Below are 72089 nucleotides of genomic sequence, written 5' to 3'. Positions count from 1 at the left end.
ATAAAATAAATTATTATTAATAATAAAATTGATAATAGTTATAATATTAATAATAATATGACAATTATAAAATAATAAGCTAAAAATAAGCCGGGCAGTGGTGGTGCACGCCTTTAATCCCAGCACTTGAGAGACAGAGGCAGACGGATTTCTGAGTTCTAGGCCAGCCTGGTCTACAGAGTGAGTTCCAGGACAGCCCAGGGCTACACAGAGAAGCATTGTCTCATAAAACCAAAGAAAAAGAAAGCTAATAATAATAATATAATAATAAAATTATAGCAATAATATTGATAATAATGTAATAATAACATACTAAAATCTAATATTGATACTACTAATAATACACATTTAATAATAGTACTAATAAATATTAATAATGCAATAATGATATAATAATGAAATAATACCTATATTTATATTATTAATAAAAAACAATAATATAAAAATAATTATACAATAATACAATTATACTATAATATGTTAATAATAATTATAAAAATAACAATAATAAAAATAATAATGAAAAAATATAATAATAAATTTTTAATAACGTTGATTATAAAATATAATAATACTAATAAATATAAATATTAATATTAATATTAATATAATGATATAATAATAAAATAATACACATACTAATGTTATCAATAATAATAAAATATAATACTACAATAATATTATAATAATGATAGCCATAAAATAATAAAACTAATAATATTGATTAAATAACAATGACATAATATAATATTAAATTAATAATGATGTAATATTAATATAATATAATCAAATGATAGTAATAATAATGAAATATTCATAATAATAATATGATGAGGATGAAATAACAAAATACTAATAATAATTTGAAATTAGAATAGATGATAAAAGTATAATAAAGTATTACTACTAATAATAATAATAATTAGACTGTTTCAACCTTGAGAAAATATTGTTTCTCTAGAAGGTCTACACTCGGTCACATGAGAGCTTACAAATTACAAATAATATATTACTATTTCTATTTTCATTTATGTTGACATTGATTTTATCATTGACATTCACATTCACATTCATATTATATGTTTATTTTATATTTACATATGTATATTTTAACACATTATTGATATCAACATTATATAATTTATTGGTTTCAGTATTTAACATAAACTGTATTAACTATTTTATTTCTTTGTTCCGTGGCCTGTGCCTGGTTGAATGTATGGTTGAATGCCATAATGTTTGATTCAAAATTGGCTAAAATGTAATTAAAATGATATAAAAGCAAAAAGCAACAGGGGGAATGGAGAGATGATAACATTGGAAAAGTCAATAAGTAAATTAGAAAAAAAATCTAATTAAGTATCCAATTAAAAATATTTGATTAAAATATCTAATAAAAGTATCTAATGAAAAATCTATTAAAATATGCAATTAAAGTATTAATAAAGAATCCAATACAAAATATTGAAATAAAACAATCAAAGCAATCCAATAAAATATAATATAATAAAAATATCCTATAAAAATATCTAATAAAATATAACCAATGAATAAAATTATTAATAAAAAAAATACAGTAATAAAAATACCCAATAGAATGTGAAACATAAATAAAAAAAGTTATAAGTTTTTTATGCTAACAGGATATAAATTAATGTAAATAAGTAAAATATCCAATATTTTTTTTAAAAAGCATATTAAAAAGAGGAAATACTTATTGATTATGCCTAAAGGCATAATTCAAATTATATAGGACACAAAACATTTACATAATTTATATAAGTAATATATTTGACATATTTTATATAAGTTATATAATTTATCTATTTCATACAATTTATATAATTACTTGTTTATATAATTTACCATAATTTCAAATAATTTATATGATTTTGTATAGTTTTATATAATTTACAAGATTTCATATAGTTTATATAATTTATAAATTTTTTAAAAATGTACATAAATTATATCACTTATATAATATATACAATTTTATATAATGTGTATATATTATACAATTTTCAGTTACATAGACGTGTAAATGTATTAATGGCTACCATCAACACCTAATGGTACATATATTATCATTATATTTATATTATATATATTATATATTTACATTATCATCATATTTTCATTTAATTTATATTATATAATTAAATTATACTTATATATTAACAATATTATCCTATTTATATTTTCATTATAATACAAATTATAATGAAATATTTCAATTATAAATTATAATAAAATAAAGTAAAAATAGTAAATAAATGTATACAAATAAATAAATACATTATATATTACATTTTTTTATAAACATTGGGAAAAATACATATATAAAAAATATGTTATATATATTGTATGTAACAAATGTAATAAATGAAAAACATATAAATAACCATATGTATAACAAATAAATATACATATATAAATAAATATATATTAAAATTATGATGAATATATTAAATTTATAATTTATAATATGTAAAATAAATATATTCTAAATATTGCATATATAACAAATATTATTTATAAATATATATTATATTTATTATAAATATGATAAATAATGTATAACTTAATATATATCTTTACTATATAATAAATATATAAATAATATACCTAAATGAATATATTATATATCAAATATATAATAAATAATAAAAACATAATATTTAAATGTATTACATATATTATATTTGATAAATACCGTAATATAGATGTAAGTAATATACATATATATCATATATTCTTTAAGTAAACATAGGTTTTAAATCTACTGTTTGACTTACTTATAATGTGGTAAAGGAATCCGTAGTTTTTTCAAACTCTTGACTAGCACAAAAAAATTCTGGAATTTGGTAACATTTATTATATTTACACTATGTGTAACACATAAAATATGTTTATTTGTATATATTTACTTATGTTTTCATATACAATATATAATAACAATATGTAATAATTTTATGTAATTTTATATAAGTTACATAATTTATATAATTTATATAATGTGTAAAAAAACCTGTTTGATAATTTTGAAGACATTGTTGTAAACACTAGTGATAAAAATTGAAATAAAGAGAAAAATTTGACAAAAAATATATAATTCACATAAGGAAGAAATGATTAAAATGATGACAAACAGAAAAAATATAAAAAAAAACCTTGAAACTGGTTTTTAAATAATTCCTAGAAAAATTGAATGTTGACATGAATGAAATTCCTTATTCCCTGGGGCATCGGGGTCATGGGGGCTGGGAAATAAACCCGGACTTGGGCTTTGGGGGGCGTGGTTAATAAACAATTGTGGGTTTTTTGCTTAAATGAACAACTAGTATGAAGTTGATTGTCAAACAAAAGCGGGTAGATGACAGTGGCGAGGCCTTGTGGGTGTGGTGCAAGAGGGGGCGGTGCCTTGTGATGGATGGGGGCTGAGTTGAGGGACAGGGCTTCAGAGGACATAGCTTGAAAATAGTTGTGCTACTTTCATTTAAATGAGCAACTACTATACAGTTAATGAGAAAACAAATGCATGCTAGAAAACGGTGGCAGAGATGGGGTTTCATGGTGACAGCTGTGGCGAGGGTGTGGTCTGGGGATCACCCAGGGGTATGATCTTGGTGAGATCGTGGGTGACAGAGCAAGAATTTCAAAACAATGTTGTTTTTTCTTTAAATGAGCAACTACTAGGAAGTCAATCAACAAACATGTGAAAAAGACGGCAGAAGTGTGATGGGTTAGGGGCGTGGCCACATTGTTGGGCATGGCACAACATCATGGGAGTATGGCCTCACTGACACCCTGCCTTCAGCAACCATCTTCGTACTGATGATATAACTGCTCTTCTCAGGTACCATAACGAAGTACAAACCCCTTGTGGTGTTCGGGTCCTGAGTGACATCACTGCCAAAATTGGGCTGATTGTGCTCTTGCCCGGACCATTGGCAGAAGATGGAAGTCAAAGGCTGGGGAGCTCAGCTACACCAACTTTGTGACCATGCCCACCAATGAACAAGCCACGCCTCAGATGGGCAAGCCACGCCCCAATGACCAAGCCACACGCTCGATGATTAACTTCACCCTTAGTAACAAGCCATGCCCCCATGACTAAGTCACTCTGCTCTGCCGAAATGCCACATCCATGAAGATTAAGCCACTCCCCCAATGATTAAGCTATGCCTCCCAGCTACAAAGCCAAGACCCGGATGAGTAGACCACTCCCCCAATGATTAAGCTACGCCCACAATGGCTAAAACATGCCCACAATAATAATATAAAACTGATAATAAAAGATGTTAATATTAATCATAAAATAATACCAATAATTAAAAAAAATGAAATGATAGTATAGCAATAGTAAAATATTAATACTACTAATAAAAATATAAAAAGTTATTCAAATATGTATTAATAATAATTTAATGATATAATAATAAAGTAATACCAATACTAATGATATACATAATAGTAAAATAATGACAATAATAAAATAACAATAGAATAATAATAATACTAAAATACAATAATAAAAATAATTAACTAATAACAATGATAATAAAAATTATAATAATAAAATATAATACTGATAAGAAAAATAGAAATAATAATAATAAATATTAAGGACAACGAGAGTAATAATGAAGAAATCATAATATTATAATAGTAAACTATTAATAATAGTAATAATAAAAATATAAAATGTAATTCAAATAAATAATAATAATTTAATGATAGAAAACTAATAAAGATTAGTAATAATACTGATAATTAAAAATATAAATAATACTGACAAATATTAATAATTGTGTCATAATAATAAAATATTATTAAAGTATTAATATTAATAAAATAAAATAATACTGATAATACCATAACAATATAATATAATTATAATATTAAAATGATAAAATTATTGGAATAATAAAATGTTAGTGATAATAGTACTTTAATAAAATATTATAGTTATAATAGTAACAATCATAATGATAATAATAGTCAATAATAACAAAAAATATTAATAATATATGAATAGTAATGTAGCATTAATTATAATATAATAATATAATGATAATATAATAATATACTAATAGAATAACTGAAACTTGAGGAAACGTTTTGAAACTGGAACATCTGCTCTCGGTCAGACACGAGAGATTAAAATGTGCCAGTCTGTATAATAATAATTCTAATAATATCATGATAAAATAATAACAATATAATAATATAATATAAAAACAAAATAATATTGACAATGTTAATAAAATAATGAAAATAATATAAAACTAATAAAATAATTGTAACAAATATATTATAATATTTATATATTGTTAATATAAGAATAGTTATGTTAATATAACAACCATAACAACATAATAGCAATAGTAATAATGAAAAATAATAAGATTAATATTATATTTATATAATAGGAACATAATATTAATAGTATGATTAATATAATAATAATATAATATTAACAATAATATCAATATAATGATAATAATAATGATAATGAAAATAAAATACTAATAATTAACTTTGTCAACATTTGATTAAAGTAACCCAGGAGAGCTAACTGAGTGTCAGCTTTCCAACAAATGCCGCAGGTCATGACAAGTGAGTATCAACCTCAGTCTTAGACTTAATAATGAATTTCACCTAAAAATTATTTCATTTTTAAGTAAGTATATGTTCGTAATAAATATTTATATTTATGTTAAAGTTTCTATTTATATTTATATTTATATTTATATTTATATTTATTTTATGTTTATATTATTCATATTAATAGTGAAATTTATTTACATTTATATTTACATTTATATTTACACTTGTATTTGTATTTATGTTAACATTTATGTTTATATTCACATTCATATTCTTTATATTAATATTCATTCATGTCTATATTCATATTTATATTTTCATATTCATATTCATATTATTAATATTTATATTTATATTTATATTGTTTTATATTTATTTTTATATTTACATTTATATTCATGTTTATGGTTATTGTTATAGTTATATAGTTATACTTATTGTTATAGTTATACTTATTTTATATTTTATATTTATATTTAATTTTATATTTATATTTATATTTATAGTCATTGTCACAATCATAAACATAATTATGGCTATAGTTATTTGATAATTTTATATTTATTTTTATATTCATATTCATATTTATATTCATATTTATAATTTTATTTATACTTATAGTTAGAGATATATTTATAATTATTATATTATTCATATGTATTTCGATTTATATGTTTATTTATATCATATTAATATTCTTATTTAAATTAACATTAACATTTACATATTCATTTACATTTATATCAATATTATTTTTAATAATTCTATTTCCACTCATATTTATGTTTACATTATTCATATTTTTATTCATATTTGTATTTATATTACTATTCATATTTACATTTATATTTATATCAATATTTTTATTTATATTTACATTCACAGTCACATTATATACTTATTTTTTTATGTTTATATATTTATATGCTTATATAATCATATAATTAAAAATATGCATTAAAAATATACAAAAAAACACCAATAAAAAATATCCAATAATAAATACATCCAATAAAAAATAAATTAAAAATAAAAAAAAATCTAAACAGTCTCTTAATCTAAACAGGATGTATATAAATTTAAATAATATCCATTAAGAATATCAAATAAAAATTACTTTAAAATTGGCTTATGTTAAATAGGAGCAAATGTTTTTTTGTGCTCCAAAGTGGTAATTCAAATTACATACAAGAGAAATATTTATGTAATTTATATAAGTTTATATAATTTATATAGCTTACATAAGTACATGTAATTTATATAATTTTATATTATTTATATTATATATAATTTATGAGATTTATATAATTTATATAATTTATATTATTTAAAGAAATTATGTAAATAATATAATTTATCTATTTTATGTAAGTTATACAATTATAAAATTTACATAATATATGTTTTATATAATTTATAAAATTTATATAATTTCACACAATTTATATAATTTTTATAACTATATAATTTACATTATTTCATATAATTTATAAAATTAATATAATATATAATTTATAAAACTTATATGACTCATATACTGCATACCATTTTATATAATTTGTTTACTTTGTACAATATTCATTTACATAGGAGCTTAAATACATTCATGGCCACCATCAACATCTAATGATATTGATGTGTTGTTTAATGTCATATTTACATTATATTTATATTATGTATTTTTATTAGATTTATATTATATAATTACATTATTAGCATATTTACATTATCATGTTTCCATTATCATTAGTATTTCTTAATGATTAGGTAAAGAAAAGATTCTTGGCAATTCTTTCTTCTGTAAGTAAAGTTTGTGAGAAACTCTGCCAATACTAGAAGATTTAACCCTAATTCTAATTGACATTAGACATATATATAGCCCATAGAAAATAAATATGCATGTGTAAAAAATATATACATTATATATGATAAAATAATAAATAAATAAAATAAAAAATATAAAATAGAAATATATATAATTTATATATGAATATATAAATATAAATAAATATATGTGTATTAAATTTAAAGCAAATATTAATAAATAAAATATTAATATATATTTCATACTAAACTAAAAAAGAATAAGTAAACATATAAATAATTTAATAATATAATTATAAATAATTTAATAATATAATATAATAAAATATATAATAATATAATTTTATAATATAATTAAATAATACAAATATATCATATATGTCATATATAGGAAATATATTAAATATGCATACTTTAATAAATATATTATTATGTAATAATTATGATGAAATTAGTAGATAAATGTATAATATAGACAATAAATATATTTTATATATTGTATACATAGTAAATATAATAAATAAATATATAACAATAAATGTATATCTATTATAAATATATATTATATAGTAAATATATGTATATATTTATAGAAAGTATATATAATATATATACAAATAAATATAATATACATGAAATATATAATAATATAATAAAAGTATAGTATATATACATATATTACATATATTATATATGGTAAATACAATTAAATACATATAAATAAATAAATATGTATTATATATAGTTTTAAGTAAACAGTTATGAAATCCACTTTTTGACGAGTAGGTAATGTTGAAAAGCAATCCGGTGTTTTCCATCAAACACTTGATTAGCAAAATTAAATTTTTATATTTGGTAATATTTATTATATTTATATGATGTATAATACACACAATATATTTATATTTATTCATTTATTATATTTGTCATATATTATGTAATATATTTATTTATATATATTTCTTATATTTATTATATATATAATACATGTATTATGTAATAATTATATAATTTGCAATTACTCTCAGTACCAAGAATGTCGTCAAAGGTTTCAGATTGCTGCACATCATTTTGTTTCTGCTTTTTTCATTTAAGTATTTTTCTTTATGGGATTTTTTTTATTTATTTACAATACAGACATCATCTATGTGCTGAATTTATTTTATTAGATATTTTATTTACAATACTTTATTGGCTTTCCATTTATTTACAATACTTTATTTGCATTTCATTTATTTACAATAAATTATTATTACAATAAATAAATTGGATAATTTATTTACATTGCTTTGTTGGCTATTTTACTTATTTATGATACTTTATTGGATATTTCATTTATTTACAAAACTGATGTCATTCTCTCTCTCTCTTTCTCTTTCTCTCTCTCACTTATCACATTTCCCTGGGTATAAACGTAATTTTATGAACACATTTACAAAGTACATATGCAATCCCTTATCCCTGCCCCATATATTATCTATGTTATAATATGATTGGGTTAAATGTGGTTAAAAACGTACTATGTGCCGGGTGGTGGTGGCGCATGCCTTTAATCCCAGCACTTGGGAGGCAGAGGCAGGCTGATTTCTGAGTTCGAGGCCAGCCTGGCCTACAGAGTGAGTTCCAGGACAGCCAGGGCTACACAGAGAAACCCTGTCTCGAAAAACCAAAAAAAAGTAATATGTATTATGATGCATATGTACATGATGTATATGTGTGTATGATGTATATGTTTATATGTACATATATACGTATAAGTGTATCTATATGTATATTTGTATATGTATATTTGTATATGTGTATGTATATATGTTGGGGGCCGACTTTTAGCAGAAAGCGGCTATCATCTTTTCAGCCATCTTGAGCCATATACCCTGACATGAGACTTGGATTACAATAGCCTACAATAACTGAGAACACTCTGTTAACATCTTGCTTTAGATACCCAGGACGTTCCTTGGGTGTGTGAGATTAAAGCTGTGTGAGATTAAATGTGTGTAACTTAAGAGTGTGACTTAGAGATCAGATCTAGAGACAAGACCTAAGGGCAAGATTAAAGGTGTGACTTAGAGGCATGGCTTAGAAGTGAGATATATAAAAGGAGAGAATCAGACACTTTAGAGAGTACAACTTAGAGAACAATTTGGAGTAAGAGAGATTCAGATGCTAGGAGTAGGAATAGACATTAGACACTCGGAAAAGAACAATGAGGAGTACAACTAGGAACTAGGAACTAGGAACTCAAGACTTGGGACTTGGACTAGGAAGAGAGACTGAAGAATAAATGTGATTGAATCACACTCTGTCTGGTCTCCATTCTTCAAGTCGGTCCTCACTCTCTCTCTTGCTGAACCCTGACCCGCAGACAGGAGCGGCAGCTTGGGCCAGGAAACAGTGGCTGCCAAGCCCGGAGTGGAGAGGGCCTCAATATTTTAGGCCACCCAAAGTGGGCCAGCCTAGGCCGCAACATTTTTGGTGCCCAAACGTGGGACCAGTGCGGTTCCCAACAATATATATGTGTACATGTAGGCGTATGTGTATGTATATATGTATATGAATATATATATATACATATATATATTTATATATATGTTTCTGTGTATGTGTATGTATATGTACATGTAGGTGTGTATATATATATGTATGTATATCTCTATTTCTATCTTTGTATGTATAAGTGTATATGTATGTGTTTATGGGTATAGGTATGTGAATATTTATATGTATATGATGTATATATGAATGTGTAGATATATGTATGTGTGTGTATATATATATATGCATATATACATGATAATGTTATATTTGCTGACAGATAAACTACACTGCTTTATATGGGATAATGTTATATTACCTGACAGATACACTATACTGCTGTATATGGGATATTATATTACCGGATAGACAAACTATACTGTCATATACAAGATCATGTTACAGGACAGATATACTATACTGCTAATGAGGACAAATACAGATAAAAAATGTATGAAAAAACAGAAACTCTTTTTGAAATATCCATAAAATAATTGAAGACTGACAAGAAAAATATTTCATATGAAATTGAGTGTTGTTGTGGGCAGCTCTATCAATGTTGAAACCCCACACTGCCAAAAGCTTTGAGGGCTACATTGTCAGAGCCTGCACTGCCCCAAGCTGCTCCAGTCTGCAGGTCAGGGTTCAGCAAGAGAGAGAGTGAGGACAGACAGAAATAATGGAGACCAGACAGAGTGTGATTCAATCCAGTTTATTCTTCAGTCTTTCTTCTTCTCTCCAAGTCCCTAGTTACCAGTCCCATGTTCCAAGTCCCAAGTTCCTAGTACCAAGTCTCAAGTCTTGAGTTCCCAGTTCCTTGTGCCTCCAAGTTTCAAGTTTTCAGTTACTACTTCTGTCTGTCTCTCGCCTTTTATAAGTCTGACTTCTCAAGTCATGCCTTTAAGTCACGCCTTTAAGTCACACACACTCAAGGGAAAATCCTGGGTATATAAAACAATGTTATTAGAGTGTGCTCAGCTGTTGTAGGCTGTTGAAAACAAGTCTCTTGTCAGAGTATATGGCTCAAGATGGCTGCAAGGATGATAGCCACCTTCTGTCGGCTCCCCACGGGTCCCCCTTTTAAAATATTTTTCAAAAGGGAAGGCTGGGAAAACTTAAAGAAACCATGCCTGCCTTAGGTCAGAACAAAGGACCCCAGCCACCCTTTCCCATCTTTGTATACTCAACAGCCATTGGTTGAGCTCCTGTCTTAAGATGGTGAGGCCTTCCTTTTTAGGGACGAGGGTCTTGAAGTGTTCTCTTACCCATCATTAAGTTAGGGGTTAATCCTCATTAATCTTGATGACAGAGGTTTTAGAATCCCCTACTTCCAGCCTGTAATGATGGACATGTATGGGTTTCATTTGAATAGCGTCTACCTGTTGTCCTACAAAAGCCATCAATTTGTTGAACAGCATGGACCCAAGAGACAAGAGACTTTACAATGCCTGAATTGTCAGTATAACAGCAACTCTCTTTTTTAAGGGCAACACATAACTCCCTCTATCTGAGGAGTAAAAAGTATAAGCCACTTCTATTCTGTTTACAAATGTGTTATAGCAGATTCTAAACCTATAGAAATACAGAACTGATCATAGCTTTGATCTTAACAAAACAAGTAGGGAAATCCCCATTCCTGCTCTAGTCACTCTCAAACCCAAAAAACAACTGTAGTAATTGTGGTAGTGGGTTTTCTCCTGGGTCTAAACAATGTTCCCCACTAAATCATAAGTTGGGGAACCAAGAGTCCAATAGAGCCACCCCGAAGGTATCGGTGGTGATGTCTCCTTCCACATTGAGGACTTCCCAAGTCAGGCTTGCTGGATGATCTGTTCCAGTTTGAAGGAGATTGAGAAGCATCTTCATGTTTCCTGCAAAGAAAAAATATGCTTCTCAGGGGGGTTTCTCCTCCCTGGGTTTGTTATTGTTGTCTATTTGTTCAATCTGTCTCTCTGGCAGCCAGCATGTGGCATCTGCAGTTTGAGAATATATGTAGAGAGAACCTCTTCCCCAGATAAGCACTGGATCTGACCCATTCCAGGTTCCACTTAATGGGTCTTTCCAGAGGACTGTTGCAAAATTTTTTTTGGTATCAGGATGCCAGAATCTATCTGCAGCAGATTTTCCTTCAGAATCCAAATTTTAAAAATTTAAAATAAAAAGTGTCTGATGAAAGATATCTCTGAGGGATTTCTTGGTACAGTAACATTCCCCCTTTTTAATTTTTTCAAATTGATATTTAATGGTTCGATGTGCCCTTTCTACCATACCTTGGTCCTGTGGATTATATGGAAAACCCGTTTTATGTAGTATTCCCATTTTTTTTCACAGAATTGGTGGAAACTGGAGCTTGTATAACCTGGGCCATTGTCAGTTTTTATTTGATTAGGCACACCCAATTCAGCAATTGTAGCAAGCATATGAGTGATCACATATTTGCTTGTTTCTCCAGATTGTAATGTTGCATAAATGAAACCACTGTATGTATCTACACATACATGTATATATTTTTGATTGCCAAATTCATTATAATGAGTAACATCCATTTGCCAGAGACTGTTTGGTATCAGTCCCTTCAGATTTATGCCCAAATGAGGAACTGGTAAAAGTTTAACACATGATTGACATTGTTTAACAATTTGCCTAGCTTGTTCTCTGGTAATTTTAAACACAATTTTTAAAGTTTTAGAATTAAGATGATGTAACTCATGAGCCTTTATGGCCTGATCCATGTTAGATAGCAGATCTGATAAAGTCACTGAAGCTACATTAGTAGCTCGATCTGCCTTGGTGTTTCCCTCAGAGAGAGGACCTGGTAGCCCAGTGTGGGCTCTCAGGTGTCCTATAAAGAATTTATACTTTCTCCTCAAAATTAATTGTTGGCACTGTAAAAACAAATTGGCTGCTTCTGAGGAATGCTTTATTTGTGCAGCAATTTCTAGCAGAGGGATAGATTGAGCTATATATGAGCTATCTGTATAGATATTAATGGTTTGATTTGGAAATCCTTGAAACACAGCAATAACAGCATGTAATTAAACCAATTGGGCTGACACAGATGATGTAGCAAAGGAGACCACTTGATCTGGCAAGGCATAAGCAGCTGTTCCTGATGAGGAACCATCAGTGAAAACTAGCAATGCTTCCTTGATAGGTGCATAGGCAGTATGAGTTGAAAAAATGAATGCATGGTGATTACAAAACTGAATCAATTTATCTAGTGGATAATGATTATCTATCTGACCACCAAATGAGGCACATGTAATAGACCAGACTTCAGAACTCTGCATAAGCCAATCAACCTGATGCCTTGAATAGGGTTGTACTATTACATCAGGATCCTTTCCAAAATATTTTTGACTATTATCTCTGCCCAACATAATCATATCAGCTACAGCAACATAGTATGGATAAAGAAACTTCTTAGGAGATGAGGGAAGATGGACCCATAATATGGGTGCAGTTTGCCAAAAAATTGCAGTAGGAGTTAGTTTAGTGTTAAAAATAAGAAAATATAAAAGCTTAGAATAATTAATATGAGTTACAAATTGGGATGAAATAGCATTCTCCACCTTCTGTAAGGCTTTTTTTCTACCCTCCTCTGTTACAGCCCTATCAGACTTAGGGTCAGGATCTCCTTTGAGTATCTCAAACAGAGGCTTCAATTCTCCTGTTGTGAGTTTCAAATATGGTCGTAGCCAATTAATGTCTCCCAATAATTTTTGAAAATCATTAAGTGTCTTAAGTGAATCAGTCCTCAGTGTGGCCTTACTATTAATAATACATGGACCATTAATCTGAAATTTTAAATAAGTATATGGATCTTGTAATTTTTATCTTTTCTGGTGCTATCTGTAATCCTGCATCCTGTAAAGCTGTTCTAAGATCATCAAATTACTGGAGTACCTGTTTTCCATCTTTCCCTGCTATTAAAATATCATCCATGAAATGAATCATATATATTTGCTTCCACATGGTTCTAACACCCTCTATGGCAGAAGCCGCAAACTTTTGGCACAAGGTAGGACTGTTAGCCATACCCTGAAGCAAGACCTTCCATTGATATCTCTGCATAGGTTCTCTAAAATTTATAGAGGAAAAACAGAAAGCAAAGTGCTTTCTGTCATTAGGATGCAATGGGATAGTAAAGAACCAGTCCTTTAAATCTATAACTATTTTATAGTAGCCTAAAGGTATGGCCACCAGTGTGGGCATCCCAGGGTATAAGGCTCCCATCCTAACCATGGTTGCCTTAACAGCCCTCAGGTCTTGCAACAGTCTCCACTTTCTTGACTTTTTCTTATTGACAAATATTGGGGTATTCCAGGGACAGTTATTCTCCCCTAAATGTCCTGCCTGTAATTGCTCCTGCACTAGCAATTGAGAAGCTTGTAATTTTTCAGTGGTTAAAGACCACTGATCCACCCAGACAGATGAGTCCCCCTTCCAGGTGATGGGATTTGCACAATTCCCTAGGGGTGCAGCTGAATCAGTAGCCCTCAACCCTCTTCTTCCAGTGTTACCATAAACCTCAATAGGATGAGTAATCCCTTCTTCACTTTTTCCTAATCCTTTCCTTGGGGAAAATTCAAACTTTATCATTTCAGCCATGATTAATTCATTAGGGCTGCACATAATCAATCCCAACTGGGATAACATATCTCTGTCCCAGAGATTAATAGGGAGGCCTGGGGTGACATAGGGTTGTATATTCCCTGTATTATCTTCTTTATTTTTCCGTGTCAGTACCTTAGAGCTTTGTAGTGGATTTTGACTTTGGTCAATATCCCTTAGGTTTTTTAAGGTTGGGTGTTGGGACCCACACTAGCCCACATTTGGGGGCCAAAAATGTTGAGGCCCTCTACACTCCACACTTGGCGACCACTGTATCCCAGCCCAAGCTGCAGCTCTGGTCCATGGGTCAGGGTTCAGCAAGAGAGAGAGTGAGGACAAACTCGAAGAGTGAAGACCAGACAGAGTGTGATTCAATCTCATTTATTCTTCAGTCTCTCTTACTAGTCCAAGTCCCAAGTCTTGAGTTCCTAGTTCCTAGTTGTACTCAATGTTGTTTTCTTCCAAGCGTCTAATGTCTACTCCTACTCCTAGTGTCTGAATCTTTGTTACTCCAAATTGTTCTGTCTAAAGTGTCTGATTCTCTCCTCTCTTGTCTGTCTGCCTCTCGCCTTTTATATATCTCACTTCTAAGCCACGCCTCTAAGTCACACCTTTAAGCCATGCCCTTAGGTTTTGTCTCTAAATCTGATCTTTAAGTCACACTCTTAAGTTACACACCTTTAATCTCACACACCTTTAATCTCACACACCCAAGGAAAGATCCTGGGTACCTAAAGCAAGATGTTATCAGAGTGTGCTCAACTGTTATAGGCTATTGTAAAACAAGTCTTATGTCAGGGTATATGGCTCAAGATGGCTGCAAAGCTGATAGCCGCTTTCTGCTAAAAGTTGGCTCCCAACAGTTGGGGTCAGAGGCTAGGTGGCTGGCTAGTCACTCTGTTTTAGGATAGTCACATCAGCTCCTGTGTCAACCAAGCCTTGAAATGCCTTTCCATCAAGCCATAGTGTCATCATAGGTTTTTGTTTAACTATAGGCTGTACCCAGTATGCATCAGAGGAACCCAAGCCTTGATCCCATCTTTTAGGACTCTTATATTTGTGATTTGTAGGGTACAAAGGAAGTAAAACTAGTTGAGCTATCTTCATTCCCGTAGGAATGGTGACTATATTCTGAATTGCCTTGCCATTACCTTAATCTCATTTTGATAATCATTGTCTATTACTCCAGGAAAAATTTGTAGTCCCTGCATAGTAGTACTGCTTCTTCCCACTATCAGACCAAACACATTTGGATAGAGTGGTCCAAAACTCCAGTGGGTAAGGCATGAAGTCCCATTTCTGGGGTTAATACTATGTGGGTGGCAGAATTGAGGTCTAGTTCTGTGCTTCCTGGTATTGCTCGACTAAGTTCAGACAAGGATTGTTGTTTGCTGGAATAAAACTGACTGTTCCATAAGCCTGTTTTGGCTTGCATTGGTTTGGGGCCTAGAGCTGGCCCCTGTTCTTGTTTCCCTGATTATAGGAAAGGGTGTGTCCTTGTGCATCTCTTTTGAACCTACATTCACTAGCCCAATGCCTTCCACATTTGCAAAGTGGGCAGAGCCCAGGATGTTTTCTGGGCTGTCTCTGGGTTAACTCATTTTCTGCATTGCAGTCTCTTGTAAAGTGTTTAGGCTTGCCACATTTAAAACAGGTCTTTTAGTTTCTACTAGCCAAAAAATCTCTTACTGATTGTCCTTGCATGGCCACTGCCATAGCTAAGCCCTGTTGGTAGAAGGGACCTATGTCAGAACAGAGTCTGATATACCTAGTAAGGTCTGTCTTTTTTTTATAGGGTCTAATGGCTGCTTGGCAAGCAGGATTGGCATTTTTATATGCACGTTCTTTCACATAATCTACTCCTGCCTCTGCATTACCAAAAGTCTTCCCTGCTGTTGTCATTAATTGATTAACAAAATCAGAAAATTGTTCATCTGGTCCTTGTCTGACTGCTGTTAAGGATGCACTAGGGTCCCCTTTTGCAGGGAGTTTATGCCAAGCCTTCATGGCAGCATTTTTAATTTGAGCAAATAAGCCTGGGTCATATTGCATCTGGTTATTACTAGAAGCAAATTGCCTTTCTCCTATTAAAGCATCAAAGTACCAACCATTACCTGACTGAATGTTTCTCCTAGCTGTTTCTTTACAATTCTCATGATACTCTGATTTCCAAATAAGATAGTCACCACTGCTAAGAACTGCTCTCACTAAGGTATTCCAATCATCAGGAGTCAGTCACTCCTCTGTAGCAGACTCTAAAATTTCAAGAGTAAAGTGGTAACGTATTGTGATACTACATTTTTAAATTCCATAATAATTTGAAAATTAAACCCTGTGTGATGTCTCCAAGCAACTCCTTGATTGTCTCTGGTCTCTGATACAGGGAAAGCCTTGGTGTTTCCCTTCTCTGGATGATCTGTAGCTAATCTTAAGCTAGATGATAGGGACTGCCTTTGGACGCCTGGTTGAAGAATGTGAGAATCCAGGGGATTTTCACAGTTTACCTCTTGAGACATCTTCCCTGTCTTTAATTTTTGTAGCTGATTAATTAAGTCTTGATACTCTTTCTCTAACTCTATTTGTTGTTTAAGAACAGATATTTTTCCTGTAACTCCCATCTGGGATCTATAATCACCATCTCCATTGCAGGAGCACTTGGAGGTAGAGGTGCATAGTGAGGGGTCTTCCAGAAGAGGGCCATTCAGGATCATAATGTCTGGGTGCCTCTTCCTCTAGGTCAGCACAATCTGGCTCTGACAAATCATCATCAATCTTTGGTTGTATTTTAGATTCTAATTTCGGATAAATATGTTTCTTTTTATTTTGAAGATGAAAGACAGCATTCAAACAATGAAACAAAAGCAGACAATTAACACATGTGAGCAGCAAACAACAAAACAAAAATAGAGAGTTGAGTTCAGGCTGACTTATTTCTTGCCCCATTTTCATTAACATGACTTACCTTTCTTGACGCAGCAGATTCCTGCAGTGATCACCTTCATTTCATTTCTGAATTTTCAGCAGATGCTTCTTCCAGTAGTGTCTCTCACTGGTTTCTGTTCTTGCTACCCCACGTTAGGCCCCAAAAATATTGTGGACCACTCTGCCCCACACTTGGTGGCCAAAATGCCATGGACCGCTCTATCAATGTTGGAACCCACACTGCCAAAAGCCTTGGGGGCTAAATTTTTAGAGCCCACACTGCCCCAAGCTGCTCCGGTCCACAAGTCGGGGTTCAACAAGATAGAGTGTGAGGACGGATGCGAGGAATGGATAAGAGACAGACTGTGATTCAATCCCATTTATTCTTCAGTCTCTCTTCCTAGTCCAAGTCCCAAGTCTTGAGTTCTTAGTCCCTAGTTCCTAGTCTTCAGTTCCAAGTTCTTCTTCCAAGTTCCTAGACTCAATTACAAGTGTCCAATTCCTAGTTGCCTGTCTCGAGTCTCAAGTGCCAACTCCAAGTGCCTAATACTTAATAATAATCTCAAGTGTCTGATTCTCTGTTGTTCTTCTGTCTGCCTCTCACCTTTTATATGTCTTACTTCTAAGCCACACCTTTAAGTCACACCCTTAAGTCATGCCCTTAGGCCTTATCTTTAAATCTGATCTCTAAATTATGCCCTTAAGTCACATACCTTTAAGTGTCACACACCCAAGGGAAAATCCTGGGTATCTAAAATGAGATGCTATCAGAGTGTGCTCAGCTGTTGTAGGCTATTTTAATCAAGTCTCTTATCAGGGTATATGGCTCAAGATGGCTGCAAGGATGATAACCTCCTTCTGTCAGCTCTCCCCAGTATTGTTATGTAATATCTTAATTAATATAATGTAAGATAGTAATATAATTGTGTTATATTATATTATATATAGTATATTATATTATACTATATTATATATGTATACTATATGTATACTATATTACATATGTATAATATAATATACACATTAATATAATATTAATATGTAATATCTCAATAAAATATATCAATATAGTATAATAAAAATATATAATTATATGTTATATAACATAGTATAATGTATATAATATAATATGTATAATATAATACAGTATATGTATGATATATATTTACATATATATGTATATATATATATATATATATATATATATATATATCTCCAAATTCCCACCAACTACCCCCACCATATCATGCCAAATATTATCTGACATTGTGTGTGTTTATGGCTTCCATGTTGCTTGACACATGCATCTCATGACACAGAAAGCCAGGCACATGATTCCACATGAGGTTTACTTAGGTGACAGGGTAAAGATGACCGTGAGTAGATGTGGAAGACAGAGAGGTCAGGGGGATTTGCCTATTTGTAGGAAATATACTATATACATTAAATATATTGTGTACATTAAATATGTCATGTACATTAAATACACAGTATATATTAAATGCACCATATATATTAAATACAGCATATGTATTAAATATGCTGTATTAATTAAATGTACTGTATACATTAAATATACTGTATATAATAAATACAGCATATACATTAACTATAACATATATGTTAGATATACCATGCACATTAAATATACTGTATACAGTAAATATACCAAGAATGAACAGGGTGACAGCAAGTGGGGAGAAAGGAAGTTTGACTCTATGGAGGTGCTGGTTTGTTTTTCTTTGTTTTGGGAAGGGTGGGTTACCTCAGGTTAGCCTACAACTTATGGAGGTTTCCTGGGGTAAAGACAGTGACAGGACACAGTGATCAGGAACAGGTGAAAAAATGGTAACTTAGAAGAGTGTATATAATATCAAATATATGATATATGATATACAATATATGATATACAGTAGATGGTATATGGTATATGATATATACAATACATACAACACAAAACATGTAACATATAACATTTAATATAATACATAATGTATATAATGGATAATATAATGTATAATGTATAATATATAATATAGGATATATAATATATAAATAATACTATTAACCTAATATGTTATACATATTATATATTATATTAAATGATTCTTATTTACTATTAATATATTTTTAAAATAATATTGTCCTGTCGAGCAGGACATTAAATAGCTTTCTGGGGAGATCATCTGAAACAGAGCGTGGTGTTAGCAGGCAAAGACACAAAGAAAACACGACTTGTCTATAGGCTGATCAAACCATAATTTTTACTTTTTCACACAGGGGTTATATACACAAAAAGGTAGGATGTGAGGAAGGGGATGATGCAGGAGCGTAGATGTTCAGGGGGAGTACAGATATCTTCCAGAGCAGTGTGTCGGCTGGGTGAAGGTTCAGGGGACAGGCCACTATGACTCCGCCTATGATTTACTTGTCCTAATCTAAGTTGGTACTATCTACCAAGGTCACCTATTTACAAGATCTATGACTAGAGCCTAGCAAATATCTGTTTGTTTACAATACCTTCTAGCCATCTGTTTCAGTGTTTTTCCACAGAGACCCAAGACTTTGTGCTAGCAGGCTGACTTAGGCCTATGGCTGATTTTAGGCCTTCAGGTATAAGTAAAGCTGCCCCTGACACCTCCCGCCTTCTGCAAGTATAGAAGGACCATGGCAATTCTAATGTTCCAAAGGCGGGGATAGAGGCCTGACCTCCAGTAACTAAAGGGGACCTTGTAATGGCTCTGGTCTTCCTGTCATTGTCCAGTGAGGTATGAGAGTCATTCCTATCTGCATGTCATTTTCCTGGAGAGGGGATACTCTTTTGACATCAACCCCTATGCAGTCAGGCTTGTCACTCGGGGAACCCAGAAATATATTTTAAATTTTATATTCCCCTATAGTGCTTAGCCTCGCAGCCTAAGCAAAAATTTAGATTGTCAGTCAGAGAAGGTTCTGGGTAGCCCCTCTCTGCTTGGTCTAGGGGACAGGAGTCCCCTCTTTTAGGTGGAGTGGATGGATATGTGTTTTAGGAACACCCTGGATAGAGTAACAGAGTCTTGACGTTCTCCATAGCTAACTTATAATAATGTACCTGAATAGGTTTTGCAATCAAATCATTTATCTGTAGTTTCATAAATTTAATAAGCCTATTTAAGGCCCAGGGACCAAAAGAAATAAGCAGAAATATCCCAATTACTGGTCCCAAAATTGTAGGAAGTAGGGTTGACAATCATGAAGAGGTTCAAAATCAATTCCTGTACCAGCTTTCACCTTTCTCACTCTTTTCTTAAGGCTTTCTCTGACCTTTTTCATGCTCTCTTTAATAATCCCTGTCTTGTCTATGTAAAAGCAACATTCTTCTTTAAGGGCTGAACACAGTCTAGAGCTGTACACATTTTTTTTCTATTGTAAAAAAATAAATCAAGTCCAATAACGTTCTTTGCAATTTTTGGAGATCACTTCAGACAGCAAAACAAGCTATTTTTTCAGATAGTGATTTCAGTCTCTAGTTGTTTGATGTCCTTGTCAATGGCCCATTGATGATCTGAGTAGTGTAAGTCTGGAGGCCAGCATCAGGATTAGGTCTTCCAACCCACAAACATCACAGGTAATTCATTTTTACCTGGAAAGGAAAGAGAAGGGAATTCTTAGGGAGATTTCTCTTCCCTGAATGTGAATTTTTATTCATTTTATTTTTAATTGGGCCTGGCTTTGTGGGAGTATCTCTTTATTTCATTAATCTTTTTTGGCAGCCATTTAGCTATGCCTTCTTAGGAAACAAACAGGCATGTCAATCTTCAGCCCCATATGAAAATTGGGTGTGGGCCATTCCATTTAAAGGTAAAAGGGTCCTTCCACATAACTGTGACATAGTTTTACTGGCCTCAGCATGCCAGAAGCAGTCAGCAGCAGGTTTGCCATGAGCATCCAGATTTAGAGAATTAAATGAATGAACAAGGCATGATGAAAAGTATTTCTGGGAGACTCCTTTGGGGTGTAATTCCCCTCTTTTTATTAAAAGCCAATCTTTTAGAGTTCTTAGTAAAACCGTTGCAGAAGTGCCAGCAACTGTTTCTCCCACACTCAGAGAGTCATGAAGACACTATTTTAATGTTCCACAATATCTGTTTTATAATACCTTGTTCTTGAAAAATACAAGAAATTTAATGAGTAATACCAAATTGTCAGCAAAACATCTCAAATGTCTGACTGCAACAGTCAGTTTTGTTTATTTTCATATGATATGGAACACCAAGTATAAAAATATAATATAGGCAATAACTAATTATACTTTCAATTGTTTTCTTGTTAAAGTAATTGCAACTAGAAATCCTGAAAAGGTGTCAAATCACATAAACATATTTTAATTTTCTAAAATCAGAAAAGAGTAACATCTACTTACTATAATTAATTAAATATAAGTTCTCATTATTAAAAAAAATTGAGGACACTAAAAGCATTTTTTCTGAGATTCAGGCAATCCAGTATGAGCTCTTAAATGTCTTTAAAAATTCAGAGAAAATGCATGTTTTTTAGATTGAGCAGTATTAGTAAAATTTGAAAATTAGCAATATCTAAAATAGAAACAATTTTAAGCAATCATAAACCATAAGCCATATGCTGACTATAAGTATATCAACTGAGAGCTTATTTTTTTGTATTTTAAATAGTGGCTACAATACATAGTTCAATTATCTTTATTGAAGCAGGGGAAACTCAAGGGAGTAAATATGTAATTTAATTATGTATATTGTCGTCTTATTAAATGAGCTGTCTATTAATACAGTAAACACACCTTTTATGGGCTATATGTATAAATTCATAAGAAATATAAAGACATATATAGGGAGAAAACTGTAGTAAATTGATCATGTATTAGGCCAAATTTCAGTATTCTTTTGTTTTGTTTTGTTTTTGTTTTTCGAGACAGGGTTTCTCTGTGTAGCTCTGGCTGTCCTGGAACTCACTCAGGAGACCAGGCTGGCCTCGAACTCAGAAATCCGCCTACCTCTGCCTCCCAAGTGCTGGGATTAAAGGTGCGCGCCACCACTGCCCAGCTTCAGTATTCTTTAATAACCTATTATATTATTGTTTGAAATAAGAAATATTTCATTAAGTTCTTTCTTAAGTGCCCTTTGTGATCTTGAACTACAGTTTTGTATTAACACAGCCACAGTTTCAGAGCAGGATGTTAAAACTTTTTTGGAAGTAGAAATAAAAATCCATATTAATAATTTCTTTTATCAAAGGACTTTTATAAAACAGCCACCAACTAATTAGTCTATATATCTATTAATAATACCTTTTTCTACTTTTTGTAAAATTATTTTACTCTTATCAGCCAATTGTAGAAAGAAATTAGGGTTTGTATCTCTCTTGAGAACATTAAACAGAAGCTTGAATTCTTCTGTGGAGAGTTTAAAATAGGGTCTTAGCCAATTAGCATCTCTTAGAAACTTTTGAAAATAATTTAAAATAAGTAAACTATCTTTTTATTTTAATTTTTGTGTCACAGTTTATCTAGGAATATAGCTGATGTCTCAGATATTGAAAAGATATTGTCTTTGGATATTTTCTGGAGCGACAAGCACTTTTTAGAATTTTAAAGCTCATTGTATGAAAGCAAAGGTTCGTATTAAAGCTCCTTTAAAACGATCAATTAATAAGCCAACTGTGTAACAAAAGGAAGGTGTTCATCCAAGCCTCGTTTGGTCCCAGATAAAACTCTTACTGAGATCTCTTTTATATATCTGGTTTTTGAATGACTCTAACTCCAAATTTTCATTTTAATCCAGTTTTTTGTTACCAAATTTATAAATTTGTAATCATACCCAATAAAATATAACCATGACATATAGAACATACTTCATATTTTATAAGTCATTTAAGAATAAGAATAAATATATATCTAAACACATTTTTTTACCTTTTTAGCTGTAATTTAAGAGGAAAGCACCCTTTTACTTATCAGAATTGGAAAACCACTATCAACACCCTCACTACAGAAGTGGAATAATTGCTTGTCCCCTTCCAAGAGCCGCTTATGGAAATAGCTAACTCTTCCTAAGGTTGTTCTTCCTGGTACCATTCTCCTAACCACAGAGCAGGGTGAATTATCAGTTTTTCTTGTGTATATTGAGACTGCCTCCCAAGAAAGTTTTAAACTAAATCAAACAAGCAGTTTTAACCAGTTTTCCTTTTGAACAAGAAACATAAAACAACCAATCATTTGAATGAGACAAAGACAGACAATTGACACACATGGACAAATTGGTACACCAATGACATACAAACAGAAAAAAAAAAGAACTGCAAAACTCCCCAACGAGAACCAGAGAGACCAGGGCATCTGCCATCATCTCTTGCTCTCAGGAGGGCTCTATAATAAGATTTTTGGTTTTTTTTTTTTTAGGTTAATATGCCAGAGAGTGGACAATTTGCTTTCGTTTTTGTTCTCTCTCTCTCTCTCTCTCTCTCTCTCTCTCTCTCTCTCTCTCTCTCTCTCTCTCTCATTTTCAAGGTTTAATTTTTATCTCCTCCTTAGGAGGTATAACTTTTATGAATATTTCCCTCTTGGGAAAACAACACTAATGAAAGCAAAGAATTTTTAAAGATTCTTTTTTCTTTTTTTTTCCCAAATCACTTTATCAGTATTTGTATATACATACATACTTATACATGTATACATATATACATACATATATGAACAATAATTAAATAAGATGTATTTGAACAGTATTGGGGGTTGAAAAGAGTGGGAGGAAGGAGAGAAAGAAAAAATTATGTAAATACAGTGCTCATATATGAAATTCTCAAAAAGAAATCCATTTTTTAAAAAATGATCAACAGATTAACTTGCATTTTACAATATGAAAATAAATATAACCTATAATTATGTTGAAGAACATTTTAACTCACTACAAACTTTGAATTTTAAAATGAAATCAATAAAAATTAATTTACCCAGCATACTAACAAAAAAACACAATAACATTTTATAATTCATAGTATTTCTGAGAACAAGAAAATGGATTGTCAGAAGCTAAGTCAGCAGAGCCAGGAGGACACTGTGTGTCATTTTTTTTCTTTTTTTTTTTTTGTCTTTTTTTATTATTATCAAATCATAATGTTTACTTTTTAACACAGGGGTTATAAACACGAAAATGCAGGATGTGGGGAAGGGGATGACACAGGAGCATAGATGTTCAGGGGGAGTACAGATATCTTTCAGAACAGGGTATTAGCTGGGTGAAGGTTCAGGGGTCAGGTCACTATGACTCTGCCTATGCTTCACTTGTCCTTATCTAAGTTGGTACTATCCGCCAAGGCTGCCTATTTATAAGGTCTATAACTACTCAAGCTGGTAGATTTTCACAAAAGTTCCCTGTTTACAATAGTTTATAGACATCTGTTTCAGTGTTTTCCATAGAGACCCAAGACTTTTTGTTAGCAGGAATGTATGTCAGGCCTATTGCTGGTTTTAGGCTTATGTCTTATTTTAGGCCTTCAGTATATAAGCAGGGCTGCCTGTGACATCTCCTCCCTTCTCTAATTATAGAAGGGCTGTGGCGATTCTAATCTTGCCAAGGCGGGGATAGAGGCCTGACCTCCAGTAATTAAAGGGGACCTTGTAATGGCTCCAGTCCTCCTGTCGTTGTCCAGTGAGGCATGAGGACCATAACTGTCCAGATGTCTTTTTCCTGGAGAGGGGATACTTTTGATATCAACCCCTATGCAGTCAAGCTTGTCCCTCATGGAACCCAGAAACATATGTTTAACTTTTATTTATATTCCCTTGCAGTGCTTAGTCTCGCAGCCTAAGCAAGAATTCAGATCGCCACAGAGAGGGGATTCTGGGTGTCCTCTCTCTGCTTGGTCTAGAGGCAGAAGTCCCCTCTTTTAGGTTGGGTGGAGATGGGACTTGGGAGCACCCTGGATAGAGTAACATCCTCACCTAGCATCTTGTGGTCCTCCATAGCTAACTTATGATAATGTATCTGAATAGATTTTGCTATCAGATTATCTATCTGTTGTTTCACAAAGTTAGTCAGCCTATTTAAGGCCCAGGGACCAAAGGAAATAAGCAAAAATAAGCTAATTAATGGTCCCAAGATGGAAGGAAGTAGGGTTAACAATCACGGAGAGGTTGAAGACCAATTCTTGTACAAGCTCTCATTTTTCTCTTTCTCTCTCTGTCATTTCTCAAGACCTCCTCTGGCTTTTTTCATGTTCTCTTTAATCATCCCTGTTTTGTCTATGTAAAAGCAGCATTCTTCTTTAAGGGCTATACACAGGCTAGAGCTGTACACAGTTTTTTCTATTGTAAAAGAGAAAATCAAGTCGAATAAAGTACTTTGCAATTTGAGGGGATTGCATCAGACAGCAAAACGAGGGATTTCTTCAGATTAGTGATGTCAGTCTATAGCTGTTTGATGTCCTTGTCAAAGGTCCATTGGAGGTCTGAGTAGTATAAGTCTGGAAGCCAGCATCAGGATTAGACCTCCTAACAGCAGACATCACCAGTGATTAATTTTTTATCTGGAAAGGAAAAAAGAAGGGCATTCTCAGGGAAATTTCTCTTCCCTGGATGTCAATTGTTATTCATCTTATTTATAATTGGGCCTGGTTTTGTGTGGGGGGGTATCTATTTAGTTCATTAATCTTTTTGGTGGCCATTTAGCTGTGCCTTCTGTTTTATCAAACATGCATATCAATCCTCAGCCCCTTGTAGGAACTGGGTCCTGGCCATTCCATTTAAAAGTAAAAGGGTCCTTCCACATAGTTGTGGCTTAGTTTTTATTGGTCTCAGTGATGCCAGAGGCAATCAGCGACAGATTTCCCATGAGCTTTCAGTTTTAGAAAGTTAAGAATAAACAAGGCATGCCCCTTCCAACCTCAGAGAGTCATGAAGACACTATTTTAAAAAATACTTTTTTATTAATAATTTCTTTTATCAAAGGACTATTATAAAACAGCTAACAATTAATCAATCTATATCAATCTATATAATATATAAATTAATGAGAGCTACTACTTTTTGTAAAATTATTACTCTTTTGTCAATTAATTCTTGAGAGAAATTAGGATTTGCATCTCTCTTGAGAATATTAAACACAGACATAAATTCTTTTGTGAAGAGCTTAAAATAAGATCTTAGCCAATAAGCATCTCCTGGAAACTTTTGAAAATTGTTTGAAATAAGTAAACTATCTTTTTTTTTTTTCCAGAACCATTATCTTTTTTTTTTTTTTTTGGATATTTTACATATTTACCTTTCACTGTTATCTCCACTTCCTTTCTCCCCCAAAACCCCTTATCCCATACCCCCTCTTCCAATTTTTATGAGGGTGTGCTCCCACCATTCTCCCAATCCTGCCTCCCTGCTCTCGAATTCCCCAACACTGTGGATCCTCCACTTCCACTGTTGCCTAATGAGGCCACCCTCAGTTAGTTACCTATACAATTGGAGCTATGAGTCCCTCCCTTTCTGTTCTCAGGCTGGAGGTTTAGACCCTGGGAGCTCTGGTTGAGTATTTTGCTACTCCTTCTAAAAAAAAAAAAAAGCACCCACACTTTGGTCTTCCTTCCTCCTCTTGGGTTTCATGTGGTCTATGCATTATGTCTTAGGTATTGTGAGCTTTTGGGCTAATATCCACTTATCAGTGATTGTATGCTATGTATTTTCTTTTACGATTGGGTTACCTCACTCAGGATGATATTCTCAAGCTCCATCCATTTGCCTAAGAATTTCATGAACTCATTGTTTTTAATAGCTGATTAGTACTCCATTGTGTAAATATACCATATTTTCTGTATCTATTCCTCTGTTGAAGGACATCAGGGTTCTTTCCAACTTCTGGCTATTATAAATAAGGCTGCTATGAACATAGTGGGGCATGTGTCCCTGTTGTATTTTGAAATATCTTTTGGATATATGCCCAGGAGTGGTATAGCTGGGTCCTCAGATAATACTATGTTCAATTTTCTAAGGTACCACCAGACTGATTTCCATAGTGGTTGTACCAGCTAACAATCCCACCAACAATGGAGGAGTGTTCCTCTTTGTCCACATCCTCACCAGCATCTGCTGTCACCTGTGTTTTCGATCTTAGCCATTCTGACTGGTGTGAAGTGGAATCTCAATATTGTTTTCATTTGCATTTCTCTGATGACTAGGAATATTGAACACTTTTTTTGGTGCTTCTCAACCATTAGAGATTCCTCAACTGAGAATTTGTTTATATAGTGAATTACATTGATGGACTTCCGTATATTGAACCAACCATGCATTCATGGGATAAAGCCTACTTGATCATGATGGATAATTGTTTTGATATGTTCTTAGATTTTCGAGAATATTATTGAGTATTTTTTGCATCAATATTCATTTGGGAAATTGGTCTGAAGTTTTCTTTCTTTGTTGGGTCTTTGTGTGGTTTAGGTATGAGCATGATTATGGCTTCATAGAATGAATTGGGCAGGGTTCCTTCTATTTCTACTTTGTGGAACAGTTTGAAATGAATTGGTATTAGGTTTTACTTGAAGGCCTGATAGAATTCTGCACTGAAACCATCTGGTCCCAGACTTTTTTTTTTTCGTGACTAAATTTTTAATGACTGCTTCTATTTCTTTCAGGATTATGGGACTGTTTAGATGGTTTATCTGCTCCTAATTTAACATTGGTAACTGGTATTTGTCTAGAAAATTGTCCATTTCATCCTTATTTTCCAATTTTGTTGAATATAGGCTTTAGTAGTAGGATCTCATGATTTTTTGGATTTCCTCAGTTTCTGTTAGTATGTCCCCCTTTTCAGTTCTGATTTTATTAATTTGAATACTGTCTCTCTGCCCTCTGATTAGTCTGGCTAAGGGTTTATCTATCTTGTTGATTTTCTCAAAGAACCAACTCCTAATTTTATTGATACTTTGTATACTTTTTTTGTTTCTATTTACTTGATTTCAGTCCTGAGTTTAATTATTTCCTCCTGTCTACTCCTCCTGGGTGTATTTGCTTCAATTTGTTCTAGAGCTTTCAGGTTTCTTTTTGTAAGCACTTAGAGCTATGAGTTTTCCTCTTAGCACTGCTTTCATTGTGTCTCATAGGTTTTGGTATGATGTGTCTTCATTTTCATTAAATTCTAAAAAGTTTTTAATTTCTTTCCTTATTTCTTCCCTGACCACATCATTGAGTAGAGTATTGTTCAATTTCCATGTGAGTGTGGGCTTTCCCTTGTCTTCCTGTTTGTGTATCCAGCCTGTTAGCCTATGTCTTTTTATTGGGGAATTGAGTCTATTAATGTTAAGAGATATTAAGGAGAGGAGATTATTGCTTCCTGTTATTTTTGTTAACAGCAGAGGCATTGTTTGTGTGTTTATCTTCTTTTGAGTTTGTTGGAAAAGACTTACTTTCTTGCTCTTTCTGGGGTATAATTGCCCTCCTTATATTGGTGCTTTCCTGCTATTATTTTTTGTAGTGCTGGGTTTGTGGAAAGATATTGTGTAAATTTGGTTTTGTCATGGAATATCTTGGTTTCTCCATCTATGGTAATTGAGAGTTTTGCTGGGTATAATATTCTGGGCTGGAGAGATGGCTCAGCCATTAAAGGCTAGGCTCACAACCAAAAATATAAGATTCTTTTTTCTTAACCCTATTTCCTTGTGTCCTTAGCGACTCACTCTTTGAGTCCATCATGAATAGTGACTGCCTAAAAAACACCTGTTCCATGTCTTAACCCAATTTCTTGTGTCCTGAGTTGACTCACTCCTTGAGTCTGGCACAAATTAGTGACTGTTGAAAAAGTACCCACTCCCAATGCCTTCCTATCTCAAGGCCTCACAGCTCTGATACTCCACAGTATAGGTTCGTCTCATGGATGGGCAGACTGTGGTGTCCTGAGTCAAGGCCACTCTCAGGAGGACCTCAGGAGTGTCCTCTTGGGTGCTCCTGAGAAATCCAGAGCTATGCCTCTCGGAGTCACTTTAATAAGTGCTCTGTAATCAGAGTGCCAGGCACTCTGGGAAGTCACCCTCAACACTCCTGGAAAAACTTGGTACGCCTACCTTTTTTTCTGAGGAGCTAGCATCCTTCCTTTTGCGATCCCCTCAAGCCTATGAATGCTGGGGGGCAAAACGTCTTGTATTCAAGCCCCACAAGGCTGAGCGCCAAAATGTCCTGTCCTGCAGGGCATTAAACAAGGTCTAGGGAAATCGCCTAAGAGAAAATGGGGGAGAAATGGGTGAATGCAAAGAACCACAGCTTGTCTATAGGCTGATCAAATCATAATTTTTACTTTTTCACACAGGGGTTATATACACAAAAGGTCAGGATGTGGGGAAGGGGATGACACAGGAGCCAGGGTGTTCAGAAGGAATACAGCTGGGTGAAGGTTCAGGGGACAGGACACTATGACTCTGCCCATGATTCACTTGTCCTAATCTAAGTTGGTACTATCCACCAAGGTCACTTATTTACAAGGTCTATGCCTAAAAACCTTCAACTATCCACCAAAGCTGCTTGTTTACAGTATGTTATAGCCATCTGTTTCAGTGTAATTCTACAGAGACCTGAGACTTTGTGTTTGCAGGCTGACTTAGTCCTATGGCTGAATTTAGGCCTTCAGTGTATAAGCAAAGCTTCCCTTGACAATTCTTATCATTAATGATGATTATTTTAGAATATCACTTGAGCACACTTGAGCTTCCATTATGATTACATTAGAATATCACATACACGTAAACATGCCACAGCTTCCATTATAATTACTTTAAAATATCATGCACACGTGAACACGCCATGGTTTCCATCATGATTACATTGGATTATAACATACACATAAATCCACCATGACTTTTATTACAATGATTATATTAAAATATCACATACATGTGAACATGCCGTGGCTTTCAACATGATTACATTAGAATATCATGCACAAGTGAATACACCACGGCTTTCATCACAGTGATTACATTAGAATATCACATACCCATGACCACATCATGGCTCCCATCAAAGTGATTACATTAAAATATCATGCACATTTGAACATGCCATGGCATCCATCATGATTACATTAGAATATCATGTACATGTTAACATGTCACTGCTTACATCTTGGTGATTACATTAAAATATCACATACACATGAACATGCCATAGCTTCCATCATGGTGATTATATTAGAATTTCATACACACATGAACATGCCACAACTTTCATCATAGTGATTACATTAGAATATCACATACACGTGAACATGCAATGGCTCCCATCATGGTAATTACATTAGAATATCATGTACATGTGAACATGCCATGGTTTCCATCATGATTACATTACACTATCACATACACATGAACACTCCACTCTCTTTTCACCTTTTATTGTCACATGTGTGCTGTGTGTGCCACACATGTTCTCTTCCCATGTTATTGTCACAACCATGCTGTGTATGTGTCACACATATTTTTTTCATCTGTTATTGTCACAACGACACTGTGTGTAAAATAAAAATGAAAACAAATACAAACAAATAAAAAATATACAGATAAAAATATAAGATAGACAAATAAAAATAAATGAAACAACAACTCTCCCATCTCCCTCCTCCATTTTGCTTTTATACCATTTTAATGACATGCATTAGAATTGCAATCCTGCTTACTTGAGAATGAAAGGAAATTGCTCTAACTTAAAAGCAGACATTGATGGATGATGCATACATATTGAAACATGAACATGCTGTGCTTTGTGATGTTGGCTTGAAGGACTTGTATTTTAATGTACTTTTGTAGAGTCTAGATTATATATATAATATATATTATATAACATATATAATATATGCTATATATAATATAATATATGTGATATTATATAATTTGTTCATGGCAATAATGAAGTTTCAGATTATAAATATTTTTGTAAAAAATTGTCAATGAAATATCAATAAAATATCCAATAATAAATAAGCATATATTTATCCTATTATATTACATTGCATGATAACATATATTATTATATATTAATATATTATATATTAATATTAATATATTATTAAAACATATTATATATATTATATTATCAAATAACAAAAATAAAAATTTTCATGGCAATTGTAAATTTTCAGATTCTAATGTTTCTGAAATGTAAATTTAAATGTAATGTAATTAAAAAATCCAATAGTAAAAATGATGTATTAAACATATCCTATTTCATAACATTGAATTATATTTTATATTATTATATATTTACATATTATATAATTATATTAATATATTTTATAATATATTATATATATTGTATTATCCAATAATAAAATAAGATATATTGAATTTCTTCATTGCCATTTTCCGTTTTTAGATTATTTTTCTCCTGAAATATAAATGAATTGTAAATAAAATATTAATAAAATATCTAAAATAAATGAGAATATATAAATTTATCTTATTATGTTATATTATATTATGTACTACTATTATTACATATTAATATCTTATATATTAATATTAATATATTATAGTAGTATATATTACATATTATATTACCTAATAGTAATAAATGAAACATTAAATTTGTTCATGGAAACTATATTTTTTCAGATAGTAAATTTTTTCTGAAATGTAAAAGTAATCAGTATTGTATAGTATACTCCATTAGCTACAAGTTGGGGTTCACTCTATTTATCATTATCAATATTATTATTATTATTTATTTTTTGAGTGTGACATCATGGGTATGACATCATGAGTATGACATCATGAGGTCTACTTCCTCCATGTCCTTTCTTTTCCAATATTTTTGGTGTGTGGTGGGCTAGAATAGAAGTTATGAAAAGTCATGAAAATAGGCTTTGAAAAATTAAAGTTACACACTGTCTAGTGGGAATATTATTGTATTGAAAGATTAAGTACATCATGGTAATATGCTAGAAACCAGAAACATGTATATCACTAGGACCACGAAATTTAATTTTTTTAGCAATCAGAATATTTAACAAAACATCAAAAACCAGGGACATTAACATAAGTAAGGCTATAACACAATGTTCAGAGTAAACAAAAACAATCTGCTTTGAGGCATCATTAGAGGACATCTGTCAAGGTGGTATATAAGAGTTTGAAGCACTCTTCTCATCCACATATAAAGGAACTTGCTGCACCAGTTTACTGGTATCATATGACACAGTCTTAGAAGCTTTTTGAGCTGGAGGTTCTGATGAAAAGATGGTTTCTATGCCCTGTACTAGTGATATTTAAATGTCCCATTTTCCCCACAGTTATCATATTGACAACTAAAAAGTAGAAGGATATTTTCTGAGTCTGCTTGAAGAGGCATTTACAATTTTGGCTTCTTTCCTGACCAAATATTCAATAAAATACTCCTTAAGGTCATGGCTAATTTCACAATGCTTCTCCCCTGTAAGCATTTAGCTCAGTTTCTGTAACATGTGTGACAGACATGGGATTCTTAATCAAGATATAACTAATTTGGGTGCCAAGATATTAGTCAAGATTTTAGTAAATTATAGTTTTTTCAGTGTAGACTTGTTAACAAATTATTGCAAGGTATCTCTTTAAAATATCTAATGCTTCTTATCCCAAATAAGAAAGCCCCCAAGAAGCGGTACAGATAGCTAAACAGTTAAGAGTACTGGCTGCTCTTCATTCTGAACTATGTTCAATTCACTGGACCCACACAGTGGTTTATAGCTCTTTGTGGCTGCAGTTGTACAGTAATTGGCACAGTCTACTGATGAGTGCACATAAGTTGAGCAAATGACATAAACCAGGCAACTTATAGCAACAATCTTTAATAACAACACATACAAGACACAGTGGGGCAGATATATGTGACTTAAAAACAGCTGGGTCTACAGAGTTAGATCTAGAGGCTCAACTTGGCCTTACGCTGACCACTGATATCCCACCTGGCAGCAGGAGGCTCTGCAGGGTCAAAAGAAGCCCAGACTCTGCTGCCTGATTGTGTGTCAGGAATCAGAGCCAGAAGGTTTCAAAGAACCTGGCCTGGATAGGTCTCTGGCAGCCTGGCCTGTTTTAGACACCCTTGGGATTACAACATACTCTGGTTGTTTCTACTCACTTTGACCCTGTACCAAGACACTGCCTAGGATACTTGCCCCCTTGGGGCACACCATGAAATTGATCGCATAGGATGATGGGGGAGACTCCCAATGCATTTAAGGATTCTGTGGGCTTGGGTGATTTTCTGACAGGCGTGGGACTCTTACTTCCACCTGAAACCCACTTCCAGAAGAGTGCCTTTTCATTAAAAAAAAAAAAAAGCAAAGCCAGAGATAACAATTTTAAACCTACGAAGGGGCCAAGGTGGGGCTGGGGTTGGCAAGGAGGATATTAACTGCTTAAAAATATCTGGCCACAAAAACTACCTAGCACTGAGAGGTAGAGACAGCTCAGAGAAACAGGATAGGCTGTCCCCACACCCTGACTCTCTATGGGTTAGTAAGGAGGGAGGTGGGGGTAGGGAGGGCATTCTGTAAGGCAGCTGCTGGGCAGCCTCAAAAAAAAAGCAAGGGAGAACCTTATCACTCTAATGAACAGGGATGAAAAAGACAAGTCACCCACAAGAACTCAGATGCAGCCTGGCTGTAGATGCCTGTGTAGAGAGGTCCTGAGACTCTGTAAAACCTAAGATGTCCTCCTGCACTGTGCTCAGGTCCTGGGAGGCTGTGCTTTCCAAGTCAGGCTAGCCAAACCCTGTGTCACAGGCCCTGTCCTCTGGCCAGCTGGATCCTGCTCACTCACAGGCCTCTCCTGGGCCTAGAAGCCCTTAGGAGCCCCTAGTTCCACCTGTGCATCCAGAAAAGAGTGGCTCCCAAGCAGGTCTACCACCATGTTGAGAGAGGTGCAGGGACATACAGGTGGAATACTCAAAATATTTCCAATAATTGCCCGGTTGTATGGGCGCTACCAGCTGCTACCAGTTTCCAACCACATCACTAGGTACTGGAGCTTCTATTGGCCAAAGGTGCAGGACACTGGGGGAGGCCTAAACTATGTTTTTGTATGTTGTTGGGAAGGGAGTGTGTTTGTATGTATATGTTTGTGTGTACGTGTATGCAAGCCCACAAAGGAACATGCTCCTGTACCTCTGTGTCTGCCGGCTCTCTCCTGCCTATAGGGTTTGGGAATATGGATGTGGATGCGTGAGTGTCAGAGAAGAGGAGGTTGTGCATGGTGGAGATGGAAAAGTCGCTCCTCACAAGCACTCCTAAATGGCAGAGTACCTGCCAGCCACTGAATGGTTCAGCATTTGGTAAACTAATATATACACTTTGACATACATTTTCTAGGGCAGAAGCACCTCTCTGCTTACTAGATAAAGAATGGCATGGATATTTGTGAAATACTTTTCATTATCCATCAGCAAGACTTCTTTTCATAAGCACTGAGAGTCTCTTGAGGTTCATCTCTGTGCTGCTGAAAGCTTAGGTCACAGCTGTTGGAAGAAGACCCCTCTAACAACCCAGGAGAGAAGTCTGCCATTGTTTTCCACTTCTCCCTCTCTACCAAGCTTCCTGGAGGCATCTGCTCTGATACAACCAAGAGAGCTCTTTCTATCCAGGTAGGCCTGCTCTAACTTCTCAGAGGTACAAGGCCTGCAACCCCATGGAAAATAGGGTCCTGCCCCCTCAATATTATTTAATCCTAAGCAATTGTCTCATCCATCCACCAAGACAGACATAAGGAACAAATCCTCTGGGGTCCACCTGAGGCCATTATACACTGTGTGCCCACTCAAGCTACTGACTGGTCACACATACTGTGTTAAGAGTTTCCTCTAAATCAAACTTGGCCTTCCCAGAAAATGCTGAGCTCGACACCATAACAAATGATACACAGAGGTCACAAACTGGACTTACTTCTGGGACATCAGAGGCCTAGTTTTTTCACTAGAGGACATACACCAAATAGATACATAGAAACACAGAAATACACACACACACACACACACACACACACACACACACACACACAAACACATACAATCTAAGAGAGAGAGAGAGAGAGAGAGAGAGAGAGAGATACAGAGACAGAGAGACACAGAGACACAGAGAAACTCTGAACTCTCAGTTTTCTGTGATCTGAGACTGTTTATCTGTTAATTCCATAACATGTCTATTCTTCCAGAAATCTCTAGATATGTTGGAGAAGACCAGGAGTCTTTTGTGCATTCATGCTGGCTCACCTTTCTTGATGTTAGGAAAGGTAAGCTAGTCAGAAGAAGCCCAGACTATGCTGCCTGTTTGTGTGTCAGGCATCAGAGCCTGGAGGCATTCAAAGAATCCAGTCTGGATGATTTCTTGGCAGGTTGGCCTGTTTGGGACACCCATAGGACTACAGCATACTCAGTTTCTAATTACTGTTTCTACTCACTTTGCCCCTTAGCCAGGACACTGCCTATGCTCCTCTCCCCCTTGGGGCACACCATGAGGTTGTTTGCATAGGATAATGTTAGAGCCACCAAGACCATTGAAGGGTTCTGAGTACTTAGGTGATTTTGTGACATTCCTGGGACCCCTAAGGTAACCTGAAGCATAGTTCCAGGATAGAGCTTTTTCTTAAAAATAAAGGAAAGCCAGAAATAACAACCCAAGACCTAGGAAGTATACTAGATGGGGCTGGGGTTGGCAGGGAGAACATGAACTGCTTAAAGGTATCTGTCTACAAAAGCTACTAAGCCCTGAGTTGTTGAGACAGCTCAGAGAAGCAGAGTATGCTGTCCTCACACCCTGACTCGCTGTGTGTTAGTAACAAGAGGAGTTGGGGTAGGAAGGTCATCCTGAAAGGTAGCTTCTGGACAGCCTCAAAGAAAAGCAAGGGGAACCAGTATCATTCTAATCAACAGGAATTGGCAGGACAAGTCACCCACGAGAAGCCAGATGCAGTCTGGCTGCAGATGCCTGTGTTGAGAGGTCTCATGACTCTGAGGGACCAAAGATGTCCTCATGTAATGCACTCAGAACCTGGGAGGATGAGCTTCCCAAGTCAGGCTAGCCAAACCTGGTGTTGCAGGCCCTGTCTTATGGTCAGCTGGATCCTTCTGGCTCACAGGCCTCTCCTGGACCAAGAATCCCTAAGTAGCCTCTAGTCCTGCCTTTGCAGCCAGAATAGAGTGGGTCCCAAGCTGTTCTGCAGCCATGTTTAGAGAGGTGCAGAGATGTGCATGTGAAATCCTCAAAACAATTTGGCTTGTTGTCAGTAGAGCACCAAGAATGCCAAATGCCAGGCTGCATGGTCACTTTCCTTCTGCCCTATCTGAGACAAAAAAAAAAGCCAACCAGCTTCCACCAGCTGCCAACAACATGGCCAACCACTGGGCCTTACACTGGCCAGAGATGGTGTCTATGCAGGACACTGTGGAGGCCTAAACTATGTTTTTGTATATTGTTGGGAAGGGGGTATGTCTGTGTGTTTGTGTGTGTGTGTGTGTGTGTGTGTGTGTGTGTATGTGTGTGTGTACATAAGCTCACAAAGGGAAAATGCTCTTACACCTCTGTGTATGCCTGCTCTTGTCTGCCTATAAGATTCAGAAATATGGCTGTGGATGCATAAGTGTCAGGGAAAATGAGAATGTGCATGGCAGAGATGGAAAGGTCACCCATCACAGGCCCTCCTCAACCTCAGGGCATCTGCCAGCCACTGAAGGGTCCAGCAGGAGGGCAACAAGCACTAAGAGGTGTGAGCAGGAACTTGCAAAGGATCCTGTTGAAGCCCTAACAAAACCCCCTGCCAATCTGGACCCTAAGTGTGATGCCTCAGAATCAAACATCCCTCCCACCCAGTGCCCAGAAAGGACACTGGAACTGGGACTGTCCCAGAGATTGATCCAGCATTTGGATGTCTGACCCTGCCCCCACCAGGGAGTTCCCTAATACTGACAGACAGATCTCTTCTTGGGGATTCAAACTCCACAGTTTCTGAGCACACTCTCTCAAATTGTTAGATCAAAGCACATAGCCAAGAAGGCCCTCCCAGGATGATCTTTGGCTGGTAGGGTACCAGGTGGTGGAGTCAGAGAGTTCAGGGAACAAGGGAAATTGAACAGAGGCCACACAGGGTGGGGATGGGGAACCAACCTTCTAGATGGATACTAATCCCAACACTGGCTTTCCACATAGCAGCAGGAGGCTCTGCACTAGAAACAGATCATTAGATGGGGAGCTCTGTGTGTTTCTGAGGTCTTCAGTTTCCCTTGCATAAGCCCAAAGTGCAGTGAAAAATGAAAAAAGGGTCCCCTGAAAACCTTTGTCTTCTTACCCAGGCAAACATGTTGGTATTTCAGGTACCTTTAAATATGAGTTCTAGCAGTTGCTGCTTCACAAAGTTATCCAGTCATCTGTACACCCCAGAGGCCCAGAGGGGCTGCCCACCCACTTCCACAATCTTGTCTGCAGGCCCCCTAGCACCCTGAGCTGATGACAATGACATATCAAAAGTAAGAATGAATATTCAATCCCAACCTGCCCCCTTGACAACCAGACCCTGGCCTCAGGCCCCCAATTCTAAGAACCTATTAAGTAAGCATCTCTAGGCAACTGACCAAGAAACCAGGCAACCACTATGAGCTAATTACAACTTTCTCACAATCTCTCTCTTCTCTCTAATGCTCCATCCCACCTCCACCACACCCTAGCCCTTCACCAACCACCATGCAGCACTCAGGGGACACTTTGCTCTCTTTCCTTCCTCCAAAGTCCCCAAGTCATTCTTACCATGAATCCTTCTTTCTGTATCCTAGCACACACCCACCTACCTACATAGGCAGGGACTAGGCACCCATGTAACTCAGAGCTCTCTGAAAGGATTAAAGTGGACCCAGAATGATAGGCACCTAGACACAAAGCACAATGAGCATTTATCACTTGTCCCACCAGAATCCCTGCAGCATATCTGCTCCCCTCACCACCTTTTCCTAGACCAATTCATACCAAGGTCCTCTGAGGGTGCCCCGTGGAAATTCTCAATGTGCCTTCAAATTTTTTCTCCAAGTGCTCAATACCACTTGATAAAAACTGGCTGGCTATCCACCTACCTATGTAACTATGTATCTATGTATCTATGTTTCTATATATCTATGTTTCTATGTATCTATGTTTCTATGTGTCTATATATGTATGTATGTATGTATGTATGTATGTATCTATCTATCTATCTATCTATCTATCTATCTATCTATCTATCTTTTTTCTTTCTAGCTGCCTAACTAATACACACCTCTGAACAATGTTTCTATCTATCTATCTATCTTTCTATCTATCTATCTATCTATCTATCTATCTATCATACTTACCTACATAACTACATATCTACCTACCTACTAACAAACCTGATACTATCTCCTTTTGGTTCACAAATATATACACATCCAGCTACATTTTCTAGGGCAGAAGCAACTCTGTGTTTTCCAGATGATGAATAACATTGTCATTTGTGAAATGCTTTTCATTATCCACCAGCAAGCTTCTTTTCATGAGCACTGAGAGTCTCCAGATGTCCACCCCTGCACTTTTGAGAACTTAAGTCATAGCTGGTGGAAGAAGACCACTCTAACAACCTCCAGGATAGAAACCTGCCATTGCTTTTCACTTCTCTTTTTCTACTAAGCTTCCTGAAGGCATCTGATTTGATACAACCAAGAGAGCTCTCTCTATCCAGGCAGGCCTGCTCTGAGTTATTAGAGGGTCAAGTCCCACAATACTAAAAACAGATGGGTCCTGCCACCTTTCATATTATGTATTGCTAAACAATTGTCTCATCCATCCAACAAGACAGAAGTATCATCAGGAACAATTCCCCTGCTGCCCCCTTTGGGCCTTTCTACACCTTCTGCCCACCTGAGATATGACCTAGGCAAACATATAGCCTTAAGGTGTTCTCCTACTTCCAAACTTGGCCTTCCCAGATAATGCTGAGCTCAACACCATAAGAAACAATACACCCAGGTCACAAACTGGACCTGCTTCAGCACCATCAGGGGCCTAGTTTTCTCACTAGAAGACACACAGCAAATAGATACTTAGAAATACATACACAGTCAAACATCCACACACACACACACAGAGTGAGACAGTGAGAGAGAGAGACAGAGTTAGACAGAGACATAGACAGAGAGAAACTCTGGTCTTTCACATTTCTGAAATTTGTGACTGTCCATCTGTCATTTCCAGAACCATGACTATTTTTCCAGCAATTGCTGGACATAGCCAAGATGGTCAGTTGTCTTTTGAGCCTTCATCCTGTCTAATCTCCATAGATGTTTAGGGAGGTAAGCTAGTCAAGAGAAGCTCTGACTCTGCTGCCTGTTTGTGTATCAGGCATCAGATTCAGGAGGCATGCCTAGATGGTTCCCTGGAAGCCTGTCCTGTTTTAGACACCCTTTGGACTACAGCATACTATAGTCTTTTTACTCACTTTGACCCTGATACAAGACACTGTCTAGGCTCTTTGTCTCTTTGGGGCTTTCAGTGAGGTAGATTGCATAAAATGATGGTGGAGCCTCCCAAACCATTGAAGGGATCTAATGACTTGGGTAATTTTCTAACAGGCCTGAGACTCCTACCTCCACCTAAAGCACTGCTCTAGGATAGAGGCTTTTCTGAAAAAAAAAGGAAAGCCAGAGATAACAACCCTAGACCTAGAAAGGGGGTGAGTTAGAGTGAAGGTTGGCAGGGAGGACATTAACTGGTTAAACATATCTGGCCACTAAAGCTACCAAGCCTTGAGACGTTGAGACAGCTCAGAGAAGCAGGACAGATAGCCTGTCCCCACACCCTGACTCTCTGTGGGATAGTAAAAATGAGAGGTAGGGTTTGAAAGGGCATCCTGAAAGGCAGCTTCGGGGGACCCATAAACAAAGAAATGGAGACCCAGATTATTTTGGTGAAAAGGGACAGGCAGAAAATGTCATGCACAAGAAGGCAGATGCAGCCTGGCTGCAGACACCTGTGTAGAGAGGTCCCCTGACTCTGCAACCTAAGATGTCCTCCTGCACTGTGCTCAGAACTGCTGGGAGCCAAGACCCCCATCTGCCTGAGAGCAAATGTCAGTTAAGTAAACAGCCTTAGTTAAGGAATACTTTATTTATTGCCCTTCTGCCTGGGAGAAAATATTAATCAGATAAGCAACTCAAGCTGAGAAATGTTTTAATTGCCTTCTTGCTTGTGAAAAAAAATATTTAGATAAGTAATTTGGGGTAGGAATTCTTGTGGGCTTAGAGAACTCTGCAATTATGGGATGACCCCAGACTCTGACTGTCAGATGACCCTCCTGCCTGCTTGCCTTTATAATGGCAGCCTGAACAATAAAATTTAAGCACTAGATCAGACATTCAGACTGCTGCTTCTTCCTTGTGTCTCTTGTCTTTTCATTCTTTCACCCCCTTCCCTAGGGTCTCATCAAATCCCCACTGCCAGGGCATCTTGACATGTGGCCCTTTGGGTCAGGGTCCGATTGAACATTGCTTATACAGGGACGTCCTGCAAGCATAGGATTGACGCTTCTCCAGAGAGAAGAGAGAAGATCTGCATTGTGATCATCACAGAGTAGCCTGCCTGTTAGATTGATCTCGTGAAGGTAAGAAAAAGCAACGCAGTTATGGGACAAGCATTGAGCAAACATGATTTGTTCTTACAGGGTCTCAAAGAGAGCCTCACGGCACAAGGAGTAAGGGTTAAGAAAAAGGATCTTAAAAGATTTTTTTAATTCATTGGTGATATTTGTCCATGGCTTCCCCACGAGGGAACTATTGATGATAAAAGTTGGGCTAGGGTTGGAAATTGCTTAAAAGATTTTTATGAAATCTTTGATCCTGAGAAAGTCCCTATTCAGGCTTTTTCCTATTGGAACCTGGTGAAATATATACTTCAAGTCTATAAACAATTTCCAGATATTCGAGAGTTAGTGAAAGAAGGAGAAAGGGTCTTACAGCAATACTCTAGACCACCCTCTGTGTGTAAGTCTGTTTCTATTCCCATGCCTGACCCAGACATCCCCAGTGCTCCCCTTGAGGCTGATGCAGCTGAGCCAGTAACTGCAAAAACCCTTCCTGCTAACATTTACCCCTCCCTTGCAACCTTAAAATCCCTGGCCAAGAATGGGCCTGACAATAACCTTTCTCCTGCAGAGACATTGTCCCTAGAGGAGGAGGCAGCTAAATACCATAATTCTGACTTTCTGCCCCTGTGCTCATTCATGCCAGGACCACCTCCATATACTATCGCTGCTCCATTTTGTGCGCCAGTCCTCGACTTGGCCGACATTAATGATCATACCACCAAGGCTAAAGGCCAACTTTCACAAAAAATGGCTTCTCTTAGAAAGTTAATGGAGGAAAAATGGGAACATTTGCAGTTAGTAAAAGAACTGCGAGCTCTTGATTTAGAATTAACTTTCCTCTCCCCAATGCCTGCTATCTCTAAGAATAAATCTAAACCAAAATCTCAAAAACCTGTACTGGCCTCCCCTGTTACCAGAAGCAAACCTGCTGTCTCTTCCAATAGCATAAATAAAAACACTGCCTCACCCCATAAAAAGGGAAATGACTCTCCTTCTGGGGAAGATAATGAGTATGACTCCCCTGCTGGGGAAGACAATAAGGATAAAACTCCTTCAGACAGTGAGGCCTCTGATAATGAAAACAAAGCATCAGGAGAGTCAGAAATTGAGAAAGATGAAATAAAAAGTCAACAGTATTGCAAGCTAGGGTTCCATCAACTGAAAGACTTAAAATGGCAGTAACAAATTATGGACTGGCAGCCTCATTAACACATTTAAAAGGCATTGGACAAACTTCTAATCCCCAACAAAGCTCTAAGATCCTCACATGGGTAGATGAAGAAGGCAATTTTGGTACAGTACAGCCTTATGTTGTGCCTGATTTACCTGTTAATCTATGGGGCAGAGACATACTTGGCCAGTTGAATCTTATGATGTGTAGTTCTAATGAGATAGTTACTCATCAGATGCTAAAACAGGGATTTCGACCCGGACAAGGGCTAGGAAAACACTCACAAGGAATAAAAGAGCCTTTCAAAGTGACTGAAAATTTTAACCGCCTGGGACTTGGTGCTGAAAATTTACCCTAATGGCTGTTGGTATCCCTGTACCCCATGCAAACAAGATTACATGGAAATCAGATGAAGTTGTGTGGGTTAGTCAATGGCTATTAACCTCAGAAAAACTGGCTGCAGCAACAATGTTAGTACAGGAACAGCTTGCTGCTGGCCATATAGAACCTACCACCTACCCTTGGAACACACCTATCTTTGTTATTAAGAAAAAGTCAGTCAAGTGGAGACTGTTACAAGATTTGAGAGAGATTAATAAAACTATGCTCACTATGGGAGCCTTACAACCTGGATTGCCCACCCCTGTAGCCATTCCTGCTGGATATTTTAAGATAGTAATAGACCTTAAAGATTGCTTCTTCACCATTTCCTTACACCCTGAAGATAGACAGCAGTTTGCCTTTAGCCTGCCAGTAACCAACTTCAAAGGGCCCATGCCATGTTTCCAGTGGTAGGTCCTACACCAGGGCATGGCTAACAGCCCAACGTTATGTCAAAAATTTGTAGCACAAGTGGTTGATCCCTTTTGTGAAAAATGGCACTCTATTTACATTGTCCATTATATGGATGGCATTCTTCTGGATGGACCTGATGGTACACAATTACTTTATTGTCAAGAATTATCACAGAAGCTGGCAGATAGAGGACTCCAGATTGCCCCTGATAAAAATTCAGTTACAAGATCCTTATTTTTATTTAGGGTTTGAGCTTTACCATCAAAAAATTATTACCCAAAAACTCCAGCTCCAAGTAGGCCATTTGAAAATACTTAATTATTTTCAAAAATTGTTAGGGGATATAAATTGGATCATACTTTATCTTAAAGTTACAACAGGAAAACTTAAGCCTCTTTTTGATGTCCTTAAGGGTGATCCCAATTCTTCATCCCCCCGTTCCTAGACCCCTACAGCCACATGCACCTTGTGGTTGGTAGAAAACACCATCCAAGAACAGGGAGTTTCCTTTATTTCTTATGAAACACCACTCCTGTTTGTTATCTGTTCTACCTCTCATACACCTACAGGAGTGTTTTGGCAGCATGGCCCTCTTCTCTGGGTCCACCTTTCAGCTTCTCCCCATAAGGTACTGATCCCTTATACTTCCCTGGTTGCTAAGCTTATTCTTTTAGGATGGGAACAGAGTCACCAGTTTTTTGGAAAAGATCTTGATAAGATAATTATGCCATATGCTAAAAATCAACTAGACTGGCTTATGCAGACCACAGATGAGTGGCCCATAGCTTGTTCTTCCTTTTTGGGAATAATTGATGATCATTACCCTGCTGATAAGTTGCTTCAATTTGCTAAAATTCATCCCTTTATCTTCCCAAAGTTTACTCTTCTCAACCAATATCAAATGTTTGTTTGGTGTTTACTGATGGCTCCTCTAATGGAACAGCAGCTTACCTTATAAATGGACAGGTTACCCCTATTTGTTCCCCCTTTAAATCAGCCCAACTTGTAGAACTTTTTTCAGTAATAAAGATTTTTCAGTTACTAAAAGATTGCCCTCTTAATTTGTATACTGACAGTGCCTATATTGCTCATTCTGTTCCCATTCTTGAAACGGTCCTATACATTAGACCCTCCAAAAATCCTGCCCCTCTTTTTTCTCAGCTCCAAAAGCTGATTGCCTATAGATTCCACCCCTTTTTTGTTGGACACCTCTGTGCTCATTCTGATCTGCCTGGTCCCCTCTCTAGAGGAAATGCCTGTGCAGATGCCGCCACCCACTTGGCCTTTCCAGTGTTGTTAGGTTCTATAGAACAGGCCCAGAAGAGTCATGTTTTACATCATTTAAATGCTCAGACCCTTCACCTGCTTTTTAAGATTACTCGTGAACAGGCATGCCAGAGTGTTAAACAATGCCCAGCCTGTGTCACACTTTTCCCACCCCCCATCTGGGTGTTAACCCTAGAGGTTTGGTCCCAAATGAAATATGGCAAATGGATGTCACACACATTCCTGAATTTAGTAGTCCTAAATATCTTCATGTGACTATAGACACATTTAGTGGATTTATTTTTGCTAGCTTACATACTGGAGAGGCTTCAAAAAATATTATAGCCCACATTTTAAATTGTCTCTCTGTCATGGGTAAGCCTAAGATCATTAAGACTGACAATGGTCCCGGCTACACTGGAAAAAAATTTCAAGAGTTTTGCCAACAATTACAAATCAGACATATTACTGGCATCCTTTATAATCCTCAAGGGCAAGGCATTGTTGAACGTGCCCACCAGACTATCAAGAACACTTTACATAAATTTTAAAAGGGGAAGTTATCCACCCAAAAGGGGTCCCCTAGAAATATTCTTCATCATGCCTTATTTGTTCTCAATTTTCTAAATCTGGATGCTTATGGCAAGTCTGCTGCTGATCCCCTCTGGCATCCTGAGACCAATAAAAATTATGCCACAGTTATGTGGTGAGACACCTTTAAATCTAGATGGAATGGCCCTGACCCTGTCCTTATCTGGGGCAGGGGCTCTGCTTGTATTATTGACACAAAAGAAGGAGGAGCTGGATGGCTCCCTGAATGCCTGATTAAACAAATAGATAATGAAAAAATGCCTTAGATCATGATGACAGTTCCAGGGAAGAGATATCTCCCTGAGAATTCCCTTCTTTTTTCCTTTCCAGATAAAAAGAGGCCACCCATGGTGTCTGATGTTGAAAGTTCTAATTCTGATGCCAGCCTCAGGACTTCTACTACTGGAACTTTGAGGGGTCATTGACAAGGACATCAAACAGCTAGAGATTGACATCACTATTCTGGAAAAAAAATCCCTCATTTTGCTGTCTTAAGTGGTCCCCCTAAAACACAGAGGGCTGGATCTGGCTTTCCTTCAGCAAGGGACTATGTGCTACCCTCAAGGAGGAATGCTGTTTTTATACTAACCACACTGTGGTAGTTAGAGAGAGTATAGCCAAGATCAGAGAGAGATTAAAATAGCAAAAGAAACAGTGAGAACAAGAAGAAGGTTGGCTTAAAAATTGCTTTGCTGTTTCCCCTTGGCCTACCACCCTTCTCCCTTTCATCCTGGGCCCTGTGGTCAGTCTCCTCCTTTTGGCTTTCAGCCCTTAATCCTTTAACAGACTTACTGGCTTTGTAAAACAACAAATTGACTCCTTGGCATCTATACCTCTACAAGTATATTATCACAGACTTGATCTGGCTGATAGAGACATGGCTGAGACTTGTGTTGACATATCTCCTTTAGGAGCTGCATAGAACTCAGATCTATTCACGCTGGTTTGCATGGCACAAACACAGCATGGGTACCTGCAAGGGGTGTGTGATGAAGTACCACAGAGGGAACACCCAAATTGTCCCCATCTGAGTCCCCCATGAAGAAAACCTGATTGCATAGAGGTTGGGTTAATTTCTTGGGTCTCAAAGCAGCTGACTAGGACTCTCTATATCCTATGAAGCCATGAGACATTTAACCCTCTCCTCTCCCAAAAGACACAATTTCTAATGATAATTGAAGGATCAGGTCAATCTTCCCCCCTCTGGTTAATGCCCGCTCATTTATCAATGAGATTTGCAAATGTATGCTTTCTCAAACCAGTCTCTTTAAAAATTGTTAGAAAGGAGGAGATGCTTGGAGCCAAGACCCCCTTCTGCCTAAGAGCAAATGTCAGTTAAGTAAACAGCCTGAGTTAAGGAATACTTTATTTATTTCCCTTCTGCCAGGGAGAAAATATTAATCAGATAAGCAACTCGAGCTGAGAAATGTTTTAATTGCCTTCTAGCTTGTGAGAAAATATTTAGATAAATAATTTGGGCTAGGAATGCTTATGGGCTTAGAGAACTCTGCAATTATAAGATGACCCTGGACCCTGACTGTCAGATGACCCTCCTGCCTGCTTGCCTTTATACTGGCAGCAAGAAAAATAAAATTTAAGCACTAGATCAGACAATCAGACTGGTGCTTCTTCTTTGTTTCTCTTGTCTTTTCATTCTTATGCCCCCTTCCCTAGGGTCTCATCGAATCCCCACGGGCCAGGGCACAGGACCTTGGAGGCTTTGATTCCTGATTCAGGATATCCAAACATGGTATTGCAAGCCCTGTCCTCTGGTCAGCTCGATCATGCTCACTCACAGAACTCTCCTGGGCCAAGAATCCCTCAGGAGTCCCTAGTCCTGCCTGTGCAGCCAGAATAGAGTGTCTTTCAAGAAGGTCTGCAGACATATTCAGAGAGGCACAGGGATGTGCAGGCAAGATCCTCAAAACAATTCTGCTTGATGGCAGTTGAGCACCAAGAATACCAATTGCTAGGCTGTATGGGCTCACTCCTTCTGCCCTTCCTGAGGTAAAAATGCCAACCAGATACCTACAGCCACCAACATGGCAGCCAAGCACTAGGGCTTCTCCTGCCCGGAGATGGGTGTCTATGTAGGACACTGGGGATACCTAAGCTGTAGCCGCCTGTGGTCACAGATCAACTGGCTGGAAATGAAGAAAGGGATGGAGAGTGAGAAAAGATAAAGCCAAGACAAAGTTTTCTGATCAAGTCTAGAATTTTAACATTCAGTTCTCAATTTAAAATGAAAGGCCCCACCCAAACCCTTTCTTGTTTCAGCAAGAGATGGGTGGGGGAATTTGCTCTTGGTCACACTGGAGATATTTCAAGGCAAACCCAGTGGACAGTTATTTTTCTAAATTTCTGTGCAGCCAAGGTGGATAACTCCACCTAAATCCTATCACTTCATCTGTTAAACAGGGTCTTTCAGTCCTGCTCAAGGGTGGGGGAAGGGAACAATTCCCCCTTTTTAGTTTTTTAAAGATGAGCAGTGCCAGAAGTTGGACCAAGCAGAAGATTTCATGTTGTTTAGGGTAAAGAGTGGTGGGTGACAGTGCCTGGCTTAGGTTGGCGTCTATATTGCTCCTTATTACCCATCCTTGAGGGAAACATACATAGCATTATTGATGTATGCCTCTGTCTTAGGTCTATAGGAGCTCTTCCAGTCCTGTTCTAAGAAGGGCACTTTGTGATTTGCTAATACTAGCACCAGAGGGACACAATGTAAATAGATTTAGCATCTACTGAGAAAATACAAGAAGGTAACCAGGAAGAATTTATTAAAGAAATACAATACAGTGATACACAGTATCTCTCCTTCACCTGCCCCCAGTCACTTTTTACGACTTGGTTTCTCTGTGTAACCTGTGGCAAACCTGGGAATCTCTCTCTCTCTCTCTCTCTCTCTCTCTCTCTCTCTGTAAACCAGAAGCTGGCCTCAAACACAGGGATCCACCTGCCATTGCCTCCAGACTTTTGGGATTAAATGTGTGTATTGTGTTGCCTGGCTAGATGACACATTCTAATCACTAAAATTATGAAAGATAAATATCCTCAGGAGTTCCAAAGTTTTACCAAATTTTAAAAGCCATTGGTTTAAGTGGGATCTAAGTCTTCAAACTATTTTTTCTTTTTTATTTGGATTCAGCTTTGTGTCTGTGACAGATCGCTGTGTTCACTTAGAAAACCAAATTACAGATCAGATCATTGCTGAGAACTAGCTGAGTGAGATTAAATGTTTGTTGAGAGATATTTCTGTCAAATTTTGGTTTCCTGATGAAGTGTCATTCCATATTTTTGCTGCTTTTTTATTTTTTGGTCTTTGCTGCTTAGATTTGTTTTGAAAATGGTCATGTACGATTATAGCATACTTTCTCAAGTTCATGTCTGAGAATTACTTTGTACAGTATTTTACAGCATTTGACCCTAGAGCATGGGGTCCAGTAATAAGGCCTGTACTTAGCGTGCACAAAGCCCTGGTTAAATTCTTATTAATGCAAAAATAAAGAGGAATGCAAATATATACTGTGTAACAAGTAAACACAAACTTCCAGGAGCCTTTCAACTGAGTTCACTAGTATTGATAGTGGTAAAACACTTGACTAGCATGTGGCCCTGTTTTAGGATCCTGTAATATACACACTCACACACACAAATATAAACCTTCAAATGATGGGTAAGTTGGTCTGAGATAATGTTTTTGAAGCGTGTGGCATCATGTGCCTATAATCTCAGCATTTGGAGAGGTAGAAGGAGAAGGATCACTGTAAGTTAGAAGGCCAGCCAGACCTATGAGTGTGAGACCCTGTCTCAAACTCAACCTCCAAACAAAAGTGCAGACATAAAATAGTTTATATTTTAGTGCTTGATAGAAAATTAACTGATATGAGTTGCACTTAGTTCACATGTCAGAAAAATACCCAAAGTCTGTACTGCAACCCAAGAGGAATGTGTTTGATCCACTGAGTGACCTCTTTCCCCATTGGTCACTGTGTTGAAGGATGCTAAAACTCCACTGTTCACAGAGCACAGTGCATGCACATCAGCATCACACATGGTGGCAACTCTTTCCCTTACTTGAAATTGTTCTCTCCAAGTGTCTGCCTTTGCCTCGTGCAAGTTACTCAACTTCAGTGCTGCTTACATGTTAAGTTGTTGTAGCAGTCTGTGTTGTCATGTGTGTTTTTGGAGATTTCATATGATCCTTGACCTCAACCCACTGAATGACAGAAGCATCTTTGGCTCATTCACATATGGCAATCAGAAACATCCTCAGCCATAGCTGGTTGTTGGGGTACATGACTGTAATCCTGGCACATATAAGGCTGAGTCAGAGATATCACAAGTCACTGCGAGTTCTAGACCAACCAGGGCAGCATTGTCATACTCCATCTCACAAGCATGCAAAATTGTCTAGTGTTTCTGAATTTTCTGCCTGCGGGCAGAAAAATGGCTGCAGACCTAACACCCCTTTCTGCTTTAATTTTCATCCATGTTATATTTACATTGCTCACAAGGGAGCATTGTCCCGCACCTCTCTGTGTACATGCTCCCTCCTGCCTGTAATGTCTGGGAATATGAATGTTGGTGCATAAGTATCTGGCAACAGGAGGTTGTGCATTCTGGAGATGGATGGGTCACCTATCAGAGGCACTCTTCATCTGCATGGCACCTGCTAGCCACTGAAGTGTCCTGCAGGAGAGTGGCAAGCACTAAGAGGTGAAAACATGTACTTGCAAATCATCCTTTGGGAGCCCTACCTTTAGCCCTTTGCCAATATAGACACTAAAGGCAGAGCTTCTGAAACAAAGCCAGGTCTTTAGGAAAAAAAAATGACCATGGCCACTCAGTGCCCAGCCTGGACACTGGAACTGAACCTGGTTCAGAGATTGATCCAGCATCTACCTGCCTGACCCCACCCACATGGGTGTCTTCTGAAGCTGACAGTCAGTACTCTTCTTGGGGATACAGACTCCATATTCCCTGGCCACACACTCTCAAGTTGCCAGGTCAAGGCACCCAGCAAAGAAGGCCCTCCCAGGATGATCCTCTGCTGATAGAGCACCTGGGTAGTAAAGTCAGAGATCTCTGGGAACAGAAGAATTTTTAACAGAGGCCACATGGGGTGAGGTGGGAGAACCAATCTTCTGCTGGGAGCCACCCTTGGCTTGGGTGAGAGTGGAGAAGCAGCTTCTTTTTTCTTCTCCTTGTCCGGTTCTTCTTGAGGCAGCTCAATTGGCATGACATGAGGTAGTTAAGTGTGTTTTAATATTCTGAACCTGAGATCCTATGAAAAGGATGGCTTCCTCTAAAGCATTGACTCTATTTGTTAAGCCTCTATCAATCCTATCCTGGGTAATCAGTACTAAAGAAATATTTTTTGTCAAGGAGTTAACATGATTAGCAGTATATACCTGTTGGACAACAGAGAAAGCAGAAGCTGCAACTAACCCTAAAATAGCAATTAGGGTGGTAATGCCTAAGATTTCTTCAGCTATAAATTTCTTAGGTCATGAAGAAGAATTAACAATCTATACCAAGGCAAACAAGGCAAATAAAGTATTACACCAAGGCTGTGAGAAAGTAATAGGTGGCAAAACATAAGGTAGCTAGTATACAATGAGAAATGGCATTATGACACATGGTGAAGTTATACAGTAGGTCAACTAGCATTTTGGTAAGAAAATTATACATACAGATTTATATTTAACAATTTTATATCCCTTATATCCCCTGGGTATAAAATTAAAAGTCCAATTAGATACAATCAGGAACCATGTCTTTAGTATCTTCTTTTGCTGAGGTCTCTGGCATGGCTGGAGAGTCTGCAGATGATGATGGCTGAAGCAAGCTTGAAGGAAGTGGCAGGTGTGGAAGTCTCTGTCCATGGAAGGGTCCTGGCACAATCAGCTGGTCTGGCATCTATAGGGTCCTGTAAATATATAAACAGAGCTTCTCCCGGAAAAACATCCAGTCTCTTTTATTATTTAGTTAGTAGGTCTTTATTTTAGTAGAAGCTAGAAATGTTTAGAAAATGGAAGGTTTTTTATATAAAATATGATAAGGAGATGAATAATTAAGATTTCATTTTGTAACTTAGATGTCTATATTTTATAAGGTGGGATGAGCTTATTCCACAATAGCATGTTGCTGTGAACTATAGGCAGTGTCAGTGGAATATGAGAATCTAAGAGTCAAACACCAATTTTTAAATGCTTTTTAAGTTTAAGCAAGAGCATTGTCTGATTTTAAGCCCTTGGTATTATAAACTAATGAAACAAATACTGTATCATATCTTTGAAAGTTTTGCCAAGTTAGAAAAATACATAAATAACGATGAGAATTAACTGTCCATACATACAGGAATCAAGGCTAACTTTCCAAAGACAGGACATGTGTAACATTTCTGTTTTAAATCACAAGGACCCCCAGGATAATCAGCGGTTAATTCCCAAGCTGAGCTATCAGCTCTGCAGGAATGCAGGAGCAGTTTCACTGAGAGCATAGAATGAATTTGAGCATGTCCAATAGAGAAAAGGCAATGTTTAATTTTAGCAAGACTTGTAATTCTGAAAGTTGGGGCTACAATTGTAAAAACAGCTGTAAAGCAGTTATAGTTTTTAGAAAGGGGCTTGTCCTTAGTGTTTAAAAGACAATGGCTATTGTCACTAGCTCTATTTGTATGCAAAGGTTTCTCTTGTGAGGAAAATTTCTTTTAAGATCTTAATAATTAAGGTAACCTGTTTGAGGAGAAGTCATAAGTAAACATTTTTTGAAGGCTCAGTCCTGTACTACCTGTGTATAGTTCTTTGACAAATGTGTTGGTCATCAGAGGCTGTTGAATTACCTCTAATGTTTGAGTCCTGAGGTAGGTCCTTCACACAGTTTACCTGACTTGATAAGACTTTTGTGCTGGGCGATGGTGGCACACACCTTTAATCATAGCACTTGGGAGGCAGAGGCAGGCAGATTTCTGAGTTCGAGGCCAGCCTGGTCTACAGAGTGAGATCCAGGACAGCCAGGGTTACACAGAGAAACCCTGTCTCAAAAAACAAAAACAAAACAAACAAAACAAAAAACAAAAACAAAAAAACAAACAAAAAAAAAAAACAATAAAAGAGTTTTGTATATTTAGGGACTATAGTAGTACCAGATAAGGCAGTACCATTTTTTTTGGCAGTACCATTTTTATGAAAGTTAGTTTGGCATTCTTTATGCCAGTGGTACCCTTTCAGATAAGGATGACACCCTGTTGGATTTCTGCTTCTTACCTGAATAACTTTTGTGGGCCTAGCCTGATTTATTAAATTTTTTCTGTCCTTGATTATTAAGATTTTGGATAGTGTTCTGGCCTGGTGAGGTTGTTGTAATGGGTACACCTTGAAAATATGATGTAGCAACCTCAACAAATGCTTTGGATACATTTCCATGTTTTTTAATTGTCTTTAGAAGAAGCTGACAAGCAAGTGCAGCATTCTTAAGGACCAGCTGTTTTAAAACATTTTTTTTTGCCTCAGTGCTAAGAGCCATCCTGTCTACTGCCCCTGTTAGCCAGGCTACAAATTCCTCAAAAAGTTCGTCTGGGTCCTGGCTTATATAAGCAAGGCCTTTGGTATTTGTATCTCTATTAAGCAAGCCTCTCCATGCTTCTTGGACTGCAGCTGCTTTATTTACTAAAGCTTCCTTTGTCATTTTTTGTTCACTGGTAGTTACTACCAGAGCCTAAGCAGGCACCATCTTGGATTGCCAAGTCAGAGTGGCTGGCGTGCACGAATGAGAGTCAAAGTCAAAGCCGCAGTGCTGTCAGCTGCTTTACTCAGCCGTCAGATCTGCGACGCCATTTCAGTCAGCCTACAGATCTGTGGCTCCGTTTAGTCAGCCGTCAGTTCGGCAGCTTACATATAGTAATAGTAATATTTCAGCATCAGCCATGGGATGGCATTTATTCATTCAGTTTTTATATGTGACCTTCTTCTTGTGTGCCTTTTTGTTCAAACTGATTGAATTTGATTGCTTTAAGTTATTCATAAAATGAATGGATAAATAATAATTGAATAAATGAATAAATGAATGTGAATCCTGATTCAGCATCTGCCATCGATTATCTATATCAGCAATCAATATTCCATAAGCTAGAGTTCAGGGTTCACTCCATTTATTATAATTATTACTGTTATTATTATTATCATTATTGTAGTATTTATTATTATTTTATCTATATATTATTTTTATCATGCTTTTTTGGACTGGTATGATGATCTGTCTTGATCATGGAAAACTTGTGCATTGCAGAAGTATGGCATCTTGGGTGTCACATCATGGGTGTGACATGACTTCATGGGTGTGATAAAATGGTTTGACATGACAGGTGTGATATCATGGGTATGACATCATGGGTGTGACATGAATTCATGAGAATGACTTTATGAGTATGTAATCACTTTTGTGATATCACTGGTGTGGTATCATGGTTTAAAATGATGGGAGTGACATCATGGGTGTGACATGACATCATGGGTATGGCTTCATGGGTATGACATCACTGTTGTGACATCATAGGTATGATATCACAGGTGTGACATCATGGGTGTGACATGCTGGGTATGATAGCAATGGTATGACTCATGAGTATGATATCATGGGTATGACTCATGGACATGACATTATAAGTGTAGCATCAAAGGTGTGACGTCATGGGTATGACATTATGGCTGTGACTTCACGGACATGAAATTTCCAGTGTAACATCATGGGTATGACATCCTGGGTATGATATCACATGTATGACATCACAAGTTTGATATCCTGAATGTGACTTCACAATGTTACATCACAGCTATAATATAAAACATATGATATTATGGGTATGACATCACTGGTCATGGATATGACAGTTTAAATTTTTCATAATTTTTTTATAGTTTTCTTCATTTTAATCAAAAAAATTCCACAAATATTTTATATTTTGTCATCACATTTTTCTATATTTATCTTAATTTTTATCACTAATTTTTTAATGTCTTCAATTTTATCAAATATTTTGTCCATGCAAATATTCAATTTTTAAAAAAAAATTCTTAATCTTCAATTTTTAATGAATTATTCTATTTCAATCTTCAATATTTTTAATGTTTTCTCTTTTATTTTTTCATACATTTTTATTTTCATCCTCCTTTTTATCACAAATTTTTCCAAAAATATTTTATATTTTTCCATCAAATTTTTCTATTTCTGTTAATTTTATCCCCAATTTTTAATCAAAAATATTTTCATAAACATTTTATATTTTTTCAACAATGTTCAACTTTAGCAAACATTTTTCCATGCAAATATTCATTTTTTCCCAATTTTTAAAAAAAATCACATTCAATTTTCTAACGTATTTTTCCATGTCATTCTTGAAAATTTTTAGGGATTTTTCTACAAATAGTTTCAATATTTTCATAGTTTTTTTCTATATTTCTCTATATTATAACCAAAATGCTTCTACAAATGTTTTATATTTTTTAGCTATTTTTATACCACTATCTTAATTTTATTACTAATCTTTAAAACAACGTCTTCAGTTTTATCAAATATTTTAATGAAAATATTTTCTCTTAACTTTTTCGTTTCAAAATCTTCAAATTTCTAATGAATTTGTCTGTGTTAAATTTGAATTTTTAATGATATTTTAATAAACAGTTTCAATACTTTTCTATCTTTTTCCAGTATTTGTTTTCATTTTATTTAAAATATTTTCACAAATGTTTTATATTTTCAACATTTTTCTCTATTTATCTTAAATTTTGTCACTAATTTTTAAAATAACATCTTCAATTTTATTAAATATTGTTTTCATGCAAATATTCAATTGTTTTAAATTTTTTCTTAAATCATTTTCAACATTCTAAGAAAATTTTCAATGTAAATCTTAAATTTTTTAGGGATTTTTATTCAAACATTTTTAATAATTTTATACTTGTTTTCTATGTTTTTCTTCATTTTAACCAAAATTTTTTCACGTTTTATATTCTTTCAACATTTTTTTATATTTATCTTAATTTTTATCATTAATTATAAAATCACTTCAAATTTATCATTTTTTATGTAAATATTTAATTTTCTTTTTTTTTTTCTTTTTTAATGAATTCTTCCATGTCATACTAGAATTTTTTTCAAAACTATTTCAATATACTCATACTTTTTTTATATTTGTCTTCATTTCAATCCAATATTTTCAACAAATAATTTATAATTTTTCATCAAATTTTCATATATTTTTCTTAATATTTAACACTAGTTGAAGAAAATCTTAAATTTTATCAAATATTTTTCCATGCAAGTATTAAATTTTTTTGAACCTATTTTTAAGTCATCTTAAATTAGCTAACAAATTTTACATGTCAATGTTTAATATTTTTGTAGATTTTTTAAATCTGATTCAATATTTTCATATTTTTTATATTTATATTCATTTTAATCAAAAATATTTTCACAAATATTTTATATTTTTCTAACAAATTTTTCTGTATTTATCTTTATTTTTATTACTAATTTTTTCTACAATGTCTTTAATTTTTCATGAAAATATACAATGTTTTCAAATTTTTTTCTTAAATCATCTTCAGTTTTCTAACGAATATTTCATGTAAATTTTAAACATGTTTTAGGATTTTTTTTGTTTTTACAGTTTCAATATATTTGTACATTATTGCAGTATTGTTTTTATTCTAAATAAAACATTTCAACATTTTAATGTTTTTCATCAAATTTTTCTATATTCATGTTTGTTTTAATCAATAATATACCAAATTCTTCAATTTTATCAAACATTTTCTCAATGCAAATAATCAGTTTATTCTGAAAAATTTTAAAAATCATCTTAAATTTTGTAACAATTTATTCTCTGTCAATCTCCATTTTTTCAGGGATTTATTTTACAAACTTCTTCAATATTTTGAGAGTTTTTTATATTTATATTCATTTTAATCAATAATGTTCCAAAAATATTTTGTATTATTCCATTAAATTTTTCTGTATCTTTATTTTTTACTAATTTTTCAACAATGTCTTCAAAATTATCAAATTTTTTCATGCAAATATGTAATTTTATCAGAAATTTTCCATAAATCATGTTCTATTTCATAAAAAATGTTCCCCATGTCAATCTTAAGTTTTTCTAGGAATTATTTAAAAAACATTTTCTATTTTTTTTACAATTTTAGTGTTTACATCATTTTAATCAAGTCTTCCTTATATGTGATATATTTTTAATCAAATTTTTCTATATTTATCTTGATTTTTCTCACTAGGTTTTCAACAATATCTTCAAAAGTATCAAACATATTGTCCCATGCACATATTCAATTTTATCACAAATTTTCCTTAAATGACCTTCAATTTCATAAGAAATTTTTTCCATCTCAATCTTCATTTTTTTAGGAACTTTTAAAAGGAAGTTTCTGCTTTTTTTATACATTTTTTGTTTTTGTCCTGTTTTAATCAAATATTTTCTATATGTTTTCTGTTTCTTCATCAAATTTTTCTATATTTAGATTTACATTTATCACTAGTTTTTAAAAAAATGTCTTCAATTTTATCAAACATTTTCCATCAAAATATTCAATTTTATCAGAAGTTTTCCTTAAATCATACTTAATTTTATAAGATATATTTTACTTCCCAATATTCAACTTATGATTTTTTTAATATTTCAATTTTTTATACTTTTTTCTGTATTTGTCAGAATTTTAGCAGTATAGTGTATGTGTAAGGTAGTATAACATTATCGCATCTATACCAGTATAGTGTGTCTGTCAGGTAATATAACATCATCATATATATAGCAGTATAGTGTATGTGTCAGGTGATATAACATTATCCCATATATAGTAGTATAATCTGTCTGGTTATATATTATCTTATATATAGCAGTATAGTTTCTCTTTCTGCAGTTTAGTCTATTTATTCATGTAATATAATATTGTCCCTATATATGTAGCAGTGTAATGTATCTGTCAGGTATATAACATTATCCCATATATAGCAGTATATTTTATCTGTCAGGTATACAACATTATCCTATATATAGAAGTACAGTCTGTCAGGTAATATAAGTATATCCCATATAGAGCAGAATAGTATGCCTGTCATGTAATATAAAATTAACCATATAACCAGTATAGTATATCTGTCAGTTAATATAACATCGTTCCTTATATAGCAGTATAGTGTATGTGGCAGGTGATATATCATTATCCTATATATAGCATTATATTCTATCTGTCTGGTGATATAATATTATCTTTTATATAGCAGTATAGTGTATATGTCACATAATATAACATTATCTCATATATAGCAGTATGGTCTATCTTTCAGGTGATGTAACTGTATCTTATATATTGCAGTTTAAATTATTTGTCATATAATATAATATTGTTTCCTATATACAGCAGTATAATATATCTGTCAGATATGTAACATCATCCCGTATATAGCAGTGTAATTTATCTGTCAGGTAATAAAGCTATATTGCATATATAGCAGCTTAGTCTGCCTTTCACATAATATAACATTATCTTTTATAAGGAAGTATAGTGTATGTGTCAGGTGATCTAACATTACCTTATGTATAGAGGTATAGTCTATTTGTCAGCTAATACAACATTTTCCCATATATAGCAGTCCTCTGTTTATGTCATATAATATAACATAATCATTTTATATTTATATATAACATATATATATTATATATATAATATATATAATATATATAATATATATAATATATATAATATATAATATATATAATATATATAATATATATAATATATATATATATATATAATATATATTATGTATACTCCATATGTTGCAGTATATAGTATGTGTCAGGTAATATATCTTATATATAGCAGTTTAATGTACCTGTCAGATAATATAACACTATCCCATATATAGCAGTATAGTCTATCTGTCAGGGCAGAGTTTCTCACAATCTTTACTTACAGAAGGAAGAAATCCCAAGATAATTTTCTTTATCCACACATTGATAAGTATTAATGATAATGTAAACATGATAATGTAAATGAGATTAATGTAAATATATACTATAAATATATTATGAAAATATATAATATAAATATAATGTTAATATGATAATAATGTAAAAATATAATATAAATATATAATATAAATATAATGTTAATATAATAATGTAAATATATAATATAAATATGTAATGTATATAATATATATATATGTATGTATAATGAAAAGATGACTTTCAATATCATAAGACATTGATGATGGCCATGAATATATTTAAGCTTCATGTATTGATGTCACTGAATGTTGTATAAATTATACAAATTACATAAAATTATATACATTATATAAGTTATAAAACTACTATGAATTGTATATAATTATATAAATTATATAAAGTATATGAATCAATTTAAATGATATAAAATTATACAAATTACACAAATTATGTGAAATTATTTAAATTATATAAAACAATAAAATATATAAATTATATAAATTATATAGATTATATAACTTATATAAAATGATAAATTATGTTACTTTTATAAATATACAAATTATGTAAAATTATTTAAAATTATATAAATTATATTAAATATATAAACTATAAATTATATGAGCCTTATAAATTGTACAAACTATATAAATTATATAAATTACATATAAATTGTATATCATTACATAAATTATATAAAGTATATGCAATTATGTAAATTATATAAAATTATACAAATATAAATTATGTGAAATTGTAAAAATTATATAAATTACATAAATTACATGAAATATGTAAATTATGTAATGTATATTAGATAAATTACATTACTTATATAAATATATAATTATATAAAGATATAAATTTATAAATTTAAAATTATATGAAATTATATAAATTATATTAATTACATAATATATAAATTATATGAGTCTTATAAATTATACAAACTTTATGAATTATCAAAATTATATTAAATTGAAAAATTATATAAAATTACATCAAATCATCTAAATTATATAAATGTTTGTGTCTTATGGAATTCAAATCACTCCTTGAGGTACACAATCATTTGCTCTTTTTTATCTCAGTCAATAATAAAAAAAAATTTTTTGGGATATTTTATAGTTTTACATTTATTACATAATGTTAGCATAGAAGATTCTTTCATAATATTTCTTTAATTTTTATTAATTTTTTATTTTGTATTTTTATTATTTCACATATTTTATTGGATATTATAATCAGATACTTTTAATTGGATATTCATTAGAAATTTTTTATTTTATATTTTACTTATTAATATTTCAGATGTCAACCCCTTTGTCATCATTCCCTTACTCATCCTTCTCTGCCTTTTTTCTTTTATATCATTTTAATTACATTCTTAGCTAATTTTTTGTCATACATTCTGCCAAATGTTCTACCAGGAAAGGGGTGTGGGTCATGGAAAAAAAATAAAGAAATTAATATGGTTCATGTTAAAAAGTGAGACCAATGATAATATAATGCTGATATGAATAAAATATATATTTATAAATATATATAAATATAAATATATATGTATATAAATATGAATGTAAATGTTAATATTAATATTAATGGTAATGTAAATGCAAATATAAATATGAATATCAAATATCAATATCAATATATATGTAAATATAAATATAAGAATAAAGTTGTAAATGTAAGAGTTAGTGTAAATATAAATATAAATGTAAATATAAATGTAAATATGAATATAAATATAAATATTAATATAAATATTAATATGAATATATTATATATTATATATATACATACTTATCTAAAAATAAAACAATTCCCAGGTGAAAATATTTTATGTAGTCTAAGGCAGAGTTTGATGCTCAGCCCTCACATGCTATGGCCTCTGTTGGGAGGCTGACACCCAGGAAGCTTGTCCAAGTTACTTTAACCAACTGTTGTACAAAGTTAATTATTTTTTATTATTATTATCATTATATTAATATCATTGTTCATATTATATTATTATTTTATTATTATATTATAATTAATATTATGTTTGTATTATATTATTTTATTTTTATATTATCATTTTTATTATTATTATTTGTAGCCTCTAATTATTGACACAAAGTCAAGTAACCCTCTCTTGTATTTTACTTTATTCAAACATTAATCATTATTAATTATTATAATTTTATTAATTATTATAATTATATTTATTATTACAATTTAATTAATTGATTATTATAAAACTAATTATTATAAGATTATTATTATATTAATATTATATAATTTTATTTTATTATTATTGTATTATTATTAAAATATTTTCATTTATATCATTATTCTTTTATAACTATATTTTCTTCTTATCATTATTATTGTTATTATTATTACTTTTATCCTGTAAGTATTGATGAAAACACATTAAGGCAGCCAATCATACTTTTTTTACTTTATTTAAACGGCATACAAAGTTAATTAATATTATTATATTTATTGTTATATTAATAATTTTAATTGCTTATTTACATTATTATTAATATTGTATTTTTATATTGTGACATTATGTTATTATTTTATAACAATATTATTGATATTACTATTATAATAATATTATTATACAAACTAGCACATTTGTAAGTTCTCAAGTATGACTGAGTGCAGACCTTTCAGAGACACAACATTTATTCAAGATTCAGTCTAATTATTATAATTATTAATTTTATATTATTTTATTTTATCATCAAACTTATTATTTCATATTATTATTATTGTTATGATATCATATTATAAATATAATTTTATAATTGTTACTAATATTTTATTATATTATTGTTATCAATACTATATTATTATGTCATCATTATATTCTCCATATTATTATCATTTTTTATTTTATATTTAATATTATTATTTTATTTTATTAATATGTCATTATTATCATATTACTAATATTAAATTATTGTAATATAATTATATTATTTTGATTTTTATTATTTTATTATTTATTTATACTAGTCTATATTATTATATTATTATATTATTATATTATTATATTATTTTAAATTATCATTATATTATCATATTATTATCATATTATTATATTATTATATTACCATTAATGCTATATATTTTTTTTATTTTTACCTTTTAATATTATGATCACGATTGTTACTATTATTACCATATTATACTATTATATTACTGTTATTAATATTATTTCATTATTCTTATTAGTATAATTTTATTAATTTATTATATTATTACTATTATATTACATTTTATATATTATATTGTTATTTTATTATTTTTATTATACTCATTTCTTTAGTATTGTTAATATTTTATTATTATTTCATCATTTATTTTATTATTTATTAGTATTATATTTTACTATTTTATTTAGTCTTATTAATGTTATTTTTAATATCTATTAATATAACTGTGTTATTAATATTTATTGATAATATGTATATTTTAATCATATGTATTCTTAATATTTTATTATTACCATATTATAATTATTGTTTTTATTGTATGATTATTATCTTATTGTAGTGTAATTCTATTATTTTTTTATTTATATCAAAATCATCAGCATTACTTTTATTTTATTATATCACCATTGTATTATTATTATTAACATTTATGTATATCATTATTTAGATTTTCATAAGTAGTATTATTAATGTTTTATTATTGTATACTATATTTTTATTAGTTCATTATTATTATTAACATTATTTTATGATTAATATTAATATCTTAGAGTATCATTTTTATATAATTATTATGATGTTACAATATTCTTGTCTTAATATTTTATGATTATTAATAGTATCAGTATTAGTACTTATTAGTATGTTTACATTAATATGACTATTTATTTATTATGATTACTACTTATATTTTTATAATATGCATTATTAAAATTTTATTAATTTATCATTATTTCATCAATTTTTTTGTTATTATTGTTTAATAATTATAATTAAGCCATTATAGATTATTATAATATATTTATTTTAATATTATTTTATTATATTTTATCATTATTTTAGTATAAGTATTACTATTTTACTATTATTTTTTATTATATGATTGTTACATTATTAATATTTAGTATTATTATTTATATGTATCATTTATAGTATTAATATTTTATTATATTATTATTAAATTATTTCATTATTATTATTTTATTGGTATTATTATTATTAGCTTATTGTTATCATTTTTATTATCATCATTATTATTTCCATATTATTTTTCATTGGCATTATTATTTGCATTAGTAGTAGTAGTAGTAGTGGTAGTAGTGGTAGTAGTAGTGTTTTCAGCATTTATATATTTGAACTGAACACAGTGATTACATTAGAATATCACGTACACGTGAATACACCAGGGTATGGGCCCTCTCCCTCTGATCTTCCTGAGGCAAAAAATGCAAACCAAATGCCATCAGCAGCCAAAAACATGGCCAAGCATTGGGGTGTCCACTGGCCAGACGTGGGTGTCTATGCAGGACACTGAGGTTGCCTAAACTCTGTTTTTGTATGTTGTTGGTAAGAGTGTCTGTGGGTGTGTTTGTGTGGGGTATGTGTGTGTGTGTATGTGTATGTGTGTGTGTTTGTGTGTGTGTGTGTGTGTGTATGAATGATTACACAAGAGTATGCTTCTGCACCTATTTGTGTATGAGCTCTTTCCTGCCTATAAGGTTCAGGAATATGGATGTGGGTGCATAAGTGTTGGAAAGAGGAGGTTGTGCATGGTGAAGATGGAAGGGTCACTTACCACAGGCACTCCTCAACTATAGGACACCTGCCAGCCACTGAAGTGTATAGCAGGAGTGTGGCAAGCACTAAGAGGCATTAGCATGTACTTCAAAGGATCCTGTGGGAGACCTATGTAAACCCTTTGCCAATCTGGACCCTAGGGGTAAAGGCTTAAAAACAAAGACCTAAACTTGAGGACTAGGAACTGACCCTGCCCACTCAATGCCCAGCCAGGACACTGGGACTGGGTCTGGGCCAGAGATTGATCCAGCACCTGCCTGCCTGACCCTGACCACATTGGGGTCACCTAAGTAAGAAATCCTGTTCTCTTCTTGGGGATGCAGACTACACTGTCACTGGACACTCTCAAGTTGACAGGTCAAGGCACCCAGCCAAGAACGCCATCCAAGGATGATTCTTGTTTGATAGGGCACCTGGGTTGTAAACTCAGAGAGTGTAGGGGGGGGGGGGCGGGAGTTGAACAGAAACCACATAGAATTTGGGTGGGGAAACAAATATGTTCATGGGACACTAGGCCCAACACTGGCTTCCCACCCAGAAGCAGGAGGTTCTGCAGTGGACACAGGGCAATGGGTGGGCTACACTGTGTGTCCGTGAGGTCTTCAGTTTCCCTGGACTGAGTCCAGAGTGAAGTGAGAGATGAAAATAAGGGACCCGACCCCAAGAACATTGGTCTACATACCCAGGCACACAGGTTGGTATCTGAGGTACCCCTCAATATGAGTTCTGGTGGATGCTGCCCCACAAAGTCATCCAGTCATTTGTCCACCTCAGAGGCCCAGAGGGGCTGGCCACCTTCTTCCACTATGTTGCCTGCAGGCCAACTAGCAAACTCAGCAGAGGACAAAGACATATCAAAAGAATAAATTAATATTTCATCCAAGCTGCCCCCCGTGACAATCAAGCCATGGCCTGGAACACCTGATTCTAAGCACCTACTCAGTAAGCATCTCCAGGAAATTGACCAGGAAACCAGGCAACAATTATGAGTCATTCCAGCTGCCTCACAATCTCTCACCTCACTCTAATTCTCCACCCCACCTCCACTGCACACCAGCCCTTCACCAAACACCATATGTCGCTAAGGAGATACTTTGCTCTCCTTCCTTCCTCCAAAGCCCCAAAGTCACTCTCACCATGGATGCTTCTTTCTGTATCCTAGCATACTACCACCTGTGCAGGAAATAGGCATGCATGAAACTCAGGGATCTCTGAAGGGATGCAAGTGGACCCAAGATGACAGGCACCTAGACACAAAGCACAATGATCCCTGCTTCACATCCCCTCCCCTCACCAAATCCTCCTAGACCAATTCACGCCAAGGTCCTCTGAGGGTGCCCATTGGAAATTCTCAAGGTGCCTTCAAACTTTCTGTGTAAGGGCTCACTATCGTAGGATGATAACAACTGGATGGTTATCCACCTACCTATGTAACTAACTATCTATCTATCTATCTATCTATCTATCTATGTATCTAACTATCATCTGTCTATCTATCTATCTATCTATCTATCTATCATTTTCCTACCGACATACCTACATATTTATCTACCTAGTTAAGTACCACTTATCTATCTACATATCTATCTATCTATCTATCTATTATTTATTTATCTATCATCTATTTATCTATCTTTTTCCCATTTACCTACCTAACTATACATCTACCTACCTACCTATGTATCTACTTGAACTCCTCCTACTCTCTCCTTTTGACCTGCCAATACGTACAATTCTAGGTACATTTTCTAGGGCAGAAGACCCTCTCTGTTTACCAGATGATGAATGTCATGGTCATTTGTGAAGTGCTTTTTACTATCCACCCTCAGGCCTTCCTTTCATGAGCACTGATGTCGCGGCCCATAATGCCCGGCTTTGTGGACCAAAATGTTGTGGCCTGCTCCGCTCCACACTTGGTGGCCACTGTGTCCTGGCCCAAGCTGCTGCTCCGGTAGGAGGGTCAGGGTCTAGCGAGAGAGAGAGTGGGGATAAAGGGGAAGAGATGCGAAGAATGGAGACAAGACAGAAAGTCTGATCAAGTCTCAAGTCTCAAGTCTCCTACCAAGTATCAAGTCTTTTTTATTGAAGGGAATTCTGAGGTATTTATATGCTTTTGCCACGTGTCTTGTAGACGTGTGGATACCATGTGCCTTGCAAGTGTTGATATGATGTAAGCCTTACAGGCATGGCTAGCATGGATAGCACGTGCACTGTGCGCCTTGCAGGCTTGGATACCACGTGTGCCTTACAGGCATATATGGCCTGGATAGCACGTGGACAGCACGTGAACCACATGCCTTGCAGGCGTGGCTACCCTGTGCACCTTGCAGCTGGGAGCAGTAAACAGCAACACAAAATATGTGGGATATCAAAGTGTGCTTCAGCTGTTGTAGGCTATTGAAAACCAAATCTCTTATCAGGGTATATGGTTCCAGATGGCTGCAAAGATAATCTAGCTGCTTTCTGCTAAAAGTCAGCTCCCAACACACTGTCAGTCTTCAGAGTTCTACCCCTGCACTATCGAGTGCTTAGGTCACAGCTGGTGTAAGAAGAAGCTTCGAAACACCTCCAGAAGAGAAGCCTGACATTGCTTTCCACATCTGCTTCTCTACCAAGCTTCCTGGAGGCATCTGCTCTGATACATTCAATAGAGCTTTCTCTATCCAGGCAGGCCTGCTCTGAGTTCTCAGAGGTGCAAGTCCTGGAAACCCAAGGAAAATAAATCATTTATGCCACACTCCATAGTATTTACTGTTAAACAATTGTCTCATCCATCCACAAAGACAGAAGTACCATCAGGGACATCCCCACTGCTGTCCCTCTCAGGCCTTTATCTGTAACAATTCCCCTCCTGTCCCCCTCAAGCCTTTCTAGACCTTGTGCCCACCTTTCCTATAACCTGGGCATACATACAGCCTGAAAAGTATCCCTGACATCAAAACCTGACCTTCCCAGACAATGATGAGCTCAACACCAAAAGAAATAATACACCCTGGGCCCACACTGAACCTACTTCAGGGCCATCAGGGGCCTTGTTTTCTGACGAGAGGACACACAGTACATACATACATACATACATACATACATACATACATATACACACATGGAAAAAGAGAGAAAGAGGAACAGACAGAGACAGAGAGAAACTCTGGTCTTCCAGTTTTCTGGGAAATGAGACTGTCCATCTGTTAATTTCAGAACATGTCTATTCTTCCAGAAATTCCTGAACATGTAGAGAATGCCAGGTGTCTTTTGAGCCTTCATACTGGCTCATCTCCCTGAATATCAGAGGTCAGCTAGTCAGAAGAAGCCCGGACTATGTTGTCTGTTTGTATGTCAGGCATCAGAGCTAGGAGGATTTCAAGCTATCCAGCCTGGATGGTTCCCAGGCAGCCAAAGTTGTTTTGGACACACTTGGGACTACAGCATACTCTGGCTGTTTTTACTCACTTTGACTCTGAGCCAAGACAATGTGTATGCTCCTCACCCACTTGGGGCACACCATGAGGTTGATTGCATAGGATTATAAGGGAGCCTCCCAGACCATTGAAGGTTCTAAGTACTTAGGTCATTTGCTGACATGCCTGGGATTTTACTTCCACCTGAAGCATAGCTCCAGGAGAAAGGCTTTTCTTTAAAAAAAAATAAATAAAAGCAAGCAGGGAATGCCAAAGATAACAACCCTATATCTAGGGAGGGAGTAAGGTGGGGTTGAAGTTGGTTGAAAGGACATTAACTGGATAAATATATCTGGATACTAAAGCTACCAAACCCAGAGATGTTGAGACAGCTCAGAGAAGCAGGATAGCCTCTCCCCACAGTCTGACTCTCTGTGGGTTAGTAACAAGAGGATGTGGGGGTAGGGAGGGCATCCTGTAAGGCTGTTGCTGAGCAGCCTCAAACAAAAGCAAGTGAGACCTGGATCACTCTGGCAAACAGGAATGGGCAAGACAAGACACCCACAAGAACCCAAATGAAGCCTGACTGCAGCTGCCTGTGGAGAGAGGCCCTGTGACTCTGTGCAAACTAATATATCCTCATGTCCTCATGCAGTGCACTCAGGACCTGGGAGGCTGTGCTTCCTGATTCAGGCTAGCCAAACCTAGTGTTGCAGGCCCTGTCCTCTGGTCAGTTGGATCTTGCTCACTCATGGGACTCTTCTGGAAAAAGAAACCCTCAGGAGCCCTTAGTCCTGCCTTTGCAGCCAGAACAAAATGGCTCCCAAGAAGGTCTGCAGCCATCTTCAGAGAGGCACAGGAATATGCTGTCAAGATCCTCAAAACAAGTCCACTTGATTGCAGTAGAGCTCAGAGAATGCCAACTGTTTGGCTGCATGGGTGCTGTCCTGCCAGTCCTCAAGCAAAAAAAATGCCAACCAAATACCAACAGCTGCCAATTAAAAGGCCAAGAAGTTAGGCTTTCACTGGCCAAATGTGGGTGTCCATGAAGGACACTGGGAATGCTTTAGCTATGATTATATTTGTTGTTGCTTGGTGTGTGTGTGTGTGTGTGTGTGTGTGTGTGTGTGTGTGTGTGTGTTTGTGTGTGCTGACAAGGCAGTACGCTTCTGCACCTGTGTGTGTGTGTGCTCTCTCCTGCCTATAAGGTTCAGGAATATGAATGTGGGTGCCTAAGTGTAGGGGAACAGGAGGTTGTGCATAGTGAAGATAGAAATGTCACCAACTATTCAGGGCACTCTTCACCTACTGGGCACCAGGGCATCTGGCTGCCTGACCCTTCCCAAACTGTCATCACCTAAAGCTGGCAGCCAGTTGTCTTCCTGGGGATGCAGACTCTGCTGTCCCTGGACATACTCTCACAAGTTGCCAGGTCAAGACACCCAGCCACGAAGGCCAAGAAGGCCCTCCCAGTATGATCCAAAGCAGATAGAGCACACTAGTGGTGATGTCAGAGAGCTCAGGAAACAGTGGAAGTTGAACAGAGGCCCCACAGGGTAAGCATGGGGAACCAACTTTCTCCAATGATACCAGTCCCAACACTGGCTTTCTACATAGCAGCAGGAGTCTCTGAACTGGACCCAAGTCAGTGGGTGGACTGATGTCTTCAGTTTGTCGGACGTGAGCCCAGAGTAAAATGGAAGAAGAAAAGTAGCCCCCCCCCAAAGAACATGGTCTAGTTACCTGGGCATACAGGTTGGTATCTCAGGTACCCCTCAATGTGAATTCAGGTGGATGCTGCCCCAAAAAGTCATCTAGTCGTCTGTCCTCCTCGGAGGCCCAGAAGGGCTGGTTGCCCAGTTCCACTATCTTGCGTTCAGGCCAGCTAGCACCCTGAGCTGAGGACAAGGACATATCCAAAGAAAAAATGAACAAACATTCCATCCCAACCTGCCCCCTTGGTGACCAGGCTCTGGCCTTAGGCCCTCAATTCTAAGCACCTACTAAGTAAGCATCTCCAGGCAACTGGTCAGGAAACCAGGCAACCTTTATGAGCTAATTCCACCTCCCTCACAATGTCTCTTCTCTCTAATACTCCCCCCCACCTCCACCACACCCCAGCCCTTCACCAATTAACCATGGAGCACACTGAGGAAAATTTGTTCTCCTTCCTTCCTCCAAAGTCCCTAAGACACTCTCACCATGGATCTTTCTTTCTGTATCCTACCAGATACCCACCAACCTACCTGTGCAGGGGCTAGGCACACATGCAACTCAGAGCTCTCTGAAGGTATTCAAGTGGACTCAAGATGACAGGTGCCTAGACACAAAGCACAATGAGAATTTCTCACTTATCCCACCAGGATCCCTGTAGCACATTCACTCCCCTCACTAACTTCTTATAGACCAATTCACATCAAGGTCCTCTGAGGGTGCCCACTGGAAATTCTTAATGTGCCTTCAAACTTTTTCTCCATGTGCTCACTACCACAGCAGGATAACAACTGCCTGGCTATACTTCTATCTATGGATCTATCTATCTATCTATCTACCTACCTAACTACTTACATACCTTCTAACTGTGCCCTTCCCTCATAGCCTTGAGCAGGCCTGTGAGCCATTTACCACAATAGACCAAAAAACAGTAGGACCTGGGAGGCATTACATTGCTGGCCTTGGTGCCCTGGAGTCTGCTACAGGAGCTAGAAGAATGGACTGTCTGCTGAGCTTGCCTTGACACCTTCAGGCTGCTACCCCCTCACTCATCCACTAGAGAAGAAACTCTGGGGGGTGGGGCTTCCCCTTTATATGTGAAAGCAAAATATTAAACTTTGGGCCTTGATCAGAATATGTTATCTTGGCCCCATGCTTCTCTTGCCCTCCATTCCCCTTTCTTTCCCAGCCTTTCTCTGAGGTGAACCCGGTTCCCGTAGCTGCTGGTGGCTACAGATTGGCATTTGAATCGTGGAACCTGAGAATTGAAGACCAGCTGAGGAACACTGTCCTGGTGGAGCTCCATGGAAAATAGAAGAAAAAGTAGAGTATCTGGAGCACTTGGTGAACAATGAACAGCATTGATGCTAGCTAAGTTATGGCTGTGTTTGCAGGAAGTGTGTTTAAGTGGGATATGGGTCTAGATTGAGTGAGCATTGACCTGATGAAAGGTCATCTAGGAGATGACAGTGATTTGGGGATAGGAGAGTATTAATCAGCATCCGCCCACAGCCCAAGAGATGCCTCAGGTGAGAGGAGCAGGGTTAGAAAAAATTGGAAAACTGAAAAAGGCAGAGCACTGAGTAGCATCCATAATTCTGCCTTCCTTGTTTATTGTTTGTCCTTGGTGCACCAATGTCCATGTGTGTCAATTGTCTGTTTTTTCGTTCGTTGTCTGAATGATCAGTGTTCTATGTTTTATGGTGTTCTATGTTTGATGTTCAAAAGATTGTTAAAATTGCTTGATCCACCCCTTAGTCTAGTTTAGGCTAAGAGTTGGTTGTCCTAGAAAAATCTTTGTGACAAGGTGCTTTTATCTTTAAATTACAGCTAGAAAATGCAAGAAATTTTGTTTGGTCTAAATATATAAGATGTGTTGTCATCACTTCATTTTGTTTCTGATTGGTTTTCTACATGTCTTGGTTATAGATTATTGGCCTATAAGTTATTGGATATGATTAAAAATTTACAACTTTAGTAACAGAAAGTTGACTTAAGATTGGTAACTCAGGGTTGGAGTCATTCAGAGACCACATGTATAAAGATAAGATTTAACACAATGTCTATTTAGTGAGATATTAAAAGCTGCACTATCATGCATTCATATATAAGAATTGGCAGCAAAACTTTGTAACATAAGATAATCTACTTGGTGTTGATTTTAGAGAAAATATATTGTTTACATCATTTAAAATTGGTTTTCTTTCTCAAAATTATGTTTATACTCCAATGTTGCAAAAGAAGCTTAAAAATATATAGTTAAACTGCCAATATTCCATTGGCTCCAGTTGGCAGTTCAATCATGAGTTTGAGATTTTTTGATTTGCCCATATTTATAGAGAAAATGATACAGCATGTAGAGTTAAATTAAAGTTGTTTTGTTTTTAAAAAAAATAAAAAAATAAACCTGCAGTGCAGTACAGGCCTAGTTTTTGGGTCAGGCCTCAGAAAACAGGCTAAGAATAAAAACATTTACATTTGAATTAAGACAATGCAGATTGAGCTCAGCAGAAGCTTAAGTGCTGAACATTCCTTTTATCCTGGGTCTTCAAGACCAGCTCCTATGATGGTGTTTTCCAGAATTTGTTTTTTGACTTGCTTGTTTCTTGCAGGGGAGACATTCACAACAAAGAGTTTATGGGCCAGGAGTTATAACTGTACCTGCTAACAAAAAAAATTATTCAATTGTTTTTGTTCCTTTGCATCTGCTTCCTTCTAAATTTGTTAAGAATGAAAATGTATATTGGTTCAATCTATACTTTGGTTGCTCTTGGGTTCCTCTAATGTATATTGGGTTCAATCTATTACTAGCAAGAGACATAAATTTAAATTATGTAACAAATATTAGAGGACAAGGTTGCCTTTAGCTTGGCTTTTATCTGATACTCTCACTCAGCTAAAAAAGATTGGTTATTAAATTAATCAAAAAAAGTTCAAACTTAAGATTTATGAAACTAATGGGGTATTAGAGCCTGACCTGTCTACTCCAGCCGCCATTCCAGTAAATGCTTATAAAATTATTATAGCTCTAAAAGATTATTTTTATACCATTCCTTTACATTTCTGGTAAAGGTGGGAGGTTTGCATTCAATAAATTTGGTCATAATTTTTAACAACCCATGGAGCAATATCATTAGAAAGGTTTGCCTCAAAGAATGGTTAATTGCTTTATATATTAAATATTATATTATATATTATATATTATATATTATACATTATACATTATACATTATACATTATACATTTATTATATATTATATATTATGTATTATGTATTACATATTATACATTATATATTATATATTGTATATTGTATATTGTATTATATATTATACATTATATATTATATATTATAATATGTACATTTACATTTACATTTACATATATATTATCAATATATATATACATTTACATTTACATATATAATCAATATATATACATTTACATTTACATTTACATATATATTATCAATATATATATATACATTTACATTTACATTTACATATATATTATCAATATATATATATACATTTACATTTACATTTACATATATATTATCAATATATATATACATTTACATTTACATTTACATATATATTATCAATATATATATACATTTACATTTACATTTACATATATATTATCAATATATATTATAATATATAATATATAATATATAATATATAATATATAATACATAATATATAATACATAATACATAATACATAATACATAATACATAATACATAATACATAATACATAATACATAATACATAATACATAATACATAATACATAATACATAATACATAATACATAATATATAATATATAAAATATAATATAAAATATATATTATATAATACATAATACATAATACATAATATATAATATATAATGTATAATGTATAATATATAATATATAATATATAATGTATAATATATAATATACATATTATATATTATATTTATATAATATAATATATTATATTTACACAATTTATATAATATAATATATTATATTTATATAATATATTATATAATATATATTATATATTATATTATATATATCACATACCATATATCATAATAAATATATAATATATTATATATTATATATTATATATTATATATTATATATTATATATTATATATTATATATTATATATTATATATTATATATTATATATTATATATTATATATTATACATTATACATTATACATTATACATTATA

At 34.6% G+C, this 72089-nt stretch overlaps 1 long non-coding RNA gene across 2 annotated transcripts; it reads right to left on the bottom strand.

The window, feature by feature from the left end:
- Nucleotides 1-48636: 48636 nt before the first annotated feature.
- On the bottom strand, nucleotides 48637-68510 carry LOC143433842 (uncharacterized). 2 transcript variants are annotated; one of them, XR_013070300.1, is made up of 5 exons: nucleotides 68388-68510; nucleotides 67885-68039; nucleotides 64519-64710; nucleotides 63426-63990; nucleotides 48637-50855 (listed from the first exon to the last, which is right to left on the bottom strand). It is a non-coding gene; the product is annotated as an uncharacterized LOC143433842 (long non-coding RNA). The 2 variants fall into 2 exon arrangements; XR_013070301.1 differs by having other exon boundaries at nucleotides 48637-50845.
- Between the last annotated feature and the right edge of the window lie 3579 nt (nucleotides 68511-72089).

Source organism: Arvicanthis niloticus, unplaced genomic scaffold (genome assembly GCF_011762505.2).
Source record: "Arvicanthis niloticus isolate mArvNil1 unplaced genomic scaffold, mArvNil1.pat.X pat_scaffold_421_arrow_ctg1, whole genome shotgun sequence".
Classification (NCBI taxonomy): Eukaryota; Metazoa; Chordata; class Mammalia; order Rodentia; family Muridae; genus Arvicanthis; species Arvicanthis niloticus.
This window is presented reverse-complemented; position numbering and strand designations above follow the sequence as displayed.